We start from the raw sequence: 71,219 nt of genomic DNA, 5'->3' as shown, positions 1-71,219 counted from the left end.
TAGCACAAGAGGAATCTGCTCAGCCCATCTCTGAAGAAGATGCCATTCACTTCACCCAGGAAATAGATCCGGGCGACTACATCAAGCCCAACGAAGAGGAAAAACCACAACATCCTCTTCCTGAGCTGAAACCGCTGCCTTCTGGGCTGAAGTATGCCTTCCTCCACAACAACAAAAGCATGCCAGTCGTCATCAGTGATAAGCTGACAGAGAGTGAGACTCGGTGGCTCATTGCAGTCCTGGAGAAGTACCGGTCCGTCATTGGGTATTCTCTGTAGGACTTGAAGGGGATCAGCCCCAACTTGTGCACCCATCCCATCCCTATGAAACCAGACCATAAGTCGTCCAGATAGCACCGGAGATGACTGAATGATACGATGACGAAGGTAGTAAAGAAAGAGGTACTGAAACTACTCCACGTGGGCATCATCTACCCCATGCAAGACAGTGAATGGGTCAGCCCAGTTTAAGTGGTCCCAAAGAAGGGAAGAATGACTGTGGTCCAGAATGAGAGGAACGAGCTCATACCTCATATAGCACCGGAGATGACTGAATGATACGATGAGGAAGGTAGTAAAGAAAGAGGTACTAAAACTACTCCACGTGGGCATCATCTACCCCATGCAAGATAGTGAATGGGTCAGCCCAGTTTAAGTGGTCCCAAAGAAGGGAAGAATGACTGTGGTCCAGAATGAGAGGAACGAGCTCATACCTCATAGGAGAGTCACCGGTTGGAGGATGTGCATCGATTACCGGATGCTCAACAAGGCTACTTGGAAAGATCACTTTCCTCTCCCCTTCGTTGACGAGATGCCTGAACGGCTGGCTAAGCACTCGTTCTTCTGCTACCTCGATGAATACTCTGGTTATCACCAAAATTTCTATTCATCCGGATGACCAGAGTAAGATTACCTTCACCTGTCTCTATGGCACATTCGCCTATCGGCGGATGTCATTTGATCTTTGCAATGCACCTACTTCATTTCAGAGGTGTATGATGGCGATTTTCTTTAACCTAATTGAGAACATTATGGACATATTCTTGGATGATTTCTCAGTCTATGGCAAGAACTCTAAGGAATGCCTTGAGAATTTGGACAAAGTTCTCAAGAGATGCTAGGAAACACACTTAGTCCTTAATTGGGAGAAGTTTCACTTCATGGATAGAGAAGGGATTGTCCTCGAACATAGAGTGTCAGAAAGAGGGATACAAGTGGATCAGGCAAAGATTGAGGTGATTGAACAGTTGCCGCCCCCGACTAATGTCAAGGGAGTTCGGAGTTTTCTAGGCATGCTGGCTTTTATCGGAGGTTCTTTAAGGATTTCTCCCATATAGCCAGACCTTTAACAAATCTCCTTGATAAAGAGACCCAGTTCAACTTCGATGAAGGTTGCCTCATTGCCTTGTACACCCTCAAGAAGGCACTCGCTTCTGCACCCATCATATAGCCTCCCGGTTGGAAACTTCCTTTCGAGATCATGTGCAATGCATGTGATCACTCCGTCGGTGTAGTGCTGGATCAAAGCAAGAATAAGCAGCATTATGCCATATCTTAGCGAGTAAGACATTGACCAGAGCTCAGCTGAATTATGCGACAATGGAGAATGAACTTCAGGAAGTGGTATTCTCCATTGACAAGTTCAGACCGTACTTGGTTGGTGCTAAAGTGATAGTATACATTGTTCATGCTGCACTGAAGTACCTCTTGACCAAGAAGGATGCCAAGCCATGACTCATTTGTTGGATTCTGCTCCTTCAAGACTTTGATTTGGAAATCAAAGAGAAGAAGGGAGCAGATAATTGCGTGGCAGATCACCTCTCAAGGATGCAAGTCAAGGGATCGAATCTCCCGATCAACAATTATTTGAGAGATGATACTCTCTTGAAGGTCACTACATCCAGTCCACGGTTTGCAAATTTGGTCGACTTTGTGGTGACTGGAAATATACCTCCGGGAGAAGATAAGAAGAAGTTGATTCACCTCAGCAGATTTCACCTTTAGGATGATCCCTATCTTATCAAGGTCTGTGCTAATGATTTACTCCGCCGCTGCATCCCGTTATGTGAGACCCGCAAGATTTTTGAGCGTTGTCACTCCTCGCCATATGGAGGACACTACGGAGTATTCCGTACCCATGCTAAGGTCTAGAAGAGTGGATTCTTCTGGCCAACCATGTTTCGAGATGCTAAGGAATTTGTGCGGTGATGCCCAAGATATCAGAAACATGGGAATATCAACGCCCGTGATGCTATGCCACTGAAGAGCAACCTTCAGGTGAGAATATCTTGGTGGCCATGGACTATGTGTCCAAATGGGTTGAAGCACTTTCCTGTGTTGCAGCCGACTCGAAGAATTCAAAGAGGATGCTTTAGGAAATCATATTTTCTCGCTTTGGTGTTTCAAGAGTCGTGATTAATGATAGAGGCTCACACTTCATAGACAAGACCTTCAGGAAGTGTCTCAACGTGTTGGGAGCAGATCACCGGATTGCAACTCCATACCATCCTCAAATGAATGGCCAAGCAGAAATGTCAAACCAACAGATCAAGAATACTCTGCAGAAAATAGTGAATACCATGGGGAAGGATGGAGGAGCAAGTTACCCGAGGCACTCTGGGCTTATCGAACAGCTTTCAAGACTCCAATAGGAATGACACCGTACCAGCTGGTTTATGGCAAAACTTGCCATTCACCAGTTGAACTTGAGTTCAAATCCCACTGGGTGGCTAAAAGGCTAATCTAATTGCTGAATTGGAAGAATGGAGGGAGAAGGCCTACCACAGCTCCAAGCTCTACAAGGAGTGGATGAAAAGATGGCATGACAAGTGAATCAAGATCAAGCACTTTAAAACGGGAGATAAGGTACTACTCTTTAACTCTCGCATTCGTTTGTTTGGTCATGGTAATCTTAGAAGTAAGTGGGAAGGGCCTTATCTAGTGCTTAACGCTGCCGATCACAGTGCTATGACCCTCCAGGACGATGACGGGAATGTTTTCAAGATCACAAAGACGCTCCAACAGAGTTTTGCTGTTGACTACTCCTTCCTCTGGAGGATCCACCATGTCAACGGCTACTTGTGCAGCATCCTTAAGCTCTTCTAGCTCTTTATCTTTTAACTCCTTTTGGGTGGCCATGTCCCTGATCTGCTGCATGCACTCTACGAGTTGCACTTCAGCATCTTCCTGTTGTTTTGCTAGAAGCTCCACATCATCTGGATGATGGTACAGAAGATTCTTCGTGTCAGTCAGTAGGCCATCTTTATTTCTTATTATATTATTGAATTGTGCGGGCAAACGACAAGAAGAAGTATGAGTACAATTTCACATGACCCTATACGAATATTTCAAATCAGACGAAGTAGTTGAAAGAGTATTACCTTGGTGAGTTTTGGCTAGAGACTTATTCTTGTTGGTGAGATCTTCAATCTCCTTCTTCAGAAGCTAGACTTCCCTGGTGAGCTGCAGCTTCAGGATATCTAGCTCGTACCTCATCTCAACATTTTTATGAATCTGCACCTCAATCTAGCGATCTTTGGCTTGCAGTTGTTGAAGGCCATCTTCATAGGCTCTTAGCTTGTCTGACTTGAGCCGGGATCGGTTGACCAATGTCTGTTCGATAGGAGAAATGTTTAGAAAAGCAATCAAACCAGTCGACAAGGCAGATGTCAATAGTGCAGAATCATACCATGGAGAATTTATACAATTCCTTAAAAGTATCTTGGAAATGTTTCAAGACTTCTAAGGACAAAATTGGATCATCAATCAGCTCCATGGGAATGGCATGCTGCCACCCTGGTGGTGAAATCAGTATGCCACCTGAGGAAGTACCTGCAGCACCCTGATTTTCACAAGTTGGTTGCTGCTGCCGGGTACGTGCCACCTCACCCGCAAGAATCGGACGTGCTATGGGTAAGACGGTACTCGCGGGCGGGGGAGGCACAATCGGCTCACCTGATGGAATCTCGGGGGTTGGATCCTCCACCCTAGGACCCTCTATTGAATCTCGCCCTGCGCTTGTCACTTCCTCCTCGACTACAGTGGTAACAGTTGTAGGGGACCCCGCACGTGGCGACGGCGGATCAGTACGAGTGGTGGCTACCGTCGTCGTCACCAACACTGCAGCATCAGACTCCTTCTTTGGCTCGGGGGCTACTAGCTGTGGTGCTGCCAGTCTGCTCTAAGCCAAGAGCAGAGGATTTCATTCACACAAAGACCAGCAGTCAGATTGGCGTACATATTATGAACCTACATATTACAATTTAAAGTACTTGAGTACTTATAGTGAGGATTTTTTCACAGATAACTTTTTCATCTTAAGCACTTTGGGTGCCGAAGCAACAATCAAAGTACTCGAGGGTGCTGATTCACCATCCAAGGGTGGCGTTGCCCCGGCGCGGCACTCAGCGTACGAGTAGATGATCTTGGGTCAGTCGAGGGCGGTATCCTCCCTGATGTGGCCACATCGGAGACCGATGACGGGTCCACTATAATGGTGGGCACATCCTGCCCTGTTGCAGTATCATCCCCGTTTATCTCTCCAACCCTTTGCTTTGTGCGCTTGAGGCTTGGCGGGCTCTCACTAAATATTTGAGTAAAAGGGGAGAATTCAGCTAGAATCAGCAGAGGACAACCAATGAAAGTAGTCATGAATCCAAGGTAGGTTCTTACCTTGGCGTACCATCATCATCACCGCTTGGAGAGGCATCGGCCTTCTGCTTCCTAGCAGCAACCCAGGGTTTCTTCGGGAGACTCGGGAAGAGAACACTACCAGGAGAGTTCGCCCCCTCCTGGGAGGTACTCGTCTTTTTGCTCCTCATTACCTCTGCCAAGGTGAGATCATCGCCAGTTCCCTCTTCCTCCCCCCCACTCACTGGACCATGAGAGGGTCGAGAGATCTTGGGTGGTTGATGCACCGACGGAAGGGTATGGCTCGGACGGTCGATGTCCAGCATGGAAGGCATGCTCCTGTACACATTCACATCACCCTGTCACAAATTTCAAGCTCTATCAAGTACTGTTCAGATTCAAGAAGATAACTAGTACTTGACAGAAGTAAACGGCTATTTATCCCTAACTTCTTTTGGAGATATTTCACAGTGAATAGCGTAGGCAAATATGGCACAGTGTCGGCATTCAGAAGTACTTGGCTCACTCGCATCATAGCTTTATATTGGTGAATGCATTTTGTAGTAAATCAAGATGGATCTGAGAGTTAGAGGTACTCGAAGCTAGATCGAGCACGCTTTTGCAGTGGCTGGATACGCCTACCTATCCAAAAGTACACTACTGAGGCTCCAGTGACTCCCGCTTCTCTGAGTTTCATGATTTTCTTGAGCAGATCATTGACTTGACTCATATCCCTGGGGCTCACTGTCCACTCACCGGCAATCTTGGGCCCTCCAGCTGTCCTCTCTGGAAGTGCGGGTTTGTGGTTCCCGACATAAAACCAGCGTTCCTTCCATCCGGATAGACTAGTCGGGAACTTGTATGTGATGTATTTTTTCTCCATACCTTGCCACAGTTGGAGGCTGGCTCCACCAACCTCAGCAATGTTATTCTCATTGGGCTGGGGCTTGAGGTGAAAGAGACAGTAGAAGAGGTCAAAATGGGGTTCTATACCTAAGAAGGCTTCACAAAGGTGGAAAAAGATGGCTATGTGCAAGATAAAGTTGGGGTTGAGGTGATGGAGTTGGATTCCATAATGGAAGAGCAAGCCGCAGAGGAAATCACAAGTGGGGATGGCTAAACCACGCTCGACAATGTGTTGAAACAAGACAATCTCCTCCTTCTGTCAATTCCCTCCAGTAGCCTTTGATCCCGGATGAAACTGATAAAAGCCTCTCTCCAGTCCTCGCCCAGCGCCTAACCTCCCGATCGGGTTGTTGAGGACCCGCATCGGTAGATACTTGTGGTGGAGACTTGATGGATGGCTGCTTGAGCTCCTGGATAAAGACTCCCAGTGGAACCTGAGCACGTGTTGACCCCAGCTTGGACAAAATATCTGCGCTGACATTGTGCTCTCGAAGCACATGATGAACCTCCAGGGCAGAAAATTTGTTTTCCAACTTGCGCACTTCCTGTACATAAGCGTTCATCATCTCCTTGCTGTAGTCCCACTCTTTGTTGACTTGCTGAACGACAAGAAGAGAGCCGCCATACGCAAGTAGTCGCTTGATCCCTAGTGATATCGCCAAACGAAGCTCGTGAAGCAAGGCTTCATACTCGGCTTCATTGTTGGATACCTCCCACAGGATCTGAAGGACATACTTCAATTGTTCGCCCCGTGGAGAAATAAGCAGAACTCCGGTGCCGCCGCCATCAAGCTTGAGGAACCCATCAAAGTACATGGTCCATTGCTCTCGCTTGTCGACTAGAGTTGGGACTTGATTCTCCCTCCATTCGGCCATAAAATCGACTAAGGCTTGAGATTTGATTGCAGTGCGTGGCTTGAAGTCAATTGACAAAGCCCCCAGTTCCACTGTCTACTTTGATATACACCCCGTGGGTCTTGATTGTGAAGAATGTCCGCCAATGGGAAATCCGTAATCACAGTGATCTTGTACTCATCGAAATAATGGCGTAGTTTTCGTGATGCGATTAGAATTGCATATAAAAGCTTCTGAACGGCCGGGTACCGTACCTTGGATTTGAAGAGTACCTCACTGACGAAGTAGACAGGCCTCTGCACACCAAATGCATGGCCTTCCTCGCCTCGCTCGACTACAATAGCGCTGCAGACAACATGAGTTGTTGCTGCAATGTAAAGTAGTAGATCCTCCCCCAGCAATGGTGCTGTAAGGATCGGAGGAGTCTGAAGGTGATGTTTCAGATCTTGCAGAGCCCGCTCGGCCTCCTCTGTCGGGAGATGAACCTGTTCAGAGCTGCCATACAACCTGTTAACTTTTGCACATCCTTGATTGTGGCCGGATCCCCCATATCAGTAATGGCCGAAATCTTTATAGGGTTGGCTTCAATGCACCGGTTGCTGACGATGAACACGAGCAATTTCCCTGAAGGTACTCCAAAAACGCACTTGGTTGGGTTGAGCTTCCACCGAAATCTGCGCAGACTGCTAAGCGTTTCTTCCAAATCTGCAATCAAGTCATCGGAATCCTTGGTCTTGATGACCACATCATCCATGTAGGCCTCAACGTTCCGATGCAGCTGATCCGCGAAGCACATCTGGATCGCATGCTGATAGGTTGCTCCTGCGTTTTTTAACCCGAAGGACATAGTTTTGTAGGCATATGTTCCGTACGGGGTGATGAACGCCGCCTTGATTTGGTCCTCCTCCTTGAGCGCAATCTGATGATAACCTGAATAACAATTAAGAAAACAAAGCAGAACACAGCCTGCCGTCGAGTCGACGACTTGATCAATGCGCAGCAGCCCGAAGTGATCCTTCGGGCAATGCTTGTTGAGATCGGTGTAATCAACACACATCCTCCATTCATTATTCTTTTTTCGTACAAGGACAGGATTAGCTACCCACTCTGGATGGATTACTTCTTTAATGAATCCAGCCGCAAGGAGTTTAGCTATCTCCCGTTTGATGGCCTCACGTTTATCGTGGGCAAACCTTCGCAGGCGTTGCTTTTTAGGCACAGCCTTTGGGTGTACATTCAGACTATGCTCGATCAGCTCCCGGGGCACCCCTGGCATATCCGCTGGCTTCCACGCGAATATGTCTCGGTTGGCCTAAAGGAAACTGACGAGCGCAAGTTCCTATTTCTCACCTAAGCCTGCGCCAATGACAGCGGTCTTAGATGAATCACCCTCCTGGAGCTGGATCGTCTTGAGAGCCGCATCGTCAGTCGACTGGATGCTCGACTTGCTGGCCTTTGTCATTGTGGTTGTCATTTGGATGCCTCAAATTGCTATCTTGGCGCCGCGGGAACTGCTCCCGCATCTTCTCCTCTTGTTCGGATCAATCGTGCATCATATCACGAAGGCCCGCAACGGTCTTCGGCCTGTTCTGCCCAAAATCCCTGTAGATGCCTAGGTCGGTGATGCTGTTGTAGAAGCAGTCGATGATGTCATTCTCCGAGATGTTTGCGATGGTGGCGCGAACGTCAAAGAAGCGACGTGTGTAGGACCGCAGGATCTTGTTATGTTCCTGTTTACACTGAGCAAGATCGTGACGAGTACCTGCGCGAGTGATTGCTCCCTGGAAGTTATCGATGAAGACCTTCTTGAGTCGCTGCCAGGAGTTGATGGAGTTGTTGCTGAGGCTCTCCAACAACGTGAGCAGCGCAGGGTCCAAAGCCATTGGGAAGTAGACGACTTTAGTGATATTAGAGCCCCCTACGACCTCAATGGCCGTGGAGTAGCAACGTAGCCACTACTGAGGAGCCTGCTTGCCGTCGTACTTGGTGATGCCAATCGACTTGAAGCCCTCAGGGTACTTGTAGCTGCTGAACCGTGCAGAGAAAGCTGGGAAACAGTCGCTACAGTCAGTACCTTCAGTTTCGACTTCTTCGCGGACCTTGCACCTGGAGTCGATCATGGACCACGCGTCGCGGCCTTCATTAATATGCTACCGCAGGTCTTCTGGAGGAGGCCGATGATTGGCCCGTTGCGGGTTACCCCCTGGAGGTGGCTGCTGCCTCCCGCCAGGGGCCTGGCTTTCACGAGCATTGTCGTTGTTGAGGCTAGGCTGAGGCCGAGGGTGTCCGCCAGCCGTTCGGCTGTGACCCTGGCTGCAGCTCTCGCCCACGCACTCCTCCCTGATGGTGGATGCCGGGTTATGCTGATCCAAATGGATCCAGGCCCTCTGCGCATAGAGAAGTGCTTGACGCACAATCAGATCATTGCTGCGCTCGAGTATGGCCGTAACCCTGGCAATGTTGGCCACCGGCGTCCTAAAGCCTCGTTCACTTACAGCAGTGAACTCAAGGTCAAGCTCGCGATGCATAGATCGCCTGCGCTCGTTGACCCTCCGCCGCCGGATTGTGCGGGCCCTGTTCCTGGCCCTCCGCGCCTCACGATCGGCGTCGTTCTCGTCGCCGGTGTTGGTTGTGGCCTCATCTTCAGAGACCGCATCAAATTCGATGATAGGAAGATCCCCATCATCCTTGCCTTCTTCCGCCATTAGCACCTGGCAGGAAATGAGCTCATCAGAGCTCGTGTCGACTAGTTCAGTCGGCTCCGCCGCCATGGTGGCCAGCACCCTGCCCTCCTGGAAAGGCAAAGGTTCGAGGTGGGCCACAAGTCGACCCTCAGCCTCGAGTAGATCGGAGAGATTCATCCCACTCCAATGTACGAAGCGCCCCTCCGGTATGGAGGTGATCATCATATCACTAGCGCCAGAACAACCCGAAGCCTCCCGCCATGCGGTGGCTTCAGGCCCTCCAGACTGGAGTAGAGAATCTAGGTCCTTCTCTAACACAAAAAGGGACCCGGAGACTATCGGTGTTTAACCGGCTGCCCACCGAGGGATATACCCAAGGTGGTAAATTTTGGGTGAGGAGACGCCGAGATCAGGAACTCGAAGGTGCAAGGAACATAAGACTTAGACAGGTTCGGGCCGCACGGAGCGTAACACCCTACGTCCTGTATGGTTTGTATTGCCTTTGGTGTAGAATGACCTAATGATCTTCTTTTTTGAGAGGGGTCCCTGACCTCCCTTATATATCCGAGAGGCCAGAGTTACAAGGATGCTAACCAACCTCCGCTGAGGGATCATACCAGAACGTATCTCGAGTAGATCCCCTCCGTGTTGGTTAGCTCTATCTCCAATTTAAACGGGATAAACAAGAGATAAACAAAATGAATAAGAGATAAGACGAACTTAATCTCTTAGACCTCTTTAAACTACGTTACGTGCCCAGCCCGGTGGCCCCGGGTCTGACAAGCCCCCGAGCTCTTCGTAGCTGAGTACTGTAGGCTTATCGAGTACTTTCGAAGCAGTCTTCGACTTCTTCTGAAGCCTCGTCTTGAAATCCTCCTTCGAGTACTTCCTTGGCTGCATCGAAGCTATGAGGTGCTCATGCCCCGAATTTTTGTTATGGTGTGCGATTTTAAAATCGCACTCCATATGGAGTAGCCCCCAAGCCTTAGGCTGAATCGGAGAATTAGGCTGAGGGTCCCATTTGTCTACAATCCTGCTTATCCTTCAAAAAATTTGAAAAATAAGTAGTCGATGCCATGTATCCCGCAGCCCCCGAGCCTTGAATCAAAATCCCACAAAATTTGGAGATAAGGATCTAACAACCGTGGCATGCAGGCAAAAAATGACAACTTACGAGATTACCAAAAAGATGGTACAGATGATGGGTATTAGGTTATGAATTCGAAAAACCCCTTTTTTCGGGCTAACTAACCCAGAAAAAATGATTAATTGAATATTCAATCCAAATGATCCACCAAACGACCCCTCAGATTCGGAATATTCTCAAAAGTGACTCCTGAACTTCGGAACAGTAACTTTTCCCCACCCCGCTGGTTATTTAACCCCGCGATAACAGTGGAAAAAACCACGCTTTCAATCCGTATCCCGCCAAAAGCCACCAAAATCCCGAATCCGAGCCGAGCGCCGCCGCCATCCCCCCAAGGAGATCCTCCCGCTCCGACCTCCCCGCCCTTCCCCCGCAGCCCCGAGCATCTCGTGGCTAGCGCATCGGAGATGGCGTCTAAGAAGTCGGAGATCGAGGGAAAGAAGAAAGAGGCGGAGCCATCAACCACGGAGTGGACACACAGTAAGTGCTCCCTCAACAATCTGAACAAACTAGTTTCTGAGGGGTTGCTGCAAGAAAAGAACCTTGTCAACTGGCGCCCCTCTTATCGTGAACCTTTCCCCATGGAGAATGTCGACGAAATCGTCACATTCTTCCATTTTGCCGAACGGGGATTGGCCCTCCCCACTTGTTCCTTTTTTCGTGGCCTTCTTTATTACTACGGGCTTGAGCTCCATCACCTCAACCCTAATTCCATTTGCCATATTTCCATTTTCATCCACTTCTGCGAAGCATTTCTCGGAATCGAACCCCACTGGGATCTATTCCGCTTCCTCTTCCGCGTCAAACCCCAGCCTACCACAAAGAAACTTGCCGTAGTAGGGGGCACCGGAATCCAACTGCGACAGCAGGCCGGCGAAAAATACCTTTCGTACAAATTCCCCTCAAACCTTCCTAGGTGGAAAAACTAGTGGTTTTACATCGAAAACCATGCTCCCCAACTTCCGACGAAGTCGAGCAGACCGCCTGTGGTGAGGGGGGAATGGAACCTTGAACCCTCCGGCATGGAGATGATTCAAGTCAGAGAGCTGCTGGAGGCCGTCGAGGCACAGAAGAAGAAGGGAGTGACCGGCGCCTCCATCATGTTCTCATTTTACAAACGCCACGTCCAACCCATCCAACAGCGCTGTTGCCTGGGCTTCGAGTACACAGGCCCCGCTGACCCTTCTCGCATGTGCACAGAGGAGTTGCCAGATGAAGTCGCGCTCCAGCGAGTTCAGTGGGTGCTGCAAGACCTGGATGCCGTGCCGTACGTGCCCACATTGTTCTCCGCACGAAATCCGCCCAAGCCGGTAAGTATTCGACTTCTTTTCGCTGAAGGAACCTGCTATTGACCCATTACGTAACTGGAGAATCTTCTACAGGGACACACGGAGCTGTACTGCAGCTACCCGCCGCAACCCGACCTCCCCCGAGCGTATCATCTCCTCCCTTCTGCTGCCACTGCAGCCAAGAAGGCTCGCCTTGCTGCAGCTCAAGGTAGCAGCGAGTCCGCCGAATGTGTGGACTCGCAGGCGGGAGGAGGAGCTGAAGGAGAACCGCGCCCTGCTGCCACTGCGGCCAAGAAGGCTCGCCTTGCTGCAGCTCAAGGCAGCAGCGAGTCCACCGCATGCGTGGACTCGCAGGCGGGAGAAGGAGCTGAAGGAGAACCGCGCCGGGACAACTCCTCCGACCAGAGCGTGGAGTTGGCCGGCGCTCTACCATCGGTGCTGAAGGGCCAACGACAAGTGTGCAAACGCAAGGCGCAAGAAGTCGAGTGCTCCAGGTACTGAGTTGCTGTTTTGGCGAGCTGCTAAGTATCAAAGGCGCTGAATACTGACAGTATCCACTTGTAGTCTCCCTGCTCTGCCACCCGGGACCGATCCCGAAAGGGTGGAAACAGGCCCATCCGCCATCGCTGCAGTGACTATTGCCGTGGCGGGGACCCCTCAATCGGCCGACCAAGCCTTGCCGCCAGCAACAGGTGTTCCTCGACGGGCCTGGCGGGTGAAGAAGGCCGCCAAAAAGAAGTCGACACTGTGAGTTTTCCTCCGGTCGCTTGAAGATCTTGCCCTTGCCCACTTGGATAACGATGTCTTCGATATCGTCAGGGCTGCAAGCGCAGTACAACTCCAGATGGACCCGGGCACGGCTACTGCGGCCCCAGAGCCATCAACCCGGGCTGATCCCTCCGGTGCGGAGCCTGCCCCGACTGCTGCAGCCTCCGAGCCCTCGGCGCCTGGAGGGCCAGTACCCACGGAGGTGGCCCCTAAAGTGGATGCGACGCTCCCCGACTTGCCGCCTCCCGAGCTCCGACATGATGAAGTCGAAGCTGGTGGCGGAGAACAAGTCGAAGCCCCTGATGCCGCTCCTACTGATGGCACAGGTAGGCGTTTATCCGCCCGCGGCCTGCTGCCGGGGTCTGGATGCAGTGTATTGATAACTTTTGTACCTGCAGGTGTCCGGCAACCGTCGCCTGAAGACATCGCGAGGCCTGCAAGGGACCCCCGTGAGGTACTGAGGGCTGGGCTGGGATACAAGAACGTCATTCCCACCGACCTGGTGGATGACCCCCTGCTGACGGCAGAAAATTTGAGGACCTTCAAGAGCACCTTCAAGGAGCTGTATGACTTCTCCATGGTAAGGGTTGAGTGATGTTCCGGTTGAGGATATATGATGAGCTTTTTGATTCAATCTCCGCCTGTTGCGCAGCATGTGATCACCAAATCCCAGAAGAAATCGGAGAAGCTCGGCGCAGTTGTGAGTGATGCGAAAGAGCTAGCTGCCCTGGATAAGCGCATCTCCGAGGAGAAGACAAAGAATTGCTATCTGCGGCGAGAGCTTGATATACTGAAGCAAGAAAGAACTCGAGAGACTTGGCTGCTCAAGAATGACCTGAAGAACCTTGAAGAGGCCAACTCCGGGCTCCAAAAACGGCTCAAGGAGCAACAAGCAAAGTACCAGGAGCAGCTCAAGGAAGAGAAAAAGGCGCACCAAGGTAGGCCCCCGCTTTCCTCGAGTACTTTTTCTTAGTAATTTCACTTGGTTGCTGAAATATCTTCACCACAGAGCTTAGGAAAATAATAAAACACAAAGAGGAGCTGCTTACTGACGTGAAGAATATGCTGTATCGTCGTACAGATGATGTCGAAAGGCTGCAGAAGGTGATTGGCGATACTGAACATCAGTTCGTCGACTGCCTTCAGCAAGTCAAAATGCTGGGCGAAAAGAACGAGCAGCTGCGCAAGGAGCTGGAGGACCTCCGGGGGGCCGCCCAGGAGCTGGTGGACATGGTGGATCCCCCAGAAGAAGGCGAAGCGGGCCCGCGGCCCCTGCTGGAGCAACTCCGTGAAGCCCCGAAGAAAGTGCTCAAGTTCTTATCTGAAGCTCCAGTCGCATGCGTGAGCAATGCCCTCGCGTACGTAAAGTCCTTCGTGCCAAACACGCAGCTAGGCATTTTTGCGCAGGGAATGGCGGCGGACTGCACGGACGAGCGATTCGAAGAGTACCTGCGAGAAGCCCAACCTATAGCAGAACAGATTGTACACAGTGTACTGCAGGATTAGGGTATGAGAAACGGATAATCATTCTCTAGTATAAATACTTCACTCGATATCTCTACTTGTTGGCGTGCCGTAGCTGAATTGGGATCCAGGCTTACAAGGCTCAAGTAGTAGATGCTTCCCTAGGTGCAACGACCCGAAGGGGAGCTAATATTCATCTAACAGATTAGCCACAACTCGATCGAGCGGGTCTAGACTTGTTAGGAAAGAACGCGAGCATCGTCGCGGGGTTGCCGTGCGTAGGGTAGAAAAACAGGACTACCTTGAGTGCGGCGACTCTGAGTGTAGTCGAAAATCGCTCCTGCTATGAGCGTGCTCCGTAAGCTAAGTAAGACCCGGATGGACGGATCGAGCTTGCTAGGAGCAGGTGCGGGCGTTGCCGCGGTTTTGCCATTCTTTTGGCAGAAACAAGACTGCTCTGAGGGCAGCCACTCAGGATGTAGTCGAGATAGCTCTCTATGCGAGCCTTTCCAACGTGCTGTCTCTAAGCCAGTCGAGCGGATCAACTGAGTTGGAAAAAATGCGACTGCGGTCGCGTGCGACCATCCAAGGTCGCGCCGGAACTCGATATGAGGAGGAGTTAGCCGGAGCGGATGGTTCCGTCGAAAAATAAAGTCGATAAGTTATGAATGTAGCCATAACTTTCTTATCATTCACGACGAGTGGCCAATTTACACAAGTGTTTGCACGTGGCCGTGGCTGTTGTGCGCCTTAGAAGGAATGTTCGACCCGAATATTGTGGCTCATAGCCTCCAATATGTATCGAGGGAAAGAGATCTTCCAAGCCCCCGGGGATTCGGATATCACCGGGCATTTGCTTATGGGTAGAACTTGCGTAGGTTTTGGACGTTCCAGGAATTTGGGATGTCCTGACCTTCAGGGCACTGTAGTTGATATGACCCTGGCCGTGTGACCTACTTGACGACGAACGGGCCCTCCCACCTTGAGTTGAGCTTGTGTAGGCCAGATTCATCCTGAATACGACGCAAGACCAGTTCGCCAACATTGAATGACCGCTCCCTGACGTTGCGATCATGATATCGCCGGATCCCCTGCAGGTACCGAGCTGACTGGACAAGAGCGGTGCAATGAGCTTCTTCCACAGAATCGAGCTCTAACTGCCGCGCCTCGTCCGCCTCGCCTTCATTGTACATTTCGACCCTTGGAGACTTCCACATGATATCGGCTGGTAAAATGGCTTCAGATCCATATACAAGGAAGAAAGGCGTATGACCTGTGGCTTTGGACGACTGAGTCCGAAGCCCCCAGACAACATGCGGCAGCTCATGCACCCATTTGCCTCCCTTCTTGTTGTTTTCATCATATAATCGCTTCTTAAGACCGTCGATTATCAAGCCGTTCGCCCATTCGACTTGTCCATTGGCCCGTGGGTGTGCGACTGAGACATACTTAACTTCGATGCAAGCATTCTCGCAAAACTCCCAGAACTGGTTGGCCGTGAAATTTGACCCCAAGTCCGTGATGACGGTGTTGGGGAAGCCGAAACGGTGCAAAATATCTGAGATGAAGTCGACAACCCGATCTGGCGTGAGCTTGGCAATTGGCTTGTACTCGATCCACTTAGTAAACTTGTCGATAGCCACCAGAATATGGGCAAAACTGCCTGGCACCATCGTGAAGGGCCCGATCATGTTGAGACTCCAACAAGCAAAGTTCCAAGATGGCGGTATAGTGATGAGGCTGTGGGCCGGAACATGCATCTGTTTGCCGAAGAATTGACAATTTTGGCACCTGCGCACGAGATCCTCCGCGTCGGTCACTATGGTGGGCCACCAGAAACCGGTCCTGTATGCTTTCCCCACCAGCATTCTTGAAGCCGCATGGTTGCCGCAAATGCCTTCGTGGATCTCCCGCAGTATGTCGTAACCATCTTCCTTCGTGACGCAGTTCATGAGAACTCCTGACCGAGCGCCACGCCGGTAGAGCTTGCCGTTGACCAGGACAAAGCCCTTGCTTCTTCGCAAGACGCGTGCCGCTTCTGTGCTCTTGGCGTCAATTCCCGCTGGTAGCCGTTGGTCTTGAATGAAGTCGATAAAAGCCGCTCGCCAGTCCTCCCCCAGCACCATAACCTCTCGATCGAGTTGTTGGGAACCCGAGTCGATGATTACCTGCGGAGAAGGCTTGATGGATGGCTGATCGAGCTCCTGGACAAAAACTCCCGGCGGGACTTGAGCGCGTGTTGACCCCAATTTGGACAGGATATCCGCACCAACATTGTGCTCCCGTAGCACATGGTGAACCTCCAAGCTAGAAAACTTGCTTTCCAGCTTGCGCACTTCCTGTACGTATGCATCCATTGTCTCCTTGTTGCAGTCCCATTCCTTATTGACCTGCTGAACAACAAGAAGAGAATCGCCATACACAAGTAATCACTTGATCCCTAGTGATATCGCCAAACGAAGCCCGTGAAGCAAGGCTTCATACTCGGCTTCATTATTGGATACCTTCCATAGGATCTGAAGGACGTACTTCAGTTGTTCGCCTCGTGGGGAGATAAGCAAAACACCAGCGCCGCCGCCGTCGAGCTTGAGGGACCCATCAAAATACATGGTCCAGTGCTCTGGCTTGTCCACTGGGGTTGGGACTTGATTCTCCCTCCATTCGGCCATGAAGTCGACTAGAGCCTGTGACTTGATCATAGTGCGTGGCTTGAAATCGATTGACAAAGCCCCCAGTTCCACTGCCCATTTAGATATGCGTCCCGTGGCATCTTGATTATGGAGAATTTCCGCCAGCGGGAAGTCCGTAATCACAGTGATCTTGTACTCATCGAAGTAATGGCGCAGCTTCCTTGATGTAATTAAAATTGCATATAAAAGCTTTTGAACAGCTGGATACCGTACCTTTGACTTGGAGAGGACTTCGCTGACGAAGTAGATAGGCCTCTGCACTCCAAACGCATGGCCTTCTTCGCCTCGCTCGACTACAATAGCACTGCTGACAACATGGGTTGTCGCCGCAATGTAGAGTAGTAGATCCTCTTCTGGTAGCGGTGCTGTAAGGATCGGAGGTGACTGAAGGTGAGTTTTCAAGTCTTGTAGAGCCCGCTCGGCCTCCTCCGTCCATTGGAACTTGTCTTGGCGTTTTAGGAGCTTGAAGAAAGGTAGTCCTCTCTCCCCGAGTCGAGAGATGAACCTGTTCAGGGCCACCATACAACCTGTCAACTTCTGCACATCCTTGATTGTGGCCGGAGCCTCCATATCAGTGATGGCCGTGATCTTTACGGGGTTGGCTTCGATGCCCCGGTTGCTAACGATGAACCCGAGCAATTTCCCTGAAGGCACTCCAAAAACGCACTTGGTGGGATTGAGTTTCCACCGATATCTGCTCAGACTGCTAAATGTTTCTTCCAAATCTGCGATCAAGTTATCGGAATCTCTGGTCTTGATGACTACATCATCCACATAGGCCTCAACATTCTGGTGTAGCTGATCCGCGAAACACATCTGGATCGCCCGCTGGTACGTTGCTCCGGCGTTCTTCAACCCGAAGGACATGGTTTTGTAAGCATATGTCCCGTACGGGGTGATAAACGCTGTCTTGATTTGGTCCTCCTCCTTGAGCGCGATCTGATGATAACCTGAGTAACAATCAAGAAAACAAAGAAGGACGCAACCGGCCGTCGAGTCGACAACTTGGTCGATGCGCGGCAGCCCAAAATGATCCTTTGGGCAGTGCTTGTTGAGATCGGTGTAGTCGACACACATTCTCCATTCATTATTCTTTTTTCTTACAAGAACGGGATTCGCTACCCACTCTGGATGGATCACCTCTTTAATGAATCCAGCTGCGAGAAGTTTAGCGATCTCCCGTTTAATGGCCTCACGCTTATCGTGGGCAAACCTTCGCAGGCGTTGCTTTTTAGGCATGGCCTTCGGGTCTACATTCAAAGCATGCTCGATCAACTCCCTGGGCACCCCTGGCATATCCGCAGGTTTCCATGCGAATATGTCTCGGTTAGCCCGAAGGAAGCTGACGAGCGCGAGTTCCTATTTGTTACCTAAGCCCGCGCTGATGACAGCGGTCTTAGATGAATCTCCCTCCTGGAGCTGGATCGTCTTGAGGGCCACGCCGTCAGTCGACTGGATGCTCGACTTGCTGGCCTTCTTGGAGGGGATCTCCAGCCCGAACTGAGAAAGCTGCTGCGCGGCCGTGAGTACTTCTCCCGAAGCATCTGGCACGCGAGTAGTCGAAGCATATTGGATCGCCTCCTGATTGCAGTCGTATGACTTCTTCAGGTCGCCACGGAGGGTGAGTACTCCACCAAGTCCTAGCATCTTAAGAAGCAGATAGACATAATGCGGTACTGCCATGAACTTGGCAAGTGCCGGACGACCCAATATTGCGTGGTAAGAAGATTCAAAAGTAGCCACTTCGAATTTGATGAACTCAGTACGATAATTCTCCCGCGTGCCAAAGGTGACTGGGAGGACCACCGTACCAAGCGGATGCACCGCGTTACCTGGGACGATGCCGTAAAAGGGGGACTTGCTGGGAACCAGCATGTCCTTGAAATCCAAGCCCATTTTCTTCAGAGTGCTGACGAAGATGAGATTAAGCCCGCTCCCGCCATCGATGAGGACCTTGGTAAGCTTAACCTCTGCCACCACAGGGTCCAGGACCAAGGGGAACTTATCGGGCTCCGAGAAACTCGTCCACTGATCATCGCGAGAGAACGAAATGGGGACCTCTGACCAACAGAGTGGCCGTGGTACCGCCGGCTCAATGGACAAGATCTCCCGAAGGAGCAGCTTCTGGTCTCGCCTGGAGCAAAAATCCTCGTCTCCCCCGAAGATGACGTTGACGACCTTCGAGGCATCCTGAAACTTCGGGTTGCGCCTCTGGTCGTCGTGGTCGTCATCCTCGGGTTCTTTTTCAGCAGGCTTCTTATTCTTCTTTCCACCACCGGTGTTGCTGAACGTTCTCCGGAGGTGGTAGCAGTCGATGGCGGCGTGGCTGGCACCCGGATGCCATGGGCACTTCTTCTGCAGGAGCTTCTCAAACTCCTCCTGTGTTGTCGACTTCTTGCCCCGTGAAGGACGGTTGATAGCCGCGATGACATCATCTGGCTTTCGTTTTCGGAGTGAACTCGAAAAGTCCCGCTGGCTTTTGTCGTTGTGGTTGTCGTTTGGGCGTCGCAGGTTGCTATCTTGACGCCGCGGGAACCGCTCCCGCATCTTCTCCTCCTGTTCGGACCAATCGTGCATCATATCACGAAGGCCCGCAACAGTCTTTGGCCTGTTCCGCTCGAAGTCCCTGTAGATGCCCGGGTCGGTGATGCCGTTGTAGAAGCAATCGATAATGTCATCCTCCAAGATGTTCGCGATGGTGGCGCGGACGTCGAACAAGCGACGCGTGTAGGACCGCAGGAGCTCGTTGCGTTCTTGCTTGCACTGGGCAAGATCGTGTCGAGTACCTGCACGAGCAATCGCTCCCTGGAAATTGTCGATGAAGACCTTCTTAAGTCGTTCCTAGGAGTCGATGGAGTTTCTGTCGAGGCTCTCCAGCCAAGTGAGCGGCGCAGGATCCAAAGCCATCGGGAAGTAGACGACTTTGGTAATGTTTGAGCCCCCTGCTACCTCGATAGCCATGGAGTAACAACGGAGCCATTGTTGAGGAGCCTGCTTGCCGTCGTACTTGGTGATGCCGATGGGTTTGAAACCCTCTGGGTACTTGTAGCTGCTGAAATGTGCAGAGAAAGCAGGAAATCGATCGCTACAGTCAGTACCTTCGTTTTCGACTTCTTTGCGGGTCTTGCGCCTGGAAGAAATCACGGTCCGCGCATCGCGGCCTTCATTGATGTGCTGTCGCAGATCCTCCGGAGGAAGTCGATGATTGGCTTGTCGAGGTTGACCCCCTTGCGGTGGCTGCTGCCTCCCGCCAGGGGTCTGGCTCCCGCGAGCGTTGTCGTTGCTGAGCTGGTGTTGAGGACGGCCACCAGCCGTTCGGCTGTGAGCCTGGCTCCGGCTTTCACCCACGCGCTCCTCCCTGAAGGTGGACGCCGCGTTGTGCTGATCCAACTGGATCCAGGCCCTCTGTGCATAAAGGAGCGCTTGACGCACTTCCGGATCGTGGCTGCGCTCGAGGATGGCCGTTACCCTGGCGATGTTGGCCACCGGAGTCCGGAAACCCCGCTCGCTTACAGCGGCAAACTCAGGGTCAAGCTCACGATGCATAGATCGCCTTCGCTCGTTAGCCCTCCTCCGCCGGATTGCGCGGGCCCTGTTCCTGGCCCTCCGCGCCTCACGCTCGGCGTCGTTCTCGTCACCGGCGTTGGCCGTGATCTCATCTTCGGAGATCGCTTCAAAGTTGACGATGGGAAGATCCCCACCGTCCTCGCCTTCTTCGGCCATCAGCACCTGGCGGGAGGAAAGCTCATGAGAACTTTCGTCGACTAGTTCAGTCGACCCCTCCGCCGCGGTGGCCAATGGCCTGCCTTCTTGAAAAGGCAAGGGCTCGAGGTGAGCCACGAGTCGACCCTCTGCCTCGAGTAGTTTGGGTAGTGTCATGCCCCTCCAGTGCACCACGTGTCCTTCCGGCAAAGAGGTGACCACCAGATCACCTGTACCGGAACAACCCGAAGCCCCCCGACACGCGGTGGCTTCAGGCTTTCCGCCCTGGAGCAGCAAGTCCAGGTCCTTCTCTAACATGGAGAGGGACCCAGAGGCGTTGGCCTCCTGAAGGTCAGTGGCCGATTCGCACAAGCCGAGTTGAGATCGGTTATGCAGATCCCTAGATTGGAACAAGTCCAAACCAGGGGGAGTTGCCGCAACACCAGAAGAAGTCGAGGCTGAAGCGGACTCCATCTCGATCTGTGCTGCAGAAGCATGAAGCGGCAAGTTGTCGAGCCCGTCAACGAACGTGTCGAGATCGCTGCAGAGATCCGCAACGGAGGTCTTTGGCTTCATGTCGACGAGGAATCGCCGGAAATTGCCCACACCATCTGCGATGCAGACCCATGAACCAAAGACGAATGTCGTACCCTGGGAGGGAACTGACCTGATGAATTTGAACGATGCCATCGAGCTCGCCGGAGGATCTTCGACGCGCTCCCCTACCTGGCACGCCAGCTGTCGGTGTTTAACCGGCTGCCCACCGAGGGATATACCCAAGGTGGTAAATTTTGGGTGAGGAGACGCGGAGATCAGGAACTCGAAGGTGCAAGGAACACAAGACTTAGACAGGTTCGGGCCGCATGGAGCGTAACACCCTACGTCCTGTATGGTTTGTATTGCCTTTGGTGTAGAATGACCTAATGATCTTCTTTTTTTAGAGGGGTCCCTGACCTCCCTTATATATCCGAGAGGCCAGAGTTACAAGGATGCTAACCAACCTCCGCTGAGGGATCATACCAGAACGTATCTCGAGTAGATCCCCTCCGTGTTGGTTAGCTCTATCTCCAATTTAAACGGGATAAACAAGAGATAAACAAAATGAATAAGAGATAAGACGAACTTAATCTCTTAGACCTCTTTAAACTACGTTACGTGCCCAGCCCGGTGGCCCTGGGTCTGACAGAGACGCCGGCCCTCTGAAGATCAGTGGCCGGATTGCGTGAACCGAGTCGGGATCGGCTACGCGAACCTTTAGATTGGAATGATTCCAACCCAAGGGAAGTTGCCGCAACGCCGGATGAAGTCGAGCCGGGAGCTGACTCCATCTTGATCTCTGCAGCGGATGCATGGATCGACAAGTTGTCGAAATCATCGACGAACTTGTCGAGGTCGCTGCGAAGATCCGCCACGGGAGTCTTTGGCTTCATGTTGACGAGGAATCGCCGAAAATCGCCCACACCATCTGCAATGCAGACCCACGAGCCAAAAAGCAAATGTCGTGCCCTAGGAGGGAACTGACCTGGAGAATTTGAAAGTTGCCATCGAGCTCGCCGGTGAATCTTCGACGCGCTCCCCTACCTGGCACGCCAGCTGTCGGTGTTTAACCGGCTGCCCACCGAGGGATATACCCAAGGTGGTAAGTTTTAGGTGAGGAGACGCCGAGATCAAAAACTTGAAGGTGCAAGAAACACAAAACTTAGACAGGTTCGGGCCGCGATGTGCGTAATACCCTATATCCTGTGTGGTGGTTTGTATTGCCTTTGGTGTAGAATGATTTAGAGATCTTGTTTTGAGAGGGTCCCTGTCCTCCCTTATATATCCTAGAGGCCAGGGTTACAAGGATACTAACCAGCACCAGCTAAGGAATCGTACTAGAACATATCAGGAGTAGATTTTCTTTATCGGTTAGCTTTATCTCCTACTTAAACGGGATAAATAAGAGATAAACAAGATGAATAAGAGATAAGACAGACTTAATCTCTTAGACCTCTTTAAACTATGTTATGTACACAGTCCCGTGGCCCCAGGTCTGACAGTGCAGGAGCTGGAGAAGCTCACGATCAGGAAAAGAGAGGTCGAGGGGGCGTGCACGGGCGCTTGCCACGGCGGCCTTTAGGCGAGCTGTCGCTCGGGCAGGCGAGTGGAACAGCGTGGCGCGCGGGGAGGTGGTCCAGCGGGGCTAAGCAAGCTCCAGGGCGACATGTGGGGCGGCCAAGGCGGCGGCAGGGCAGCTGGCGAGCGCGGCAGTGAGCGGCGGCGCTGCCCTGCTCCGGCAGAGAGAGAGGAGGAAGAAGGGGGTCACCAGGGACTGAGTTGCAATTTACCAAAAATGCATGGGGTCCACTGTAAACCAAGAATTCCCACTAAACTAGGGCTCAAATGGAAAAGTTATCAAAATAAAAGTTGTAGAGTTTTTCAAGATCTACAACTTTCCTTTAAGGACCAAGGCCAAGAAATCAAAGGATTAGAATATATTTTGAAAACCTTAACCAAATTCAGATTTAAAAAGTTTTCGTCCTTTCATGTGCAAATTTCATTTAACTTAGGACCTAAAAACAAGTTTCCCTGCCATGCAATTATGACTAACATCTTACAATTTGGCCCTTAATAAGAATAACATTTGCACCCCAAATTCAAATTATTTTGCATAAAAGGACTTGTATTTTCATAAAATTACATAGATACCCTTGCTTTTGTAACTTAGCTCAAATTTTCAACATAAAGCATTCACATGTATTACACTCCTATTCCTGATTCTAAACTTAGACACCTAGGGTGTCACAGCCTTCCCCCCTAAAAGAAATCTCGCCCCAAGATTACAGAAGTGGCAAGCTTGAGAAGATTAGATACCTAGATTGGTTTTAAGGAAATCTGGGAAGTTTCTCTGAAGATAGACTTCAGTTTCCCAGGTGGCTTCCTCTTCAGTATGGTGGTTCCATAAGATCTTATACATCTTACCCTCCTTTCTTCTAGTAACTCTGTCTTTAGTGTCAAGAATCCTTATGGGTTGCTCGATGTAGGATAGATCGGGTTCAATTTCAATGGCTTGTTGTTCGATGATCTCAGTAGGTACTTTGATGCACTTCTTGAGTTGGGAAATATGGAAGACATCATGAATGGCAGCCAACTGAGAAGGAAGATGGCTTCTGGGCCACAGGTTTCAATGATTTCAAATGGTCCGACATATCGGGTTGCTAATTTTTCCTTTATGCTGAAACGCTGAACACCTTTGGTAGGAGACACCCGAAGATAGACAAAGTCCCCTACTTGAAACTGCAATGGCTTTATTTTTTTGTCTGGACTGGGCTACTTTAATATTTGCTTGGATAATCTTGACCTTATCTTCGGCTTCGGTAACTAAGTTCGGTCCAAAAATTTTGCGTTCACCGGTCTCAGACCAACTCAAAGGAGTTCGACATCTTCGACCGTACAGCGCTTCAAATGGAGCCATTGTAAGAGAATTCGGCTAAGGCTAGGCATTTGTCCTAGTTCGTGCCATAGTGAATGATACAAGCTCTAAGCATGTCTTCAAGGATCTGATTGACCCGCTCAGTTTGTCTATCAGTTTGAGGGTGATAAGCAGAACTACGGATCAGTTTGGTTCCAAGAGATGACTGCAATTGTTCCCAGAAGCGTGTGATGAATTGTGCCCCTCGATCAGAAATGATTGTCTTAGAGACACCATGCAGATGAATAATTTGGTCGAGGTAGATCTTGGCATACTTCTTAGCAGTATAAGTCGTATGCACAGGAAGAAAATGAGCCATTTTGGTAAGTCTGTCAATGATTACCCATATGGAATCATGCTTCTGAGATGTGTTGGGCAGACCAACGATGAAATCCATGCTAATATCTTCCCACTTCCAAGATGGGATAGGCAGTGGCTGGAGTGTACCTGATATCTTTAAGTGACTAGCTTTAACTCTTTGGCAAACATCACACTCGCATACATATTTTGCAATTTCTCTCTTCATCCTAGTCCACCAGAAGCTTTGTCTGAGATCTTGGTACATTTTGGTACTACCAGGATGAATGAAAAACTTGGACAGATGTGCTTCATCAAGGATTTGTTTGCGGAGCTGATGATTCTTGGGTACAACAATGCGATCGTCGAAACATAGAATTCCTTGATGATCAGTGCGGAAACACATATACTTTGCTTCTCCTTGAGACAACTTTTGTTTGATAATTTTGATACCTTCATCATGTAATTGTGACATGATGATACTATCTTGAAGAGTCGGCTCAATTGACATATGATTCAATCCTCCTTGTGATACTATTTCTAAGTTTAATTTTCTCATTTCGTGGCATTAGGTTTCGTTTGTGAGACTCCACTGTTAAGTAATGGCAATGTGATTTGCGACTGAGTGCATCCGCAACCACATTAGCCTTGCCGGGATGGTAGTGCACCTCTAGATCATAATCCTTAATCAATTCTAACCATCGCCTTTGCCTCATATTCAAATCAGCTTGGATGAAAATATATTTGAGGCTCTTATGGTCAGTATAAATATTGCACTTGGCGCCCATAAGATGATGTCTCCAAATCTTGAGAGCATGAATAACAGCGTAACTCAAGATCATGAGTTGGATAATTCTGCTCATGGTTCCGGAGTGCTCTGGAAGTATAAGCAATTACCCGGTTGTTCTGCATAAGGACACAACCAAGTTCGGTGCCGGAAGCATCACAATAGACATCAAAAGGCTTGATATTATCTAGCTGAGCCAACACTGGAGCAGTAGTTAGGAGTGCTCTCAGTGTACAGAATGCTTCTTCGCACTTATCATCCCAAACAAATTTAACTTCTTTCTTGAGTAGCTCTGTCATAGGTTTGGCTATCTTGGAGAAATCAGGGATAAAGCGACGATAATATCCAGCCAACCTAAGAAAACTACGGATTTGATGGACTGAAGTGGGAGGCTTCCAATCCATAACTTCTTGGACTTTGGTTGGGTCGACAGATATGCCTTCACTGGAGATAGTATGTCCCAAAAATTTTACACTATCAAGCCAAAACTCACACTTGGAGAATTTGGCATAGAGACGATGATCACGTAGTCGTTGAAGAACGACACGCAAATGATCAGCATGATCTTCATCAGTCTTGGAATAAATTAGAATATCATCGATGAAAACCACAATGAACCTATCGAGTTCTGGCATGAAAACTGAATTCATAAGATACATGAAGTATGCCGGTGCATTTGTGAGACCAAAAGACATAACCAGATACTCATAGAGTCCATATCTGGTCAAGAAAGCCGTTTTCGGAATGTCACTAGGCTTGATTTTAATTTGATGATAACCAGAGCATAGATCAATTTTTGAGAAGACCTTGGGTCCAGCTAGTTGGTCGAATAGGATATCAATACGGAGAAGAGGATACTTTTTCTTAATAGTAACCACATTGAGTGGGCGGTAATCAACACATAGCCTCAAACTATTATCTTTCTTCTTCACAAATAAAGCTGGGCATCCCCATGGTGAAGCACTTGGGCGTATAAAACCCTTATCTAGAAGATCTTGAAGCTGTATTTTTAGTTCTACCAACTCATTAGGTGGCATACGATAGGGCCTTTTAGAAATAGAAGCTATGCCAGGTTGTAGCTCGATAACGAACTCGATGTCTCGGTCGGGTGGCATTCCGAGTAAATCATCTAGAAAGACATCGGTTTATTCACAAACTATAGGAATGTCTTCTAACTTGATCCCCTTGGCAGCATAAGCACAAGAGTTGATATATTCTTGTTGGGGCAAATAGAGTGTAGTAGCGCCTTGATATGGTGAATCAATTTCGATACCTCGGGAAGAGATATCTAATAGTATCTTATGTTTTGTCATCCAATCAATCCCAAGTATGACATCCATATGTCGGTGTTTTACCGGCTGCCCACCGAAGGATATGCCCAAGGTGGTAAGTTTTGGGTGAGAAGACACCAAGATCAGGAACTCAAAGGTGCAAGGAACACAAAGCTTAGACAGGTTCGGGCCGCTAGGTGCGTAATACCCTACATCCTGTATGGTGGTTTGTATTGCCTTTGGTGCAAGGAACTCGAAGGCATTTTAGGAGCTTGAAGAAGTGTAGTCCTCTCTCCCCGAGTCGGGAGATGAACCTGTTCAGGGCTGCCATACAACCTGTTAGCTTCTGCACATCCTTGATTATGGCCGGAGCCCCCATATCAGTAATGGCTGAAATTTTCACAAGGTTGGCTTCAATGCCCCGATTGCTGATGATGAACCCAAGCAATTTCCCTGAAGGTACTCCAAAAATGCACTTGGTTGGGTGGAGCTTCCACCAAAATCTGCGCGGACTGCTGAACGTTTCTTCCAAATCTGCGATCAAGTCGTCGGAATCCCTGGTCTTGATGATCACGTCATCCACATAGGCCTCAACGTTCCGATGCAGCTGATCCGCGAAGCACATCTGGATCGCACACTGATATGTTGCTCCTGCGTTTTTCAACCCGAAGGACATGGTTTTGTAGGCATATGTCCCGTACGGGGTCATGAATGCTGTCTTGATTTGGTCCTCCTCCTTGAGCGCAATCTGATGATATCCTGAATAACAATCAAGGAAACAAAGAAGGACACAACCAACCATCGAGTCGACAACTTGGTCAATGTGCGGGAGCCCAAAGTGATCTTTGGGACAGTGCTTGTTGAGATCAGTGTAGTCAACACACATTCTCTATTCATTATTCTTTTTTCTTACAAGAACAGGATTAGCTACCCACTCTTGATGGATTACTTCTTTAATGAATCCAGCCACGAGAAGTTTAGCTATTTCCCGCTTAATCGCCTCACGCTTGTCGTGGGCAAACCTTCGCGGGCGTTGCTTTTTCGGCACAGCCTTTGGGTGCACATTCAGACTATGCTCGATCAGTTTCCTGGGCACCCCTGGCATATCTGCTGGTTTCCATGCGAATATGTCTCGGTTAGCCTGTAGGAAACTGACGAGCGCGAGTTCCTATTTCTCACCTAAGCCCGCGCCAATAATGGCGGTCTTAGATGGATCACCCTCTTGGAGCAGGATCGTCTTGAGGGCCACATCATCCATCGATTGGATGCTCGACTTGCTGGCCATTCTCGAAGGAATCTCCAGCCCAGACTGAGGGAGCTGCTGTGCGGCCGCGAGTACTTCTCCCGAAGCATCTGGCACAGGAGTAGTCGAAGCGTACTGGATCGCCTCCTGATTGCAGTCATACGACTTCTTCAAGTCGCCCCGGAGAGTGAGTACTCCGCTAAGTCCTAGCATCTTGAGAAGTAGATAAATGTAATGTGGCACTGCCATAACCTTGGCGAGTGCCGGACGACCCAATATTGCATGGTAAGAAGATTCGAAGTTAGCCACTTTGAATTTGATGAACTCAGTGCGGTAGTTCTCCCTCGTGCCAAAGGTGACTGGAAGAACTACCGTACAAAGTGGGTGTGCCGCGTTACCTGGAACGATGCTGTAGAAGGGGGACTTGCTCGGAACCAGCATGTCCTTGAAGTCCAAGCCCATCTTCATCAAAGTGCTTGCGAAGATGAGGTTGAGACCGCTCCCACCATCGATGAGCACCTTGGTGAATATGACCTCTGCCACCACAGGATCCAGAACCAGGGGGAACTTGACGGGCTCCGAGAAGCTCGTCCACTGGTCATCGCGGGAGAATGAGATGGGGACCTCTGACCAACGAAGTGGTCGTGGTACCGCCGGCTCAACGGACATGATCTCCCGAAGGAGCAGCTTCTGATCCCGCCTGGAACCGAAATCCCCATCACCCCCGAAGATAACGTTGACGGTCTTCGAAGCGTCCTGGAACTTCGGGTTGCGCCCTTGGTCCTCTTGGTCATCATCCTTGGGTTTTTTGCCCGCAGGCTTCTTATTCTTCTTACCACCACCGGAGTTGCTGAACGTCCTCCGGAGATGGTAGCAGTCAATGGGCGCATGGTTGGCACCTTGATGCCATAGGCACTTCTTCTGCAGGAGCTTCTCGAACTCTTCCTGCGTCGTCGACTTCTTGCCCCGCGAGGGACGATCCACAGCCGCGATGAGATCATCTGGCTTGCATATTCGGGGTGGACCCGAATAGTCCCGCCGGCCTTTGTCATTGCGGTTGTCGTTTGGACGCCTCAGATTGCTATCTTGGCGCTGCGGGAACTGCTCCCGCATCTTCTCTTCCTGCTCGGACCAATCGTGCATCATATCACGAAGGCCCACAACAGTCTTCAGCCTATTCCGCCCAAAATCCCTATAGATGCCTGGGTCGGTGATGCCGTTGTAGAAGTAGTCGATGATGTCGTCCTCCGAGATGTTCACGATGCTGGCGTGCACGTCGAAGAAACGACGCGTGTAGGACCGCAGGAGCTCGTTACGTTCCTATTTACACTGAGCAAGATCGTGCCGAGTACCTGTGCGAGCAATCGCTCCCTGGAAGTTGTCAATGCAGAACCTCTTGAGCTGTTCCCAGGAGTCGATGGAGTTGTTGCTTAGGATCTCCAGCCACGTGAGCGGCGCAGGGTCCAAAGCCATCGGGAAGTAGATGACCTTGGTGATGTTCGAGCCCCCTGCGACCTCAATGGCCATGGAGTAGCAACGTAGCCACTGCTGAGGAGCCTGCTTGCCATCGTACTTGGTGATGCCGATCGGCTTGAAGCCCTCAGGGTACTTGTAGCTACTGAAACGTGCAAAGAAAGCTGGGAATCGGTCGCTACAATCAGTACCTTCGGTTTCGACTTCTTCACGGACCTTGCGCCGGGAGGAGATCACGGACCGCGCATCGCGGCCTTCATTGATGTGCTGGCGCAGGTCCTCTGGAGGAGGCCGATGGTTGACCAGTCACGGGTTACCCCCTGGAGGTGGCTGCTGCCTCCCGCCAGGGGCTTGGCTCCCACGAGCGTTGTCATTGTTGAGGCTGGGCTGAGGTCGAGGACGTCCGCCAGCCGTTCGGCTGTGGCCCTGGCTGCGGCTCTCGCCCACGCGCTCATCCCTGATGGTGGACGTCGGGTTATGCTGATCCAGCTGGATCCAGGCCCTCTGCACGTAAAGAAGTGCTTGACGCACATTCGGGTCATTACTGCGTTCGAGAATGGCCCTAACCCTGGCGATGTTGGCCACCGGAGTCCTGAAGTCTCGTTCGCTTACGGCGGCGAACTCAAGGTCAAGCTCGCGATGCATAGATCGTCTGCGCTCGTTGACCCTTCGCCGTCGGGTTGTGCGGGCCCTGTTCCTGGCCCTCCGCGCCTCACGATCGGTGTCGTTCTCGTCGCCGGTGTTGGCTGCGACCTCGTCTTCAGAGACCGCTTCAAATTCAACAATGGGAAGGTCCCCATCATCCTCACCTTCTTCTGCCATTAGCACCTGGCGGGAAGCGAGCTCATCGGAGCTCATGTCAACTAGTTCTATCGACTCCTCTATGATGGTAGCCAACGGCCTACCCTCCTGGAAAGGCAGAGGCTCAAGATGGGCCACAAGTCGAGCCTCGGCCTCGAGTAGATCGGAAAGCTTCATCACCCTCCAATGTACGAAGCGCCCCTCGGGTGTGGAGGTGATCATCAGATCACTGGCGCCAAAATTACCCGAGGCCCCCTGACATGCGGTGGCTTCGGGCCCTCCAAGTTGGAGCAGGGAATCCAGGTCCTCCTCTAATGCAGAGAAAGACTCGGAGAAGTTGGCCCCCTGAAGATCAGTGGCCAAGTTGCGTGAACCAAGTTGAGATCGGTTACGCGAATCCTTAGATTGGAATGAATCCAACCTAAGGGAAGTTGCCACAACGCTGGATGAAGTCGAGCTTGGAGCGGACTCCACCTCGATCTTTGTTGCGGAAGCGTGGGTCGACAAGTCGTCGAGCCCATCAACAAACTTGTCAAGGTCGCTGCAGGGATCCGCAGCAGAAGTCACTGGCTTCATGTCGACGAGGAATCGACAGAAGTTGCCTGCACCGCCTGCGATGCAGACCCACGAGCCAAAAACAAATGTCGTGCCCTAAGAGGGAACTGACCTGGAGAATTGGAAAGTTGCCATCGAGCTCGCCGGTGGATCTTTGACGCTGCCCCTACCTGGCGCGCCAGCTGTCGGTGTTTTACCGGCTACCCACCGAAGGATATGCCCAAGGTGGTAAGTTTTGGGTGAGGAGACGCCGAGATCAGGAACTCGAAGGTGGAAGGAACACAAAGCTTAGACAGATTCGGGCCGCTAGGTGCGTAATACCCTACATCCTGTATGGTGGTTTGTATTGCCTTTGGTGTAGTTTGATCTGGAGATCTTGTTTTGAGAGGGTCTCTGTCCTCCCTTATATATCCGAGAGGTCAGGGTTACAAAGATACTAACGAACACTAGCTAAGGAATCGTACCAGAACATATCTCACGTAGATTCCTCCTGTATCGGTTAGCCTTATCTCCTACTTAAACGGGATAAATAAGAGATAAACAAGATGAATAAGAGATAAGATGGACTTAATCTCCTAAACCTCTTTAAACTATGTTATGTACACAGCCCCGTGGCCCCGAGTCTGACACCATACCCTCTAACTGTAGCAGAACCAAATCAGTTTTTATTACTTTGCTACCCAACTGAATTGGCACACATCTAATCATTTCGTTGGAAGCAACCTTTCCCCTAGGGGTAGAAATCATGTATGACCCCTTGGTATGATAGAAGTCAAGTCCTACTCGGGCACCACATTTGTTGCTAATGAAGCTATGGGTTGCACCAGAATCAAATAATATGACAACTGGTTTATAGTCGATAGAGAATGTACCCGACATGATAGGGGCTCCCTCTGGAAGTTCCGCAAGGGTGGTGAAGTTAACTCGCCCTTGCCGAACTTGAATCATCTGCTTCTTGCCCTTGCCCTTATTGTTCTGATTAGAACCTTGACCTTGGAAAGGCTTCCTGGGCTGAGGACAGCTTCTAGCAAAGTGTGTTGTACTCCCGCAGTTGAAACAATGGTTGGTGTTTCTCCCCTGATGGAACTGCCGAGCATTTGGCCTCAGGCCAAACTGCTGCAGCTGCTGCGAAGGTACTGGAGGTCTATATCCCCATTGTTGCTGAGGTGGTCTGAAAACCAATTTGCCTGACGGGGCATTTTGTTGCGGAGCCTTGTACTATGCGTTCTAAACAAAATGATACCTTGGTGGCTGAGCACTCGAGGGTCCAGTGGGGGCTTTCCGTTTCTTCTCAGCATGATGTGCTGTGATGCAATCCTCCTGATTCAGGGCCATATTGACCAGCTCAATGAAGGTATCAGCTTTGACGAGATTCAGACGTTCCTTGAGCTTGGTGTTTAAGCCACAGTGAAAACGGTCTTGCTTCTTAACATCGTTATCAGCATGATAGCCTGCGTACTGGCACAGGTGATTGAAGGTCTAAGCATATTGCAGTACGGTACGGGTTCCCTGAGTGAGTGCCAGAAACTCATTCAGCTTTCTCTCCATAAGCCCTTCGGGAATGTGATGTGCCCTGAAGGCAGTCCGGAATTCTTCCCAAGAGACAACATGTCCTGATAACTTGCCACGTGAGGGTTGAGGTCATCGTGTCCTCCACGTGGTTGATGGCGAAGATGATTCTGCTGCCCTTGTACCAATTGATGAAGTAACTTCCGTCTGCATTGCCATAAACTCCACTACCGTGCTCATGGCCGAACCCTTCAGGTGTACCGTGCGTATGACCAACCATCTGAAAAATATGGAAGATACCTATTATAACAGTTCATACTTACTTCCAATATTAGAGGCATAATGCAAGGTACAAATTATCGGGACAGCACAAAAGTAGTGACAAACAGAACGCGATGGATTCCGAGAGTGTACGCATCTCATGCTCTATTCACCAAAGTAACTCAACGGTCATGAGTAGGAAGGTAAAATTTTGACATGTACGATGGTCATTGATGCAAACTGGTGGTCTCCATATATTATACAACCATGGTAGTCTTTAGGTTACAGGAGCAACTAAAGTTTCAACTTCATCAAGCCACAAATGTTACAAGAAGTGGCACTAGTCCTAGTGGTTATATCACACTAATCCCAATCTACATAAGTCACACTAAAGGACTATGAACATAAAACCCGACGATCCTGTCTATCTAGAAATCATCAAGGTTGCCCACTAAAAATGCGCTTCCAGACGAGGAGTCGTCGTTTTGAGGGTTGGGCTCCGAATCTCTGTGCTCAGAGTCTAGCTCAGATACTCCCTCAATTTCCTCTAGGTCTTCTTCTTCTTCTACAGGCTCATCAGGAGCAACAGGTGGCATTGACTGTGCGCGGAACATTTCAATGTGATCATAGCATCTCCTAATTCCTGGTTCAGATTGTGGATTTGTTCCTGAAGGAAATCTATCTCTGTGTTGCACTGAATGATCTGGGCATCACTTTCCAGAATTTGCACCTCCAAGTGACCTATGGTAGTGTCCCTAGCGGTAATTCCCTCACCGAGCTCCTAGATCTGGTTATCCTTCAAGGTAAGATCTCTTTGGAAATCCTAGGCCAGATTCACCATCTCATCCATATGCCTCTGCTGAAGTGACTAGTAGCAGTACTGGGCATTCATGTACCCTATCACTGTGCTAAGGGTCTCCTCGGCCACATCTCCAACTAAGTGACTGAAGTGAGTCGCTCTGAAGATCCACTCATCATCGTGTGCGAAGACTGCTGGAAATAACCCGATGGGGTATGCTGCTACCTCATTCGGATGCTGCTCGCAAAAAGTAGTGATAGCCTTGAGGGCTGCTGCCTCAAAGGCGTCCACGAGACGGTATCCAACAACCTATATCTCAATAGACGGCCACTCAAGGGTAGGGTGCTGGGAAATAGTGATAGTGGCACTGCAACGAGGGACTCCGGCCTCAGAAAACTCACGGCCCTTGTACTGGGGTGGATCTGGGTAGTGGAAAATATGAAGTGTATCCCACAAGATCTTCGGAAAACCTTCCCGGTATAGGCAAGCGGCGTGAGCGTAACCCTCGTCATCCCAGTAAATCCTCTGGATATCTGCCATCTGAATCAAAAGGATTCAAACGTGAGATAATGATAACAATTTTTCTAAAGCTTTGAGAAGACTGCGGAAAAATATGATTCTGATTCATTGGAATGTGTGGTTTCATAAGAATCAAGGAGTAAATCAACCACAATTAGTACTGTTTCATCATTTGAGATTCTTTGAAATGAAAAGATCGACAAGAATCAAGATGGGGCTAGGGTTTAAGGCATAACTTGGCTTACCTTAAAACATCATCATAGACCTCTAAGAAGCAAGCCTTAACCTAAATCACACTATTTCAAAACAACATTCCAACACTCTAAGTCACTCTAGATATCCTTAGGAAAAGCATAGATACAAGCTCTAAACTTAAAGATCACTCCAATTCAATGTTTCAAGAATGCATGCACGTACTATCACCCTCACAAGAAAAATAATCGCCAAGTAATCTTGGTCTTACGTGGTTAGTTACGGTGGCACAATATAAATACGTCTCTCACTATAGTATCTAGTCGACAAATCCTAACCGTTCAGAACCTATCGAATCGTGATTAGCATACCTGCAGAAAACCACAAGATATATATATATATATATCCAATGAACCTTTCATGCCAGCATGTCATGAAAGCGTCCCCAAATATTACTGTTCACTATAGAAACAGCATCTGTACAATTACCGCCGTACAGATAATGTTAACATACGTTATCAAAACAACGTATTCATGGGGGTACCGCAAAATGCGGAGGTATGAACAGCGGTCGCCATACCCTGCGCCGGACCATAAACTCCCAACATAGTCAACCGAAGTCGGTATATTGGCAGCATCTCAAGTAGGTCACTGCTTGAGAAACAGCGTTCGGTTCGCATCACCGACGAGAAAGGCCAATCTCCCTCAGTTGGCTGAGGATCCTTACCTTCTTACCTTCGCGATGAGTGCGTCATTACAGAATTTAAGGTTGATTGTGCAGGAATTTAAGTTTTGACAGAAATGTAGTGTTGGAAGTCAGAGTAATATATATATATAAAACCATAGCCACCTCTAATTGCCACATTAATCACCTTAGGGCTTTACGTACTAAGCACAATCCTTAACAAATCCAACGCAGTTTTTGTCAAATACTTTGTTGGTCCAATTTTTATACTAAAAACACTTTTAATGCCAATCACACCTCCGGTATAAACTTGTCAGCTCTGATATCAGCTGTGGTAGAACCACTCTGAATTACACCGGCTTAAATGTGCCGACCATCGCATCGAAGGCAATCGATGTTCAAACGCACTTCAAACGGTATAATCCATTGGTCTGTCGGGTAACGTCCCGATACAACCACCGGATTCCGGATCGAACAAGCGTATCCCGCATGAAGGCGAGTCCAGAGATGCAATTACCATCACATTTTTACATCACAGGCACAAATAGTTATTACAAACCAGTTTCAACAGAGTACTACAAACCTAACTACTAGGAATTTATACAAATAGGTTTAAGTACCAACTTCAAGTCCAGAGATGAAACAGCGGAAGTCAAACGACGAAAATGACATGTTGCAAAAGGAACATCATTCTAGCCTAGGCAAGATGTTACTCGGAAGGGTCATTACTGGCCGGGGGCGTATCCCATTCCACAGACCATCCAGCAAACAACACACCGGGCCAAGTAAGGCTAGCAACTTGGTCATCGAAATTTATACCTGGAACAAATATTGAAAGTAAGGCTAAGTATACTAATACTCAGCAAGACTTATCCGTTTATAATATACTTAGCTATTATCTAGACCATGAAGGCTTTATAGGGCTCTGGGTTTTATTTTGCTAAAAAGCAACAAAGAGTAGATCCTTAATTTCAAGTTTTAGCTTTCAGGTTGTCACACCCGATTTATAAAGGATATAAACCGAGCAATCATATATGCGCCAGGATCAAGTCTCGCATATACAAGATAGAATCAACAAGATATCACAACACATGCCACGTAAAAAGAAGTAATAAACGAATACAAATTCTTTATTATATAAATGACATTAAGTCTGGTACATGAATTGCGGAAGCGTAAAACAAAATACTGTTGACGCCTTTTTTTGACACGTGTTAAGATGAACGGCGAGATGAAGCCAGTGCGTGTGATAAAGGAATCAGGCCGATTTCATTGCCTGGGACTCCGGTGCGAAGGCGGAAAGCTTAAACAGATTGGGAATCGGCCGAAGACGTCTCTACTGATACGCTGAAGAGATATTCCAGAAGCTTTCCGTGTGTTTAAATTAGAGATAGCATAGTTAGAGATATAGTTTGTTTTTTTTATGTTCAAGATATGTATTTGCCGTAATCGGCCAGGTCTCGTTAGCTTAGGATATAAATAGAGGTAGTACCAGACGTGAAAAATCTGATACACATCCAATACAAAAATCTTTACAATTTCATTGCACTTTACTTTCTTTGTTGGTGGCTTCGCTGTTTTCCTTTTCGGCAAGTTCTTCCAAGTTGATCAAGGACGCTTCACATTCGAACGGCTTGATCCGCTGGTAAGTCTTCGTTCACCGAGTAAATGTAGGCTTTAATTAACCGCGTATCGTGATTACTTCATCTAGGTTTATTCAAAGTTATCGAATTATATCTAGGTTTGGGCTTTCTGGCGCATCGCTGTAGTCTCATCTAGATTAGTTCACCCTACTACCTGCTGGAATTACAGGTTTTTTCCTGTCGTTTTAGCGTTTATCAAATACATCCGCTCTGGAACAAGTGCGATCAGCTGAAATATCTCTCTATCTCTTCATAGTATTATAGAGGTGGTTTAGATTTGTTTTAAGCGCTTTCAAGTAGCTATATCCAAGTTACACATTCGTGGCTTTCGTATCGCTACATACTTCACAGATTGGCCAATCGGACCGATCTGTCCTCCCTTGTATCCCAGGTTGTCGCTCTATGAACCGGTCCTTATGGAGAGTGGCCAACCAAACACTAAGCACCGTGCTGACCCTATATTTTAAGGGACTTGTACCACTCAAGCACTCAGCATAGAGGGTCATGCTTAGAAATTATGTTGCATAAGACCATTAATAGAATTAACTAAAAGCACCAAGTGTGTGAGAGCGCAGCACCTAGCACAACTAACCAAAATGCAACCTAAGGACATAAATATAAGGATAAAGTGGCTAGGAAATCCTTATAGCCATACAGTATTAAAATGCAGTTTGAAATTGTATTTAAAAGTGATAGGTTGTTCATGTTATACTTGCCTTCCTCAAAATTCTCCTACTGCTGCTCAAACTGTTGTGAAGATAGTGGTAGCTCCTGGTACTCCTCCGATGGCTCAACGTCTACTCACAATCGCAACACCAAAACAAAGCAGCACATACACATACATGCAAACAAAAGGCAAAAGCTAAGAAACAGTACAACATTACATAACAACAGCGCGTAAAACTGAGATAAAACTATTCTACGCATTATAACAATCGCGTGAGCGTAAAAATCACCTAAAACGGAGCTAGATCGTGAAAACTAGAGTTAAAAGGAGGTCCAGTGCAACATAATCGGCAGGCTCTGCCGATACGTCACAACGCGACTAAATCGGCAGGCTACTGATCAGGCTAGCCGATACAGAAACGACAAATCGGCATGCTTTGCCGATGGACACAAGGTAATCGCAGACCACAGGTCAGTCTAGCTGATACGGAAAAGGACAGAATCGGCCAGGTCGGCCGATTGCAAGAACGTAGCGAAGACAGAACGCGTAAAGGAACAACTTCGGTCTATCGGCCGAACTTTGGCTGTTATAGAAAATGACAGATCGGCAAAATGGCAAATCGGCCCAAATAGCCAATGGCAAGAAGTTAACAGAAACAGCTATTGGCACGGCGGCGGAACGTCGGACTTTCTCTCCTGATCCGATCCAATCCGATCCGTTCCGATCCGATCGATCAAAAGAAGAAGCATCGGACAGATCCGATCTGTATTGAGAAGTATTGGATTGGTCCAAACTGAACCCGTGCCGACGCCCCTCCGCGAGCACCCGCACGGCCGCACCTATGCCTCCTCCCGCCGTCCTGCGCCGGCACCCCTCCACCTGCACCCGCGCAGGCGCGCAGCCACCTCCCACACTGCGGCGGCGCTGCCACTTCTCCTCGACGTCCGCCGCCTACGCCTCCACCACCTCCTCGGCGTCCCCTGATGTCTTCATCTCCGGTGAGTGCGCCCCCGCCCCCGCGCTCGTTTCCTCCAGTTCTCCTAACCACTCGACGTGCTCCGTTCCCGCGGGGATCCCCAGAGGAGCTTGGGCCCTAATCGTCAGCGCAGATCCGGCAAGGGTGCTGTCGGATCCGTGTTCTCCCCGCCATAGATGCTCCTCCTTCTCTCTATTGCTTCTCCACGACGCTTAATTTGATAGAGTCGATCGCAGGAGATGAGGGTGCTGTTGGAAATAATAAGAGTTTCAGTTTTAAATTAATCCGAAGATAAATCATGACCATGATGAAAATTGCGTACAGAAAATGAATAGATCTAAACATGCTCATAACATAATTTAAGATAAAATATTGCAGCAGCAATATCAACCCTAACCAGATCATACTAGGTATAAAAAGCATAGTTAGGGATAGAAAACCGTACGTGTTTTGTGTGACTGGAATAACCAGACAAAGATGATGACGGCAATGATCAGCACCTCCGCGCAATTGACGACAACGAGTCACGCCCCACTGACGAGGAGGTAGACGAGCCGTGGCGACGAGGATGTAGAGGACGGTGATGTGGAAGCGTTCGAGCAGCCGCGCAGAGCGCTTCCCAAAAACCTTATTCGCCCTCTCCCGGTGCAGGATCGCTGAGGACGAGGTTCCGGAGACCTGCTCTCCCGATCGCCGGTGCATGCCGACGAACGGGATGAAGTAGCGTACACTGCGGCGCAACAGGCAGGTTGAGGCGTATTGCGCATTGTAGGTTTTCTCTACGTTGTTCCTCTCATCTATGCCGGCACCCGCGCGTATTTATCAGGAGAACTGCTAGGGTTTTGGCGTCCCAAAACCTAGTCGGTTACGAGTCCCAAAAATCCGCGCGTGAAATCCGTAACAGATTCAAAGTGGCAAAAGGAAGCCGTCGGGCTTTCTACAGCCTTTGCCCGAGACCGGAGAGCCGATTCACGGCTCTTTCGCCCGAGTCTGAAGAGCCGATCATGTGGAACGATCGGTTCTTTTACAGCAGTAGCAGTTCCCTCCAGTAGGCTACGTCGTGGTTGGAGCATATAGGTCGTACTCCCTAGTCTCATCATGAGCTTAATAGAGATCACCTGAATCTCACAGACTGCGACCGTCCAACAGTCGGGCTCACATAGGTGTATTCTTTCAAGAACGTTCTGCAGGATAACATCTTTGCTAATTAAAGCCAACAGAATACATTAAGGCCAACGCCAACCTGCCATGCAGAAATCGAGAGTATTGCATCCTTCTCGAGTGAGTATAAAAGTTTACTCTCATGCTAACCTCTAGCTTGTTCTTCCCAGATCCTAATTCATGGGATCTCCGATCACATAGGTTGGGTTACCACTCAGGAATAGCTTATACAGGTCTCAAACCCATCTCCTTGGATGCACTGTCTATCACATTACGTGATAGCCCCTTGGTGAACGGATTAGCCAGATTTTTCTCAGTGTGGACATAACCCACAGTGATAACTCCGGAGTTTCTCATTTTTCTGACTGATTTTAACCGTCTCTTAATATGTCTTGAAGACTTCATATTGTCCTTTGAACTGTCTACCTTGACAATCATCGTCTGATTGTCACAGTTCATCATTATTGCCGGCAATGGTTTCTGGACAATAGGTAAGTCCATCAAGAGCTCACGAAGCCAATCGGCTTCCACTGTAGCTGTATCTAGTGCTGTGAGTTCTGCTTCCATAGTAGACCTCGTCAGGATCGTCTGTTTGCATGATCTCCATGAAACAGCAGCACCGCCAAGAGTGAAAACGTATCCACTAGTGGCATACAGCTCATCTAGATCCGATATCCAATTAGCATCACTGTATCCTTCCAGTACTGCAGGAAAACCGGAATAGTGAATCCCGTATTCCATAGTACCCGCCAAGTAGTGCATTACGCGCTCAAGCGCACGCCAATGATCATCTCCCGGATTACTAGTAAACCGGCTCAACTTGCTAACAGCAAAAGAGATGTCAGGCCTCGTTGCACTCGCAAGATACATGAGTGAGCCAATCATCTATGAATATCTCAATTGGTCTCTGCCAATTCTTTTGTTCTTTCGAAGGATCAAGCTCGGATCATAGGGAGTTGGACTAGATTTGCTATTCTTATAGCCAAACCGATTCAACATTTTCTCCACATAATGAGATTGCGTAAGGGTAATCCCATTCTCTCCCTTGATCAGCTTGATGTTGAGAATAACATCAGCCTCACCAAGATCTTTCATATCAAAGTTTTGACACAAGAAAATCTTGACCTCGTTGATTACATCAAGACTAGTGCCAAAGATCAGTATGTCATCAACATACAAACACAATATAACTCCTTGACCCCCACCATAGCGGTAATACACACATCGATCAGCCTCATTGACACTAAAGCCTGCTGATATGAGTGTTAAGTTGAATTCCTCATGCCATTGCTTAGGTGCTTGCTTCAGGCCATACAAAGACTTATACAACTTGCACACCTTGTTCTCATGACCCTCTACTACAAACTCATCAGGCTGTGTCATGTAGATTTCCTCTTCCAGCTCTCCATTGAGGAAAGCTGTCTTAACATCCATCTGATGAATGAGAATACCATGCGAGGCAGCCAGGGAGAGTAGAACACGAATAGTGGTCAATCTCGCAACAGGTGAGTAAGTATCAAAGAAATCTTCGCCTTCTTTCTGGGTGTAACCCTTAGCCACAAGACGAGCCTTGTACTTCTCAATAGTACCATCAGGCTTAAGCTTCTTCCTGAACACCCACTTGCAACCCACAGATTTGCAACCATACGGTCTTTCGACCAGCTCCCATGTTCCATTGGAGAGAATGGAGTCCATCTCGCTGCGGACAGCTTCTTTCCAATCATCCTCATTCGGAGATGAGAATGCCTCAGTAATTGTTTTGGGAGAATCATCTATGAGATAGACAGTGAAATCATCACCAAAAGACTTTGCAGTCTTTGGCCTCTTGCTCCTCCTAGGAGCATCACTGTGAATCTCCTCAAGATTTGATTCAAGTGTGTGTTCATCATGCTCAAAAAATTCAACAGATTCAGGAGTTGTATTCACTATTTCATTCATAAGTGATGAAGTTATAACATGCGAGTCTTTCATAGGAAAAATATTCTCAAAGAATGTAGCATCGCGAGACTCGAACAGTAAATTTACATGCATATCAGGCACCTCAGATTTAACTACTAGAAATCTATAAGCAATGCTATGATGTGCATAACCCAAAAAGATACAATCCACAGTTTTAGGTCCCAACTTGCGTTTTCTGTTGATTGGCACATTCACCTTTGCCAAACAACCCCAAGTGCGCAAGTAAGAGAGTGAAGGTCTTCTCCCAATCCACTCCTCGTAAGGAGTCTTTTTCTTATTCTTCATGGGAACTCTATTTAGGACATGACATGCAGTCAATACTGCCTCCCCCCACCATGCCTTAAATAATCCAGCAGTATCTAACATGGCGTTAACCAAGTCAGACAACGTGCGATTCTTCCTTTCGGCAACCCCGTTTGATTCGGGTGAATAGGGAGGCGTCCTCTTATGAATAATGCCATATTCCTCACAGAATAAGTCAAAATCGTTAGAGAAATATTCACCTCCTCGATCGGACCTAAGTCATTTGATCTTTTTCTCAAGTTGGGTTTCTACTTCAGCCTTATAGATTTTAAAGCAGTTAAGAACCTCATCTTTCGTTTTCAGCAAGTACACATAGCAAAATCTAGTTGCATCGTCAATCAAGGTCATGAAGTATCTTTTTCCACCTTCTGTTAACACACCATTCATCTCACAGATATCTGAATGGACGAGTTCTAGAGGTGCCAAATATCTCTCCTCTGCTACCTTGTGAGGTTTTCGAGGTTGCTTAGACTGCACACAACTATGGCACTTAGAACCTTTAACTATGGAAAAATTCGGAATTAAACTCATGGTGGAAAGTCGAAACATAGAGCCAAAATCCAGATGACATAAACATGAGTGCCAAATAGATGTATCGCTCTCATTTATTCCATCTGAAATTAAGTTCACAGACTTATTGCAATAATATGAGACTGAAAAACGGAACAAGCCTCCGCACTTATAGCCTTTGCCGATAAATTGTCCACACTTAGACACGACAAATTTATTGGACTCAATCACTACTTTAAAACCATCCCTACACAAAAGGGATCCACTAACTAGATTCTTGCCGATAGTAGGGACATGCTGTACATTCTTCAGCTGCACGATCTTTCCTGAAGTAAGTTTCAGATCGACCGTGCCAACACCACGAACAGTAGCATGCGACCCATTGCCCATCATCACGGTAGAATCCCGAGTGGTCTGGTAAGAAGAAAACAAGGTAGCATCAGAACACACATGAACATTTGCACCAGTATCAAGCCACCAATTAGTAGATTGAAACACTAAAAAAACCGAAGGTATAGAATTATACCCACTGGTTTCCACTCCAGCCATGGTGACCGTGTTCACAGTCTTCTGCTCAGGTGAAGGCTTCCTTCCTTTGCGGTGTGGGCACTTCTTTGCCCAATGATCAATAGATCCACACACAAAACAGCCTTGACCTTCCTTAAATTTCTTCTTCTTGAAAGTAGTTGTAGGCTGCGGCTTGGTCTTCTTTCCCTTGCCCTTGCCTTTGCCATGAGACTTTTGCACCATGTTGGCACTAGTCTGGCCCTCAGCAGCCTTAGATCGCCCATCCTTGGCCCGAGCTTTCTCCTCGACATCAACAGATGCTATCAGATCAGACACTGATATCTCCATCCTCTTGTGTTTGAGAGTAGTGGCAAAATCCTTCCATGAAGGAGGCAACTTGGCAATGATGCCACCAGCCACAAACTTGTCAGGTAGGTTGATCTTGAGGTGCTCAAGCTCTTTGGCCATGCACTGTATCTCATGAGCCTGCATGACTACAGATTTCCCATCGGTCATCTTGTAGTCATGGTACTGCTCCATGATGTACAGCTCAGCGCCAGCATCTGTGCCGCCATAATCGGCTTCCAGGGCATCCCACAACTTTTTAGCGTCTGTGTGATGAAGGTACACATCTTGTAGATGATCTACAAGTGTACTGATCACAACGCCCACAAAAAGTGTGTTGGCTTCGGTAAAGGCCTTCTCCTGATCAGGGGTAAGAATCCCCTCAGGTTTGCCCTTAGACACCCACAGCACGTTCATGGCAAAGAGCCACAGAATCACTCTCGTTTGCCATCTCTTGAAGTGCTCGCCAGAGAACTTCTCGGGCCTCAGAGCATCAACAAATCCAGCCATGAAACTGAAATTCCTAAATTAAGATTTTTGGATTGTTGGAAATAATAAGAGTTTCAGTTTTAAATGAATCCGAAGATAAATCATGACCATGAAGAAAATTACGTACAGAAAACGAATAGATCTAAACATGCTCATAACATAATTTAAGATAAAATATTGCACTAGCAATATCAACCCTAACCAGATCATACTAGGTATGAAAAGCATAGTTAGGGACAGAAAACCGTACGTGTTTTGTGTGACTGGAATAACCAGACAAAGATGACGACGGTGATGATCAGCACATCCGCGCACTTGATGATGCCGAGTCGCACCCCACTGACGAGGAGGTAGACGAGCCATGGCGACGAGGACGTAGAGGTCGGTGATGTGGAAGTGTTCGAGCAGTCGCGCAGAGCGCTTCCCAAAAACCTTATTCGTCCTCTCCCGGTGCAGGATCGCTGAGGACGAGGTTCCGGAGACCTGCTCTCCTGATCGCCGGTGCACGCCGACGAACGGGATGAAGTAGCGTACACTGCGGCGCAATAGGCAGGTTGAGGCGTATTGTGCGTTGTAGGTTTTCTCTACATTGTTCCTCTCATCTATGCCGGCACCCGCGCGTATTTATCAGGAGAATTGCTAGGGTTTTGGCATCCCAAAACCTAGTCGGTTACGAGTCCCAAAAATCCGCGCGTGAAATCCGTAATAGATTCAAAGTGGTAAAAGGAAGCCGCCAGGCTTTCTACAGCCTTTGCCCGAGACCGGAGAGCCGATTCACAGCTCTTTCGCCCGAGTCAGAAGAGCCGATCATGTGGAACAACCGGTTCTTTTACAGCCGTAGCAGTTCACCCGAGACCGAAGAACAATCGGCTCTTTCGCCCGCCCGAGACCGGAGAGAGCCGATCGGCTCTTTACCGGATCGGCAAAAAGAAGCCGCATGCCCGCAAGGGTTGGACCCGGATTTTGGCGGACCATTCACGCGCACGTCGCGTGCGCGCGCCCTTCGCCCGAAGCCCGAGCCCGAGCCCGGCCCGGCGAGGCGAGGCGAGCGAGCGCGCGCGTGTGTTCTTCATTCTTCCTCTCACCCACACTTGCAAGAGCATGGGAGCATCCAACTATTTAAGTTAGGTTCCCTCCACCTCCACTAGCAAGGTGGGACTAACTTGTTGCCATGCACCTATGCACTAATGGGCCTTTGAGATTTTACAGGAATTATTTGGATTTGCATGGGCTAGGCCCAAATATTCCAACAATCCCCCACCAGATCTCAAAGTCTCATTATGACTTTGCCTCAACCCACTGTTGTTTGATATATCAGTGTTTCAATGGAGACTGTTAAGTTGAACTTCCATCTAGAATAGCAAGTTACACTCACTCACAACTTGAACCATGGACTAAGCCTTGAATTGCAAGTTTTGTGCAAATGAGTTTCACTTACAGTCAAACTGATACTTGACCTCCAGTAGGCTACGTCGTGGTTGGAGCATATAGGTCGTACGCCCTGGTCTCATCATGAGCTTAATAGAGATCACCTGAATCTCACAGACTGCGACCGTCCAACAGTCGGGCTCACATAGGTGTATTCTTTCAAGAACGTTCTGCAGGATAACATCTTTGCTAATTAAAGCCAACAGAATACATTAAGGCCAACGCCAACCTGCCATGTAGAAATCGAGAGTATTGCATCCTTCTCGAGTGAGTATAAAAGTTTACTCTCATGCTAACCTCTAGCTTGTTCTTCCCAGATCCTAATTCACGGGATCTCCGATCACAAAGGTTGGGTTACCACTCAGGAATAGCTTATACAGGTCTCAAACCCATCTCCTTAGATGCACTGTCTATCACATTACGTGACAGCCCCTTGGTGAACGGATCAGCCAGATTTTTCTCAGTGTGGACATAACCCACAGTGATAACTCTGGAGTTTCTCATTTTTCTGACTGATTTTAACCATCTCTTAATATGTCTTGAAGACTTCATATTGTCCTTTGAACTGTCTACCTTGACAATCACCGTCTGATTGTCACAGTTCATCATTATTGCCGGCAATGGTTTCTGGACAATAGGTAAGTCCATCAACAGCTCACAAAGCCAATCGACTTCCACTGTAGCTGTATCTAGTGCTGTGAGTTCTGCCTCCATAGTAGACCTCGTCAGGATCGTCTGTTTGCATGATCTCCATGAAACAGCAGCACCGCCAAGAGTGAAAACGTATCCACTAGTGGCATACAGCTCATCTAGATCCGATATCCAATTAGCATCACTGTATCCTTCCAGTACTGCAGGAAAACCGGAATAGTGAATCCCGTATTCCATAGTACCCGCCAAGTAGTGCATTACGCGCTCAAGCGCACGCCAATGATCATCTCCCGGATTACTAGTAAACCGGCTCAACTTGCTAACAGCAAAAGAGATGTCAGGCCTTGTTGCACTCGCAAGATACATGAGTGAGCCAATCATCTGTGAATATCTCAATTGGCCTCTGCCAATTCTTTTGTTCTTTCAAAGGATCAAGCTCGGATCATAGGGAGTTGGACTAGATTTGCTATTCTTATAGCCAAACCGATTCAACATTTTCTCCACATAATGAGATTGTGTAAGGGTAATCCCATTCTCTCCCTTGATCAGCTTGATGTTGAGAATAACATCAGCCTCACCAAGATCTTTCATATCAAAGTTTTGACACAAGAAAATCTTGACCTCGTTGATTACATCAAGACTAGTGCCAAAGATTAGTATGTCATCGACATACAAACACAATATAACGGCCGCCTCCTGCACACCCTCCTTCGCGGCGGCCGCCGTCGCCCGGATGGGACCAATCAGGATGGGAGTTAGTTGAATGGCGGGGTCGTGGCTCCGGAAACAGGTGAGGATATATTCAGCCGTGCTCCGGGCAACTGCTCTCCCTTCTGTCTCCAGGAGGTCGAGCATGCCGGACTCTAGGCCTTGCAGCCGCTCGGCGGTGGAGTCCAGCACCTGGAGGGCGACGCCAAGTAAAGAAGGAGCCTCCGCCACCCAGATGGGGTTTGCTCCGAGAGCTCCCAGGGAGGAGTTCACCTCACCGGCCCATCTTACGATCCGGCCGATGCTGGCACTCCGCTCTGCTTGGAACTCCTCCACCTTCGCCTCCCTCTCCTGGAGGGCCGCCTCGCGCTCCCGAAGCCTCTGGGACCCGGCCGCCAATTCCTTCTCCACGGCCGCCTCCCGCTCCTGGAGCTCCTTGAGCCGGGCCACCTCCTCTGCTTCGCGGGCGGCGAGCCTTTCTTCTCTCTTTTCCGCGGCTGCCGCCAGTTCTCCAAGAGTGGCCTCCTGCGCCGCGGTCATCTCCACCACCTTCTTGGCCTGGTTGGCCAGCTCCAGGGCGGTCTGCTCCCTCTCCGTCGCCACCTGCACCCTCGTCTCCGCCAGGAGCTCCCGCTCGGTGGCGCGCTTCTCCCGCCAAACAGCCGCTCTCTCCCGTTGGGCAGCTGCTGCCTCTCAGTTGAGAGCCTGCTGCAGCTGCTCCTGCAGGAGCTCACACTCTAGCACGAGCTTGGCGCGCTCATCAGCGTAGCGGGCGGTGACGGACTTGATGCGGTTCCCCAGGCATTGCTCCCAGTTGAGGAGCCGGTCGTGCTCCGCCTCCAGCCTCTCCCACTCTCGGCGGATGCCAGCCTCCAGCTCCTCGTGAACCTGCAGGCTCTTGGCAAAGACGCGGGGGAGCGGGACCTCTGCTGGACTTGGGAGAAGACGCCTCCCCGGCACCACCTCCAGCCGCTGCCTCTGGCGTCACCACCGCCTCCGGCACTGCCGCTGCCTCCGGTGCCGCCTCCTCCAGCACTACCACTGCCTCTGGAGTCGCCACCGCCTCCGGCGCTGCCGCTGCCTCCAGTGCCGCCTCCTCCGGCACTGCCGCTGCCTCTGGCATCGCCACCGCCTCCTCCGGCACTGCCGCCTCGGCTGCCACTACTGGTTCAGCTGGAGGAGGCTCCACCACTACATCCGGTGCTGCTGCTGTTATTGGCGCCTCGATTGACGCAACAGAACCGGCGGTCTCCTCCTCCGGGATGGGTTCGGGCCTCGAGGGTGTGGAGGCCTCTAGTTCCGGACCACTGGGTCCGGCTGCTGCGGGTACTGGCTGGGGGCTGGACCCCCCAGCTGAGGCGGCTCCAGCGGACGTGCTTGTGGCATCCGAAGTGAGGGACCTGTCAGATCATCAACAAGGTTAGGGCCCCAGGAAGCAAATTGGAACAACAGGAAATTCTAAGGGAGACCACTTACTCAAAATCAAACCATTCCCAACTGCCCCGCACTTTTGGGGGGACCACCTTCTCTGCCGAAGGCCCACCGGACCTTTGGTAGATGTCCCCGGCCACTGGTGCTTCTGGTGGCGGGGGTGGGGTTTGCGGCCTTAGCTCGGACGGTGGTGGTGGCGTCGCTGGTCGCCGCGTCGGCGGTGGCGGTGGAGGAGTCTGCTGCCTTGGAGAAGGCCGCCGCGCCTCCTCCGGTCTCCTCTCCAGCTGCTGGCGCTGTGGCGGAGGCAGTGGAGCTCCACTCTGCCCCTCCGCCTCTACCGTCTTCTGGTGCTTGGGGGCCGGCTCCTCGACTAAGGAGCCGTCGCCACGCTGGAGCCTCCGGGACTTGCTCCCTTCGGCTTGGCTGCTCCGCGCGGGCGCCGCCCCCTGGGCCTCGTCGCTCCTTCGAGTCGGGGCGGCACCCGCATTGTCCTTGTGCCGGTGCTCCGGCACCGGCACCTTCTCCTTTCCTTTCCTGGCGGGGGCCGAACCTCCGAGTCTTGGCTCCCCGGGACCCTGGCAGGTGCGCTGCTGGTGGTCGAGTGAGGCATCGGGGATGTGGAGCCCGCGATTGGGGTCGCCTCCCAGCTGCCGGACCGCCAAGCCACCCTCGTCCAGGGTCGGCATCGATGCCAGGACTAACGACCGCAACGCCTGGTCCTCGCACAGGGCCTTGACCCCGCTCGGGAGGACCAGGGACTCTGGGCTGAACGCCTCGCCGGTCATCGCCCGGAGCGCCGCCTCCAGCTCCGCCCTGGTGAATTCGGAGCCGAGCCCCCGCACGATCCTGCTGCAGTCGTTCAGTCCTGTGTACATGTAAGCCATTCTGGCCCGCTGCTGCAGGGGGGCGAGCCGCCGCTTGAGGAAGTCGCCCAGCACCATCATGGATGTCAGGCCGCTCCGGTGGAGATTCTTGACCCGATTAAGGACCAGGCCAAGCTCCTCCGGTATCATCGGTTTGGCCTTCCAGGTGCTCCGCTCGCTCTGGGGTCCCTCTGTTGGCAGTTCCAGGCGATCGTGGGGGTCGGCCTCCGCGATAACCCAGCCTTCACGCCAGTCCTCCCACTTGGAGCTGGAGAAGGCGCTGATGTAGGAGTTCTCCATCCCATGCCGGAGCTGGAAGTAGTAGGCGCCGACTTCGCGCCTGCTCCTCCCTGTTCCGACCAAGGCATAGAAATGCCTAAAGATGGTGGTGCAAGGGCGCACCCCCACGAACATCTCCATGAAGTGGGCGAAGACCGCCACAAGGAGGACGGAGTGGGGGGTGAGATGATGAAGTTGGAGACCGAACTCCTCTAGCAACAGGAGGAAGGAGGAGGAGATCAGAGGAACCAACCCGCACATGGCGTACGAGTTGAAGAGAACGAACTCCCCCGCGGCAAGGTCGCGGAGGGGGATTTTGCCGGCCCTGACCTTCCCGACGCACTCCGGTGCGTTCCATCCCAGAAGGCGGCGCACCGAGTCCAGTTGGGTCTGGCTCTGGAAGCGGCGCGGAAAAGGGAGTGAAGACATGGTGATGGATGTTGAGATAGCAAGGGAGCAAGAAGGAGAAGGAAGCCGAGCGCAAGGAAACTGAATGCGAGGAGTGTGCGGAGACGAAGGGGCGTTGCAGCGTCTGTTGATGGCAAGAGCGAAAAGGTAGCCATTCCCTTCGGCGCCTACCTTTTATGCAAAAGCTGTTGCCCTCTCGCGCTCCGCGGCGACCGAGGAGAAGTCAAACGGTTGCCTGCACCAGGCCCCCTCCTCTCGCACCCAATGACTGGTGGGCCCGGGCCCGTCAGTCAAAGGCGTGGCCGCTGGAGGAATGGGGGAAAGGCAGAATCCGAACCGCCCGAGCCGCGGGATGGGCTCGAAAAAGACAAGAATCTGAACCGCCTGACGCATACGCGCGGGCGGGGGACGGGCCCCTCGGGGATCCCGCTATGGGGGAAGGACATCCGTGCCCTTCCCCGGCGGGAATAAGCTGTCCACCCGGCGCAACGCTGGGATCTGGCTCCACCTGCAGGTTCTTCCCTCACCCGAGGTGGGCTCGGGGCCCTCTGTCGGTACATACGGACAGGGGTACCTCCTGCTAGGGTGTCCAGGCCCTTAACGTCTCACCATACGTAATCTCCCCTCGCCTTTGGGGTGACGTGGCATACAGCCCGGGCCTGACAGCTGGGACCATGGTCTCCGGACCTTCCCCGTGCTCTTAGAGGTCCGCGGCCTCCACGTGCCCATAATGGCAAGGAGGCTCTTGGGTAGCCCCCGCGGACCCGGACTCCCCAGGGAGGTCCGGGGCCGCATCGTGTGATGGCCAGACCATCACGGGCCTGACCGCTCCAACCGGCCTCGGGGGCCCGGACCCCCCTCCCCCCGGGAAGGGGTCTGGTGCCGCCACGTGCCGCCCCTGTGGAGGGAGCGGGGCTGGCCCTGCCATGTGCCCGTGGTAGGAGGCCCATCGCGGGTCTCCAGCCCACCTACCAGCATTTAATGCGGTAGTTGGGCCGGGCGCGCCCAAGTCAAAAAGCGTGGCCTACCACTGACACACGGGGCAGGTAGGCTGACACCACGGTAGCCCGCCTGTTTCCAAGGCGGCGCGTCGTGTCGCCGTTTACTGTGCGCAAGCAGCGTACAGTCCCGTCACGGCACCGCGCGCATGCGTGATGATGGCCTGCAACAGGTGAGCCGAGGCGTGCGCTGCCACAGTGCACTCGGAGGCAACGGCGCAGCGGGTCAGCGCTGCTCCTTCGCCTGATAGGTTCTCGCCCAACAATGGTAGCACGGCTTCACTGTTGGGTAACACTGACAGCAGTCACTATGCCTGCAAGGCGGCACATGACCGTATCCAGGCTGTGGATATGCACATTATCTTCCCTACCGTGAAGTCTACAGGGAGGAGTTAGAGATGAAGATCCCCATATCTCATAGATTAGGCTCCTACTGGCCGGGCCCACCTGTCGGGGTCCCGCACAGTGTAAGCACTCCCCTTGGACTATAAAAGGGAGAGTGTACTCGTTAGAAGGACAACCTCAAGTTCACAAGGCTCACAGACAGGCTTCTACAGCCAATACAACTCCAAAGTGGACGTAGAGTGTTACGCTCCGGCGGCCCGAACCACTCTAAAATCCTTGTGTCTTTACTGCGTTCATCTACGCATCGATCGAGCGCTCCTAGGTCTCCTCCAAACCCATCCTTAAGTAGGATTAGGCGGGTGCAATCCGCCACCCGGCTGGAGATTTCCTCCGACACTATTATTACCTTGTTGTTTTTCTCTTTATTCATGTTACTGGTCACTTCTTGAGTTTCCATGCCCAATTTTTTGTTGATTCGTTCATTATTTTGCAGGTCATTGGTTCTCAATTCAAGACAAAGAAACCCACATAGGAAAATTACATGTTGGGCTCAAACCAAGTATGTCCTCAGTCCCTCATCTGTGTTATTCTCTTATATAGGCAACCAACTAGGCTATAAAATTGCACTAGATCGACTGGTCGACTAGCTCAGAACTAATCGTGATTAATTGTTGCCTAGTCGCGATTAATCGCCTAGTCGGTACCCAACAACTAGAAGTGAGTTGACGATTTGAAAATATTGATATAAATTATAAAGAAATGTGAAGTCGACTCTTGTATATTCCTCGTAATCCTTAGACAAACAGATAATTGGTTTAACAATCCACTGCTGGCATAGGTGAAAAATTAAGCCGAACCGCCGCGGACGGTCTAATCCATCTGACCTGTGCTCTCCACGACTCGCATACCACGCAGCCGCCGCCCGTCGCCCTTTTTCTCCGTCTTTCTTCTTCCGCAGCTCCGTTGCTGCCTCTGCAGATCCGGCGCCACTAGCCTTCCCACACTCCTGACGTGCGCGCTGCAGATCGAGACGGCGCAGGACGAGCTCGACGTGCGGCAGGAGCAAATCGGGGCTTCCCGCTTGCGCGCTGCAGCCAGCTCCCACACTGCGGCGGCGCTGCTCCTTCTCCTCGACGTCCGCCGCCTACGCCTCCGCCACCTCCTCGGCGTCCCCCGATGTCTTCATCTCCGGTGAGTGCGCCCCCGCCCCCGCGCTCGTTTCCTCCAGTTCTCCTAACCACCCGACGTGCTCCGTTCCCGCGGGGATCCCCAGAGGAGCTTGGGCCCTAATCGTCAGAGCAGATCCGGCATGGGTGCTGTCGGATCCGTGTTCTCCCCGCCATAGATGCTTCTCCTTCTCTCTATTGCTTCTCCACGACGCTTAATTTGATAGAGTCGATCGCAGGAGATGAGGGTGCTTCACCTCAGGATCCACAAGGGCCTACTGTACTGCACATATTGCCGCGGACCCCTCCGGCCTAACGACTGTATGCGCAAGCCTTGGATGGTGGGTGAGATGAGGTCCACGCAAAGTTTTTGTTTTTTTCCTAGCTCAACTTCACTTCTTCTGGGACTTGCAGTGCGCTGGCGGCCACATCTTTTGTCGTGAATGCACCAGCTGCCACGAAAATGCATGTATCTCCGGCTGCCTTTTGATGGACGGGATCATGGCTCAGATGAAGATCGAATGCAACTTCTGCCACTCTGGAAATATCCCCTACTCCAGTTTTTTTGCACACCTGTGCGACCACCCCCCCGATCCCAAGCTTCGGGATCGGCAGATCGAGTCCGTCTTTTGTCCGGGGGAGTGCACCCTCGACGCCAATCTCCTTGGCTGTTCTGAATGCAAACTTCCGCTCCGACCTCCCATTTACAAGGTGAGCTCAGCTCTGACCTGGCCTGAGCGAATTAATTTGGATGTATTTTGGTTTGATTTGATTTTGGCTTCATGTGATCCTACCCTTATTGCAGCATCTCTCTCGTGACAGTCCTGTTTGTGGCGCCTGCTACCGTGGTGATATCGACAACTACCTTCACTGCAGGGAGCTTGACTACCTCGTCCAAGGTATCACAGCGAAATGTGTGGCTTGCGAAGAATACCTTCCATTCTCCACCTTGGCTTTGCACCAGCTGGACGATTGCCCATTCAAGCATAAATTGCAAAAGATTGCCCCAGGCTCAAGTGCCCAGAAAAACTTGTGTGGTAACACATGCTTGCCTCCCACCTCTGCCCCCACTTCTTGCATCCACATGGTTGTTTGAACGGTGCCGATGCTCAGATAGTTGTGCTGGTATAGTCCATGCTTTCTAGTGCTAGGCCATTGCATGGCTGCTCGGCTGGCCATTTTCAGTTGGTTCTTGGTTTTTCGTTGGCTGTTTTCTACCAGTAATATACCACTAACACATAGAACACAAAGGAAAACCACCAGAATGATGCTGAATTATTTAAAAGAAATAATCATAATGCAGCAATGATAAACATTGCATGGGAATGTTACCATGCCATCAAATTCCCAAAAATCACGTTGTTGATCTTACATATAACAAAAGTTTATAATATGTTTTTAAATCTAATTTTTTAGCAAAGTGTAAAAGTTCTCAAATGAACCCAAATCAAGGATAGTTAGTTTAGTTCAAACGAAATAAATAATAAGTGAGGCATGGAGTGCTGATACATTGATAAGGAAAATGAGTAAATATTTTATGTATATACAGTCATTGGCAAAGAAACATGTACATCTTCAAGATTGCTTCTTAGTATGGCTACCAAGGTCAAGGGGTAGCCATACTAAGATGCAAACTGCAGGGATCAAAATTATATGTACGGCAAGAACATCAGCAACATAAACTGAATCTAATTTTCTCTGCATCAACAACTTTTATTGTTGATTGTATGAACACTGGAATTACTTTGTCCTTCAGGAAACTTATGATTTTATCCAAAGGATTATATGAACACCAAGGATGCTTCTAAAAGAAATACCATCTCACTGCCAGTACGCAGCACAATGCCTGGCAACCAAAGGCAGATGTGTATCGCTATTTAACGAGCAAAACAGCATAACAAGGCAACAAGCATAAACCAAGCACTAAGGAACAAAGGCAGGTCGCGAGTCATTGTTTTGCAACTCAATACGGCAAGAGTGGAGCATCTGCTGAGGTGATATGCCAAAGCAATAGCTAGGACCTCCGAAGGCCCACCATATACTCATGAACCACAATACGCTACTAGTTGAACTCAGGACCAAAACCCAGGCTAGCTCACCCTGCCCCACAGGAGGCAGATGGAGAAGACGCCACAACCTAAGATAACCAACAGGATGGAGCCTTAGCCTTAATTCAGAAATCACCCAAGCAGCATGCAATAACACATGGAAGGCGGGCATGGTACCAGGACAACAAACCAAGAATCAGCCCCAAGAGGGTGAGATGCCGAGATCAAACAACATGACTAGTAATTTCAGGGCCTAAATTATGTGCACATAACAAAATCTTTAGTAAGGCAACTTTACAGTGGCCTAATAGGTTGTAATGCCATTACACTCTTTCTGCTTCTTTCACCTATGTGGCTGATTGGTTTATCTTTAAGTAATTATCAAGTAATGAATTCTAACATCTATGGCAGCAGTGGATTGTTAAACCAATTTTCTGTTCATCAGAGGATCACAAGGAATATACAAGAGAGTTTTGATTTTTTTTATTTATTGAATTGCCACAGTTGCTCCACACAGCTTCACATCTCTTTATAATTTATATATACTGTTTCACCTTTCTGAGCCCTAAGTCATATATGTTTCTTATTCTTGTTAATTGTTTTGATCTGTAATAAACTCATAGCTCCCTGCTACTGCTACTTTATGGCAATTGTTGACAATCTGGAAATTTGCAGAACTTTCTGCTCGCAGGCTGGTAAATTTGGTGAAGTAGCATATTTCATTTACTAGTATGGTTGTTTTTTAGTATTGAGTGTATCTTGCAGTTTTGAGATATTAGTGCTCCTGCTCTTTATCCTTGTTCTCCAAGTTGTGAAAGTGGAGCTTAACTCACTGATTGCTGAAGTATCAAAGTTTAATCCTCATTTCAGATGAATATGGAAGCACCAGATCTTCGGCGTGCAACAGTACTAACATTGGTATGTACTTTCCACTATTATTAATTGCATCTTTACTCTTTAGACCGTTTTTTGCCAGTGGCCCTTGAATCTAGCTGCTGGCTGAACCGTGGCTCAAATGTACATGTTCTCGTTTATAAGGGAAAAGCAAGGGAAAGGCTCCTCCCAGGGTTCGTAAAATGGACAATCATATTGTTGACAGTAACGTGGATGAGAGTGATGATGACTCATCTGATGACATCCATGTAAGTTTATTGATGACCAAACCATTTATCTTCTCCCATCCTCTTAGCTATGTGAAATTGGGAGTGTGGAATAGCATCTTAGAACATGAAGTTGCATTGCTGTTTTGTATGATTAGGTCTGAAGTGGTACGTTTTGTTATGAATTATGATCAGGTCCAAAGTGGTATTAGAATGTGGTTTGATGATGTGGCACCCCTGGCCACCATCACACAATCACATCAGATGTAGCACACGATCACATCTCCTTTTCTTGTCCTGTGAAATTTTGGGAGGTGGGTATGTAGGCAGGAGCGTTGCTGGTGAGTAAGTGACCCTAGACGTAGTCGATGAGCTTGAGGAAGGCTTGGCGCTTCACCTCCTTCTCACAATAGTCTTGAGGGAGGTTCCCTCAGAGAAGTCTTAGATCATGGTGATAGCGACGAGGCAGAGCTTGGGGTGGTTGGCTGCTGCGACATCACATAGGATTGGGAGCCGAAGGACAATGATTGTGTGGTGTGTGGTTAACGGTGACTGCAGTGGATGCAGTGGGGCATGGCATGGACTTGGCCCTAGCAACATGTGACCCCTTGCGATTGGTGTGGCATGAGCTTGATCCTGTTACCGTGTGATTTAGGGGTGTGTGGGGGGGGGGGGGTGTGTTGAAGGTGGTTTACAAAATTTGGACCTAAGTGAAAACTCAGGACATCATGCACGTGTGTTGCAATAGAATAATTTGCTCTATTGAATAATGTGGCAACTGACTTATCCTTCCATTGATGAAATGGATGAAGGGTAGGAACACGAAACTCTTTAGGTGTGTATTTGGTAGTTGTTACTTGTTTCTGTTTGTATCTACAACATCAGATGATTCTGGTACCTATGTGAGTTTCTGGGTTCTGTGTCCACGTGTGCAGGATACAGGAAGAAACAGCCTCATGTGAGTCATGTTTGTTAGTCCTTTCATTGTAGCCTGGAAAGATGAGAGTTTCCTGGGATCTGCATGCATGTGTTGTACCCTCATGTGACTCCTGTGTGGTTCGATTGTTTGTTCATTGCAGCCTGAGACTGGCAAGAGAGTGGCTGAAACTGTGTTAAAGACTTCTGCTTATAATAAGAAAGCAAAGATTGCAACGCCATCAGGTGGGCACAAAACAGGTACTTGTTGGCTTTCCCGAGTTTATCTAGTATGCTTTCTTTATGGGTTAATCATAGAAATGCCACTGTACAGTTGCCTTAATAGAGATTTTGTTATGTGCTATAGTTTAGGCCCTGAAATTACTATTCATGTTTTGTGTTCAGGCACTTGAACAGTAGTGAGCAAATAGATTACTTATTAGTTGGGGAGCTAATGGAAGGGGAAGAGAATCTTTTAGGGGGGATGGGGTGTATATATTTTAGGGATGGGGAGGGGTGGGAAGCTGATGGGATGCTTAATAGTGCCCCCAAGACCGCGTTCTGATGGTGCAAGGCCTCATAGCATGGCCTTGTTGACTAAATTTTCTTTTGAAATTTGAAGGTGAGAAGATGGGTGCTCATCCTGCAAACAACTGACCAAAGATGAAGCTCCCCAACTGCGTTGGGAGCAGCAATGCTTGCATGTGTGGTGCGACAAACCAGATGTTTGCTATATGGTTTTCTATTGTTGCATGGTAAAACCTTGCGGATTATCTGGTCTTCCATAGCAGCCATGGAGGGCCCACGCTGCATGAGATGAATTAGCTAGTTATTGAGATGTTGAGTAGAAAACGAACCGTATGTATGAGCTTATGTTCTTTTGCTTTTGCATTTGCATATCACTGGTAAGCACACAAAGCATGTGTTTTCTGTTATGGAATCTCAATGGTATGGAATCACATGGCAGAAGCAACTTTCATTTGAGAAAATGACTAAAAAATATCATGTGCATTATGAAGAATGTCCAAAACAAGAGAAAAATGCATCTTTGATTTCATAAGCCATCAGTGCATCCTTTTGATAGGAATTTTGTCCAAACTAGCACTAAACTCCGAGGGTCGCCCATCCGCAGAGCAATGGAGCCGTTAGAGCATGCTATTTGGTAAGTCATAAAGGGAATAAGTGTTGCGTTTGAGCGCGAGACCCAGCTCACGCTCGTTTAAGGTGTTGAGGCTGTTCTTCCTGCCAAGGGGGAGAAGTTGGAACAAAGATATGAAATATGCACATGCACAAAGGGAGAGAGATTAGAAGAAGAAAAGTTGGGCATGGACATAGAGGGACCCAATCTTGCAACCAGGCATATGTCTCATCAAACCAAGCAAGATTGAATAATAGAAGGGGATCAAAATTCTTGAACAAAAGAAGACAAGAGAAGCACACAAGTAGGGGGAGCAAGCTCATGAATACAAGTTTGATGCATTTGTTTGTGCGTTTCCAAACGTTTTCACCGAAATCGGTTGTTTTCGTTCCGGTCATCCGTCAGCCCATTTTTACCCTCCCGTGAGCTATAGCACACGGTTTTCGACCGTTTCAACCGTGGCCGTTTTCATCCTTCCATGTTCCGTCTCCACCCGTTTGCATATGATTCCATGTCTGGGTGCCGTTTCCAAACGTTTTCACCGAAATCGGCTATTTTCGTTCCGGTCACCCGTCAGCCCGTTTTTGGCCTCCCGTGAGGTATAGCACACGGTTTTCGCCCGTTTTCACCCGTGGCCGTTTTCATCCCTCCATATTCCATCTCCACCCGTTTGCATATGATTCCATGTCTGGGTGTCGTTTACAAACGTTTTCACCGAAATCGGCTGTTTTCGTTCCAGTCACCCGTCAGCCCGTTTTTTGCTCCCGTGAGCTATAGCACACGGTTTTTGCCTGTTTTCACCCGTGGCCGTTTTCATCCCTCCATGTTCCATCTCCACCCGTTTGCATATGATTCCATGTCTGGGTGTCGTTTTCAAACGTTTTCACCGAAATCGGATGTTTTCGTTCCGGTCACCCGTCAGCCCGTTTTTGACCTCCCGTGAGCTATAGCACACGGTTTTCGACCGTTTTTCACCCGTTGCTGTTTTCATCCTTCCATGTCCTGTCTCCTCCTGTTTGCATATGATTCCATGTCTGGGTGTCGTTTCCAAACGTTTTCACCAAAATCGGCTGTTTTGGTTCGGTCGTTGCCTAAGGTGAATAGTACGTTCTTAACCGTCCAAGTACTTGGGTACTTGCTCACTTGTGTTGTTTTCGCCTTGTGTGGTTTCTCTCATTTTCACTATGGCTTACTCGCAACGTCTTTGCCCGTCGCGGCGAGCTCGAACCTGAAGATGTGAATGGGGGTAGAGGGGGGAGGGACGAATCCGTGAGACGCGGGGCTGGATCTCAGTGGATCGTGGCAGTAAGGCCACTCTGCCACTTACAATGCCCCATCGCGTATTTAAGTCGTCTGCAAAGGATTCAGCCCGCCGCCCGTGAGGAAGGGAGCTTCAAGGCGGCCTGCCACAGCTCATCGGCCGGGCAGGCTGAGCCAATGGCACGGGCCCTTAGGGCGCGAACGCCCTAATGTGGGTCGGGGCGAGCGGCGGGCACAGACGTCGGTTGCTAGCTTGGATTCTGACTTAAAGACGTTCAGTCATAATCCGACACACGGTAGCTTCGCACGACTGGCAAAGGCTCCAGAGGAGTACATAATCTCAAATGAAAAAAAATTCTGTGTAAATTGATTCATGAATTAAGCGCAAAAAATTATAACTAAAAAATAATTAATAGTAATCATTTACATCGTGGAAATAAAAACGAGATGAAATAAAACAAAGAGTTGAAAGAAAAAAAAGTTAGGAGAAAAGTATGGTAGTTGGAATGAAAATGATTTTATATGTGGATAGTGGGATTTAGAGGGATGATGTAGGGGGGACCGCTGTGAAAAGTGGTGAGATAGGGAGGAAAAATTTGCTGAGTTGGCAAGACTAGGAGATATAGAAGGCCAAATTTAGGAAAACTCCCGCGTATAGTCTATGGCCAGGACCGGTGCTTCCCACTGGGTTTGCATGTCGTGTGTTGGTAACCACCAGGTTGCTTTTTTTTCGACAGGATGTCCGTGCTTCAGAGTAGAGGAAAAATTTTGCATGACATGTTGCTGTCTGATCTTTTGCGGTTGACTTAAAAGGAGTTTTATATAAACAGTATTTAACTGTGCACCATGTCACAAAAGATCAGTGCGTCCTAGCGTCTGTGGTTGGGAGACTTTTCAGCCTTCCATCGGCGCGTCAGGCTGGGTGTCCTTCACCATTGAGCCGCACGCCATCAGCCTGCCAGAATCAGAGAGGAGATGGGGAATCCATCTGCAACGTCACATCTGCTCAGGAGCACGGGAGGAAGGTTGGAGAAAGCAAAAGCGTCAGCCGAGCCTGCTGTCCCTACATTTTTTTCGGCGGCCCAGCAGACCATATATGATGATGGGCTCATTCAGTTCAGTTCTTGCGGCCCACCACACTATGGATCTTCACGTTTGGTCCACTGCTAACCTGCTTTGTAGGTTAAGCTATCAATCACAAGAGAGCCCATTTTATCACCTTAAAATTTTTAAAGCAAATTTAAAACAAGTTCATGCTACAGCGTTGATGAATCATAAGAGTTAATTACACGAAAAAGCAACTTACCCCTATTCCTGTTGCGGGCTGATTCGAAGAGACGGGTGCCTGGGCGACGAGGTAGAGGTGGCTTCGAGGGCGCCGTGATGGGTAGGTGCTGCCGTCTTGACGCGCCGTGATGGGTAGGTGCTGCTTGAGAGAAGAGAGATAAGAGTAGAGTTTGATGGCAATTGCTTGCGGTTTAGATATAGATACTAAATAATTCTCAAACTGCACAAATTATGGAAACCGGACTTAATAAATACTAAATTCTCAAACTATGGAAACTGAAAGTATGGAAGGGTAGCCAAGTCCTAGTCACCGGTGCTGATCCTCAGTGGCCTCCTATCCTCCTTTGCTGGTGTTGCATACATATGTGAGTAGTAGACATTGCCAAAGGCCTGCAACAACCCCTAACTCCAAAAACAAACTGAATAGAATCCTTATGCCGTGCTAACACCATGCCACATTATGGGCGATCGAGTCCAAACCAAACACGCCCGACACCCAATAAACAAGCCCATGCTGATTGCTAATAAATGCAACACATTCAGCCAATGTGTGCTTCAGCACGCACAGCCATCACCACGCAGCAGTTTAGGCCCTGTTCTCTTCAGCTTTCCTTTTTTTTCTTTTCTTTTCACTTCCTATATTCAACATTGCACTTCCTATGCCTTAGCCCTCACCAACATCGTACACCATGACCATCCCCAAATCCTAGTAATAGGCCAAACTTACAATGCAGTTTTAGGATGCTAGAAAAAGGTTTAGGAAGGGTGGGAGGAAGGTGAGTAACTCCACTGTGGAGCTCTAATGCACCTCACCCTTTACCAGATCTATGGGCATCAAGTCCAAAACCATGACGTAAAAAAACCAAAACCGCTTTGTCGTAGGTTGTGGGTTCAAGATAATCCACACCTTTATGGGTAATCTATATCATATTCTCTAATAAGCCAACTCTAAGATGGCACATATATAATTAACCCATAAAGAAATCATATTAGATAAAAGAAAGTACCTGTTTTCTGCCCATATGGCATTGCAATATTTACTTTCTTATTACATGCAGGCGTCTTAAAAGCGTTTTCAGCCACTCTAATGCCACTCTCAGGCTACAAGAACAAACAAACAAACACGAGTTAGATGTGAAGAGTTCAGATGTTGTGAAGCTTTAGTTTGGCAATAGGCCCAACTATGGGACACATTGTCAATATTCTCTTTCTTATGCAAATGCATGTGCACGCAGAACCCAAGAAACTCTTTGACAAACAAACAAACAAACAAAGGTGCTACACGAGGCTAGGGTACACAAGATGCGCGTGAATCAGCTGATGTTGAAGATGCATATAGCGAAAAGTACAACTACCAAACACATTTTTAGAAATGACAAAGAGGAGCTAAAAAAGGAACATCTAGTAGTATACTACTGTTTTTTTAGTAATAGTAGTATACCATAATTATGCAGTTATGCCACATCATAGAACATGGTAACATTAATGTAGGAATAATAATAATTGTATTGACTTAAACACAATAGAATGGCATTAGACTCATTGATCAACACAATAGTGAGATAACAATAGTGATTTCATAGTGTTGAACTGGGCTGGCATGTGGATCTGGTACGTAGTGTGATCAGCCCATGGCTAATGCCGGATTAGTGCTGAGCTTATGGAATAATAGTATATATGGGTTACTCATTCCGGCCATAGGTCTGTAGCCCATTGTGCCCCACCGGTGGTTCCGCCACTGGCATCAAACTGTAGTCCACATACCAGTTTAGATCTAATCACAACAAAAACACACCACTCAGGACCTAGTCATAACAGCAGGCCAACTTCATGTACATGTACCCAAGATGAATTATCACGAGGATGAGAACATACTAATGGTTTAATCACTAATAAACTTACAAGGTTGTCATCAGATGAGTCATCATCATTGCCAACATCATCAACGTGAATTCCCTTAAAACAAAAACATGTACATGTGGCCCATAGTTCAACTGGCAGCAAGCTTCAAGGGCCAGTAGCACAGATGGTCTAAGACTTTTTTGAGGGAGCCTCCCTCAAGCATCTCGTGAGAAGGAGGTGAAGCACCAAACCTTCCTCAAAAATTCTAGGGCCACTAACACACCAGCAATGTTCCTTCCTACCTGCCCTCCTCCCAAAATTTCACAAGACAAGAAAAAGAGAAGATGTGACTGTGTGCTACATGTGATGTGATTGTGTGATGGTGGCTGGGGGTGCCACATCATCAAACCACACTCTACATACCACTTTGGACCTGATCATAGTTCATAACAAAACATACCATTTCAGACCTAATCATAACAAAACAGCAATGCAACTTCATGTATCTATGCGATTCCACATTCCCAATTCATATATCTAAGAGGATGAGCGAATATAAATGGTTTGGTCATCAATAGACTTACATGGATGTCATCAGATAAGTCATCATCACTCTCAACCACATCACTGTCAACAATATGATTGTCCATTTTACGAACCTTGGAACGAGCCTTTCCCTTGGTATTCCCTTAAAAACAAGAACATGTACGTTTGAGCCATAGCTCAGCCAGCAGCTAGATTCAAGGGCCACTAGCAAAAAATGGTCTAAAGAGTAAATATGCAATTAATAATTGGGAAAGTACATACCAATGATAGTACTGTTGTTGCCCGCTGGAGGCCTGGTGCTTTCATATTCATCTGAAATGAGGATAAAACTTTGATACTTCAGCAATCAGTAAGTTAAGCTCTACTTTCACAAGTTGGAGAACAAGGATAAAGAGCAAAAGAGCACTAATACCTCAAAAATCAAAACTATAAGGTACATTTAATACTAAACAAACAACCATACTAGTAAATGAAATATGCTGCTTCACCAAATTTTTCAGCTCTACTTTCACCAAATTCACTACTGAACCAAGCAAGCAAAACAGCATAACAGGCATAAACCAAGCACCAAGGAACAAAGGCAGGCTGCGAGTCGTCGTTTTGCAAATCAATGCAGCAAGAGTGGAGCATCTGGTGAGGTGACACGCCAAAGCAACAGCTAGGACCTCCAGAGGCCCACCATATATTCATGAACCACAGTACGCTACTAGGAGAAGTCAGGACCAAAACCCAAGCTAGCTAACCCTGCACCACAGGAGGCAGATGGAAAAAACGCCACAAACTAAAACAACCAACTGGGTGGAGCCTTAGCCTTAATTCAGAAATCAGCCGAGCAGCATGCAATAACACATGGAAGGTGGGCATGGTACCAGCACAACAAGCCCCAAGAGGGTGAGATGCCAAGATCAAACAACATGAATGGTAATTTCAAGGCCTAAACTGTGGTCACACGGGTTACAGTAGTATGACCCAAATGGGTCGACCCATTTGACACCTTTTTTAAAAAAATGGATCATGTGGGTTGGATTGTGCACCAACCCATAACCATGCCTAGAACGCAGTGAATTGTTTATACAAGGTCTTTTAGAGGATGTGGACTATGCCTGGTGAAACAAGATCTTTTAGTGGATGTGGATTATGTATGGTGAAAAATACCATGACGTCCCAAAAAAAAATCCAAAACTGCATTGTCTGGTTGTGTTTAGGATAAACCTATGTGAACATAGCATGCACATAACAATATTCCCTAGTAAGGCAACTCTAACATGGCACATATATAATTAACCCATAAAGAAAGCATATTAGATAAACTCAACAGGCGAGCAATTACCTGTTTTCTGCCCATATGGCGTTGCAGTCTTTGCTTTCTTATCACAAGAAGGTGTCTTAAAAGCGTTCTCAGCCACTCTTTTGACACTCTCAGGCTACAGTGAACAAGCAAGCAAACAAAATACAAGAGTGAGCCATGAAGCTGCATATCAGTGGTTTAATCACAAATAAACTTACATGGTTGTCATCATATGAAGCATCATATGAGTCATCATCACTCGCAACCTCATCACCGTGAAAAATGTGCTTGTCCATTTTACCAACCTCAAAATGAACCTTTCGCTTGTTTTTCCCTTAAAAACAGAATGTAAATGAGGCTAATAGTTTGGGGGGTCAGCAAGATTCAAGGGCCAGCAGCACAAATGGCCTAAAGAGTAAAAATGCAACCAATAATTGGGGGACTTACATACCATGGATACTATTGTTGCCCGCCATAGGTCTCTCGTTTTCCTCTTCATCTGAAATGAGGATAAAGTTCGTTACTCACAGATGACCCCCACTTCCTCAAGTTGGGGAACAATGATGCAGTGCGCAAACAACACAAATACCTCCAAACTGCCCGGCATATTTTTTTTCTCGAACCACGCAGGAGAACTGCGCCTCATTTCGTTAAGAAGAAAAAGAGGTATCCCCCCTGGAGGTTTAGGCACCCCCAGGGGTTGAACAGCACCACAAACACACTCTTACAAGAAAAACAACAACACCCAACTATGACCCTTAGGGGCTGGCTCTCAGGACGAGGTCCTGGAGGGCCGACGCCCCAGCCAGACACCACAAATGCCCTTCATCAGCCACTGATTGTGGTGCTGCCTAGCATATTTAACACTTAAAAACAACACACTAAAAAATGAAACATGATGCTTCTCCAAATTTTGCAACCTACCTAGGAGATATGAATGCCACATATTAGTGCAGCATAATGCAAGTATCTGATGACTATTGAATTGGCAAAGCAGCAAGCACAATACTAGTAGAAAATAACAACTAACCACAAACCATGCAATGGCCTAGCAGTAGAAAGCAGGCGCTGAGCATTGGCAGCATTCAAACAAAAAGAAATGCAAGAAGAGGGGAGCAGATGTATTACCACACAACTTTTTTCGGCCACTCGAGCCTGGGGCGATGTTTTGCAATTCACGCTTGAATGGGCAATCGCCCACCCGGCGCGACCCCAACCAGGAGAATGGAAAGTATTGTTTGCAGGGAATGCATTTGACCTTTATACCTTGGAGGAGGTACTCAAGCTCAGTACAGTGACGGTAGGTGCTGATATCAGCACGGTAGCAGGCGCTACAAATGAGATTGTTACTCGAACGCTGCAACAAGGGTAGGTAGGTTAGCATGAACAGACAAACCATCCAAATTAATTCAGTCAGAGCTCAGCTCACCGAGAAGAAAACGGGAGGCCGGATAGGAACCTCGCATTCAGAACACCGAAGGACACTTGCCTTCAGCATGCACTTCCACCGGGCAGGAGGAGTGGAATATTTGGCAGAGGGGCACTCACGGCGGTGTTCCACAAACTCGCAGTAAGGAATGTATTTGTTGCAGTCGCATTTGAACTTCATCTGAGCGATGATGTGGTTCAGCAAATTGCAGGCGGAGTGAGTATCAGCAGCCAGAAAATGGTGGCAGCGGATACATTCACGACAATAGATTTGACGGCGGACGCACTGGCGGCACTGCCAGGAAGCACGAGAAAGGGGAAAATAGTAAGAAAAAAAAAAGTTGAGCTAGGAGAAAAGGAAAACAAAATATCTCACCCACCGTGTACGCTCTGCCATTGTAAGTGTCAGGCCGGAGGGGTCGGCGGCAATATGTGCAGTTCAGTAGCCCCTTTTTAATCCTGAGCCTAAACACACTCATCTCCTGCGATTGAATTTATCAAATTAATGAAGACAACGGCAGCGGGGACGGAGCACGTGGAGTGGATAGGAGAACGGGAGGAAACGAGGGCGGAGGTGGGGGCGCACTTCACCTTGGGCTGGGTCCGTGGCTCCGGCGGCGCCTCATCGGATTCGGATTCTTCCTCCTCCTCGCTGTCGTCGCTTTCTTGACGCGCCGGCGCCAGGGGTTTATTGACGGAGGGTTCGCCGCCGGAGGTGTCTTCCTCATAGGAGCAGGAGCAGGAGGAGGCCGCCATGGGGCCGGCGCCGGCTTGGGGAAGGCGAAGACGAGGGCGTGGCGCCGGCGGGTTTCGGATGGTGACTGCTTGCTTCCTGGACAGCATATAGATAAGAGGAAATAAAATTTAAAAAAAAAGAAAGCCAGAACGACGCCTGGATGAACGCTTTGAGACCGGCCCCACAAGGTGCGCGCTTCAGGTACTCGACCAAATGCTCCAGCGCCTCTGCCCCCTCCGTGCAAACCTATCCATGGTGTGTATAGTACTGTGTATAACGCTGCGAATAGCAAGAAATGTAACATAGAGATTCAGTGGGACCCTTTCGTAAACACAGTGAAAGGAAGCCAAACCAATATAAGTTTGTTTACATGATGACGCGGACATATAGAGAGCCTAGCACATAATATATCGTAAGCATCGTTTCACATCTTACCTATATAGTCTATTTCATTTTTATTTCACAAATTTGTTTAGCTACATAATATGAAAGCAATAAAAAAATGTTGCATTTGCATATTATTATACAGGAGTTGATCGAAAGCAGATATGTAAATGCTTGTTTCATATAATCTACTAAGAAAAAAGTTACTTGGGAGAGTGCTTATGCAACTTTCATGAATCCAAGAAAATAGATATAGGATACTTTATAGGTATAGATAGCTTGAGGAAAGAACGCGATTAATAGATATCGGATTGTGTTATATGGATTGTGATATATTTGGAACTGGTTGGTTAGCAACCCAGCTTTAGGAGATCCACACAGAGTTAGTGCATTATCTACTTTTCTGTTCTCCAAAATAGACATGTGAAAATATAATTGATTTTGGTTACTTAGGAGAACTGGAGCAAACGACGGCGGAGGTAGGGGCGCACTCACCAGAGATGAAGACTTCCCCTTGGGTTGGGTCCGTGGCTCCGTCGGCCCCGATTTGCTCCTGCGGACAAGGGGAAAACCCCAAAGGCGGCTAGGGTTTCGGATCCGGCGGCTGGGGCTTTTGTAGGCGGCTAGCTAGGGTTTGGCTCGATCGGTAACGCGAGGACGGCAGGGTTCCTCAGCGTCCGTGCCGTGGGCGCGTGGCGCTGATCCGAGGGGGTCCCGGGCTAGGGTTCGGGCGCGGAGCGCGCGCGCGGGCGGTCAAGGCATCGCGTGGGTGACGCAGGCAGGCCGGCGCGGCCGTTGGGCTCCTCTGTCACGACGCAGGGGTGGAGCGGTGCGGGGTAGGGGAGCGAGCGGGGAGCGGCACCGGTGCGGGAGCAGGTGGAAGGTAGAAGGGAAAGCTGGCCAGGTGGAAAGGGGAAGGCGTGGGCGGTTACGCCCCCTTGTTGTGGAGGGAGGGCGGCGGTGCCGGCGCGGGTGCGTGCGCGGGCGGAGGCGGCGAGGAAGCAGGATGCGGTGCTGGCTGGAGGTAGGAGAAGGGAAAGCTAGTGAGTGGGTCCAACTCGTCAGTAATTCGGGCGGTGGAGAAGGGGTAAGGCCGGCGAGAAGGAGGTGGCGGCTGAAGATGGGCCTGGGCAGCGGCGTGGGATTGGGCCGGTCTGTGGGCCGTGCGGGCAGGCCAGGGGTAGCAGGCCAGCTGGGCTAGGGCCAGGTTTTGGTTACGTGCTTTGGGCTAAGGTAGCGGGTTAGATTTTGGGCCGGGCTGGATTAGGGTTAGGGTTAGCGGGCTCAGCTAGGGTAGTTAGCTTTCTGTCACACCCGATTTATAAAGGACATAAATCGAGCAATCATATATGCGCCAGGATCAAGTCACGCATATATACAACAGAATCATCAAGATATCACAACACGCATCACGTATAACAATAATATAAATCGTAAATGAATCGTAAATGAATTATTTTATTACAACCGAATCAAGAATCGGTTCAAGAGTTGCGGAAGCGTAAAAGAGATACATGAAGAGTAGGGCGCCACAGGGACATTGACTGGGAGACAAACGTCTAGAAGTCGTCGAAGCCGCTGACGTAGTCCTCCACGTTGCCGGGCACTGAGCAGCAGTCGAAAGTATCCAAGAGAACAGAAGAGTAGAAAGACAAGGGTGAGTACAAACTCGTACTCAACAAGTATAACACAAACTATGAGGCTCTAGATTGGCTGACTCAACTGCATTAGCTTTTAGTCTTGGCAAATTTTATTAAAACTATTTACTACAAGTGGATGAATTACCATAAATCCGAATTGCATAAGAAATTAATCAATATTAATTAAGAACTACTGAGAACCAACCAAATCACCAAGATAACCCCACTAATCAGACGGAGGATCTGGGCCGCTCATGACTGTGAGCACAGCTGATATATCAGTTTTACACTCTCGAGAGGTTGCACAACTTTACCCACAAGTCGTGAACTACGCTAGTTGTTCATCACACTTCCTTAGGTGAGATGGCTAGCAAGCACACTACGAGACCGTTACAAAGGATCACGTTGGTAAGGTGTAACTGCTAAGGATTCTGGATCAGCGACGATGGGGCCCACCTCCGGGGGTACAAGCATATAGCACAGACCAAGTAGGAGGAGCAGGGACCATTGAAGCCTACCACCCCTCTTGCCCACGCAGGTAAGTTACTCCCGAACTAACACGACCTAATTAGTAAGTCAAGACCGTCCCATTCCAGTCCTGTGGTTGCGCGGTTGTCCCAGGTTGTCGCTCTATGAACCGGTCCTTATGGAGAGTGGCCAACCAAGCACTAAGCACCGTGCTGGCCCCCTAAACCATGTTTCTATTAAAAACATCTTTTAAGGAGACGTGAGCCGCTCAAGCACACAGCACAGAGGGCCACTCTCAGAATCAAGTTGCATATAACCATTAATCAAATTTGATTAAAAAGGATCATAATATGTGAGAGCGCAGCACCTAGCACAACTAACCAAAATGCAACCCAAGGTATAAATATAAAGGATAAGGTGGCTAGGAAATCCTTATAGCCATACAGAATTAAAATGCAATATGAAATTTGTATTAAAAGTGATAGGAGGTTCATGTTATACTTGCCTTCCTCGAATTCTCCTGGCTGCTGCTCAAACTGCTCAGAAGATGGCGGCTCCTAATACTCGTCCAAAGGCTCAGCGTCTACTCACAATCGCAACGCCAAAACATGGTCCAGCACACACATACATGCAAACAAGGATAAAAGATAAGAAACAGTACAACACTACATAAAAACAGCACACAAAACTATGCTAGAACTATTCTACGCGTTACCACGATCGCGTGAGCGCAAGAATCAACTAAAACGGAGCTAAGACGCGAAATCTAGGGCTAAAACAAGGTCCAGGGGCCTTTCTATAAGAAAATAGGAAAACCAGGGGGTTCTGTGCAAAAACCGAGGGCCTAAACCTAATTATAGGGTAAACACAGGGGTTAGTCTACAAAAACTCCAAGAAAGGACTGAAAAACCTAAATCTGGAAAGCTCAGGGGTCAAAAGGGAAGAAAAGGACCTATCTGCAAATATCTTCTGAACCTCGGGTGGACTACGGGTTGATTCCTCAAAAGGGCAGGGGCTCTTTAGCAAAAGAAACGGGCTGAAGGGGTATCTCCAGATCTGGGCCTTTGGATCGCCATCTAACGGCTCAGATTAGATCTATTACGCGAAGGGGTACGCTTGATTCTCATCCATCCGATCGGAATCTAACGCGCCAGAGCCTAACTTAACTGGAATCCAATCCCACGTGCCGGATCAAGGATGGACGGCCGGGATTTAAAATAACCCCGAACCGGTACGTGTTGACGTGGACGCTCAGATTTTGATCCCACGGCTCAACTCAAACGGATTCGCGATCTAATCTCGGTTGTTGACTCCTGATCGGACGGCCCAGGGCAAAAGGGAAAAGGAGGGGGTGGCGCTGCGACGCCGGCGGCAAAACCCGCGGCGGCGCGGCTCGGGACTCGCCGGAGCTCGGCGTTCCCGCCGCTCCGGGGGTCAAATTGTGACAGTTCATGTACTTGTAAGCTAGGCATATTATTTGTTAGTGTGAAGTATGTGCTTGTTAGTGTAAAGCTTGTGTGTGTTTGTGTGAAGCTTTTGAAAATTTAAAGTGCAAGTAAAAAGGGTATTTATGTAATTTTACATAAGTACAAGTCCTTTTATGCAAAATAGGTGATTTACAAAAGTAACTTTCCAAAATTACTAGAGGTCAAAGGGTAATAATGTAAGTAATCATGACTTACATAGCATCTTGCAAATAGGCCCAATGTTATATGTAATTTACTCTAACAAGGACAAAAATTTTATAAAATTCAAATTTAGTTCAAGTCTTAAAATAAAACTTCATATTTTGAGTTTTGGAGTTCAAACCCTAAAAAAAAGTTGTAGAGCTTGAAAAGTTGTACAACTTTCATTTTGGTCACATTTTTGTTTGAGCTCTAGAACAGTGGTTAAAGTCTTCTTTACCTAGAGGTCCCTGCAACTTTCTAATTTTACGCACAAGTCCTTGGGAAAGTTCCCTTTCTTCTTCCCCTCTGTTCCTCTCTGCTCCGCCGCTTACCGCTGTTTGCCGCCGACTGGTCGCTCATCTCGTCCACGGCTCTTAAATCCTCGACGATTTCTTTGGCCTTATCCCTTCTCCAAATCTGCCGGCCTACCTTGCCTTCTCTTCCATTTTCCTTCTTCTTCCATCGGCCAAGAAACAGAAACGAACCAAACCGAGCTTCTTTGGTCCGCCGGCCAAATTCACAGCCTCCGCTCCACCATCCTCAAATCGCCGCCTCCCATGGCCGCCTCACCTCCCTCTCTACCCCCTCGGCCACCACTTGCCATCGCCGTAGCTCCTGGCGCCGGGAATTCAAGATCCCGCGGCAGCCATTGCCGCCGGCCATTCTCCCATTCTCGGCGAGCTCCCGTCGCCGTCCTTCCTTCCCTCTTCAATTCCTTTCGCCCTGAGACGTGTGAGCTATCCACCAACCCGTTCCTCCACTTCTCAAGCCGACCCAGCACCTATCCTCGCCGAATTTCATCCATTTGTTCGGTTCCGAGCGCCGCCGTCGACCTGTTCCGATGAGCAGTTTTCTCCCAGCCCTTGGGGTCTGTTCTGGGTAGCTTGGGGGGATGAGGGCGAGTGGTAGATCGTGGTTGAGAAGGTTTACAGCTTGCTCCGTACCTTGGGCGGCCGGAACGCGTGCTGCCGCCATGGCCGAGCTGTGGCCATGGGGCGCCGCCGTCGAGCCACGAGCTCCGGCTATCCCGAGGCTTGGCTTGGCTTGGGGCGTGCTCAGGGAGCGCTGGTGGTGCTCGCTAGTCATCTTGTTGGGGGGGCCCATGGCCCTGGCATCGCCGGCCACCATGGCGGGGCCTTGACTCGTCGCCGGCCACGGCGTTCCTGGTCGGCGAGGGAATATGGGGTAGGGGTAGGGATGCCCCTGTGTGGGTCTGTGAAGCGTCCCCCCATCAGGGAAGACTTAAAAGTGTTGCTTTATCAGTCCCAGGAGGCTGATAACACTTTTATTACATCAGATGGTACATCACCGTACAATTCTACGCGGTAATGGGCAGTGAAGCGCCACTATCGCGAGGATTACAACTAAAACCCACACTACTACACTAGCTACGAGAAGAGGATCATCAGAGTCTTGCGCCATGCGGAACTCCAACGGTGGCCTTATCCACTAGCAAGACTGGGTGCAGGACGAAACCCTACTCGATGTCTTCGGGGACGTAGTCTGGGTCTTCCACTGTAAAAGTAAGAATGGGGTGAGTACGAACGTACTCAGCAAGTCCAATCACACCCACGGAGGGGGTATAACAGAATTAAATGCACAGGTTAATCCAAGGATAATGTTAGGGTTTATTTGCGGAAACACACGGTTGTATGCAAGTGTTCGTTTAAAACATTTTCAAAACAAGCTTCCAAGTACCAAAGAGCATACGATGTTGATCCACGCAGGATCCAAGTTTTAAACCGCTACCGGACTCCCCGTCCGCCGTAGCTCACGGCACAACTGCCGGACACTTTCCAAATCACTCACTCAAGCCCAACCATTCTCAGAGAGAAACACTAGTTATGTGACCACACCATAACTTGCCCAATACCGTGGGCACGGCTATTCGAATAGATTTTAAACTCTGCAGAGGTGTGCAACTTTACCCACAGGTGGGGTACCACAGCACGAACACCCTAGTGCCGGTGCAGATCCCAACAAAGCCATTACCCACCTTAGCTAGACCTGACTAGCCACCACGGGATCCATCAAGGGGTCATTCAACCTATCTCCGAGGTTTAACCAGGGCATAAGTCACACAGAGCTTATCCCTTCTCCTTGATCACCCGTTGCTCTCAGCTCTCCTGATGGCTATCAGACTAACTAGTGGGGTTTATGCTAAGCCGTTGCCCATACAACGGTCAAGTGGTTTGCACGACAGGAAGCTAGGTGAGATATCACAACAACTCGGTCCTTAGGGGTGACAGGACGGACATCTCCCTTCCTTGCCCTACCACACAGGTACGAGCACACCGACGGCAATTCACACAGAAATGCCATCCATCCCGTCTAACTCGTCTTTCAAAACCACATTTTATCCCTTCCCACACACACACATTTTCTTCATAAAAATCAGGTGGTCAAGGTATAGTTATCACAAACAAGTGTGGCTATCCTACCATGTTTTCAGCACGCAAAACCATGCAATTTTATAAAACAGGTCACTGGGTTGAGTTTATAAAAACTAGGACAGAAACATGCATCAAAGGGCGGAATTGAACTTGCCATCGTCCAGTCCTTGCGGGAGGTTCTGATCGAAGCACTGTCCCTCGGGTTCGGGGTCGCAGAATTGGTCCTCGTTCGTTTGGTCACAGTCGAGACCTTCCTCGTTCACTCCG

At 49.1% G+C, this 71,219-nt stretch overlaps 2 protein-coding genes across 11 annotated transcripts; one reads left to right on the top strand and one right to left on the bottom strand.

Moving 5' to 3' along the window:
* Positions 1–50,428: 50,428 nt before the first annotated feature.
* LOC112899477 lies at positions 50,429–55,856 on the top strand. 3 transcript variants are annotated; one of them, XM_025967963.1, is made up of 8 exons: positions 50,429–50,837; positions 51,052–51,153; positions 51,227–51,523; positions 51,618–51,849; positions 53,731–53,778; positions 53,899–54,002; positions 55,040–55,121; positions 55,498–55,856. In XM_025967963.1, the coding sequence occupies exons 1-8, from the start codon at positions 50,823–50,825 to the stop codon at positions 55,530–55,532; spliced, it is 915 nt and encodes a 304-aa protein (XP_025823748.1). In that variant the 5' UTR covers positions 50,429–50,822; the 3' UTR covers positions 55,533–55,856. The 3 variants fall into 3 exon arrangements, with proteins under 3 accessions (XP_025823748.1, XP_025823749.1, XP_025823747.1); XM_025967964.1 differs by having other exon boundaries at positions 50,435–50,837; positions 51,618–51,711; positions 55,040–55,136; XM_025967962.1 differs by having other exon boundaries at positions 50,437–50,837; positions 55,040–55,136.
* A 1,795-nt stretch (positions 55,857–57,651) lies between these two features.
* LOC112899898 lies at positions 57,652–65,862 on the bottom strand. Of its 8 annotated transcripts, none has more exons than XR_003230125.1 (14): positions 65,280–65,860; positions 64,256–64,679; positions 64,045–64,146; positions 63,666–63,959; positions 63,365–63,593; positions 62,688–62,735; positions 62,455–62,570; positions 62,279–62,372; positions 61,210–61,260; positions 60,987–61,090; positions 59,568–59,661; positions 58,580–58,699; positions 58,341–58,461; positions 57,669–58,228 (listed from the first exon to the last, which is right to left on the bottom strand). XR_003230125.1 is itself a non-coding variant. In XM_025968553.1 (14 exons), exons 3-14 carry the CDS (start codon positions 64,418–64,420, stop codon positions 58,440–58,442), a joined length of 1,422 nt encoding a protein of 473 aa, XP_025824338.1. In that variant the 5' UTR covers positions 64,421–64,496; positions 64,577–64,679; positions 65,280–65,859; the 3' UTR covers positions 57,669–58,439. The 8 variants fall into 8 exon arrangements, 6 of the variants coding, with proteins under 6 accessions (XP_025824340.1, XP_025824338.1, XP_025824337.1 ...); XR_003230124.1 differs by having other exon boundaries at positions 58,341–58,444; positions 65,280–65,859; XM_025968553.1 differs by having other exon boundaries at positions 57,669–58,444; positions 64,256–64,496; positions 64,577–64,679; positions 65,280–65,859.
* Between the last annotated feature and the right edge of the window lie 5,357 nt (positions 65,863–71,219).

Source organism: Panicum hallii, chromosome 7 (genome assembly GCF_002211085.1).
Source record: "Panicum hallii strain FIL2 chromosome 7, PHallii_v3.1, whole genome shotgun sequence".
In the NCBI taxonomy this organism is placed as follows: domain Eukaryota; kingdom Viridiplantae; phylum Streptophyta; class Magnoliopsida; order Poales; family Poaceae; genus Panicum; species Panicum hallii.
This window is presented reverse-complemented; position numbering and strand designations above follow the sequence as displayed.

Excerpts from the sequence above, each read along its gene's own strand:
- LOC112899477 (XM_025967962.1), top strand. Across the intron at positions 51,850-53,730 it reads TGCCCAGAAAAACTTGTGTG|ATGAATATGGAAGCACCAGA; the intron begins GTAACACATGCT and ends TCCTCATTTCAG. Across the intron at positions 54,003-55,039 it reads ACTCATCTGATGACATCCAT|CCTGAGACTGGCAAGAGAGT; the intron begins GTAAGTTTATTG and ends TGTTCATTGCAG.
- LOC112899898 (XM_025968550.1), bottom strand. The coding sequence starts at position 64,507 with ATGCTGTCCAGGAAGCAAGCAGTCACCATCCGAAACCCGCCGGCGCCA. Across the intron at positions 61,261-62,278 it reads GCCATATGGGCAGAAAACAG|ATGAATATGAAAGCACCAGG; the intron begins GTAATTGCTCGC and ends TCCTCATTTCAG. Across the intron at positions 59,662-60,986 it reads ACTTATCTGATGACATCCAT|CCTGAGAGTGGCATTAGAGT; the intron begins GTAAGTCTATTG and ends TTGTTCTTGTAG.